Source organism: Cupressus sempervirens, chromosome 11, assembly GCF_028749045.1.
Source record: "Cupressus sempervirens isolate cs-2001-9-10 chromosome 11, ASM2874904v1, whole genome shotgun sequence".
In the NCBI taxonomy this organism is placed as follows: domain Eukaryota; kingdom Viridiplantae; phylum Streptophyta; class Pinopsida; order Cupressales; family Cupressaceae; genus Cupressus; species Cupressus sempervirens.
Window position 1 is genome coordinate 280,288,140 of NC_143128.1, and position 72,089 is coordinate 280,360,228.

The window sequence follows — 72,089 nt, forward strand, 5'->3', positions numbered from 1 at the left end:
TACACCCTATTAGGAGTGTTCTGTATTAGAGGACTTAAGAACATTCAACTTAGAATGCCACCCTATTAAAGGATTTACATAGAGTTGTTAGGCCCACCCAAGTCAATGGGATTTATAGTCACCTCCTCAAAAGAATCTTTTATCCCTCTCTAAGGATCTCCTATCCTTCTCCTAAGGATCTCTTATCCTTCTCCTAGGGATCTTCTATCCTTTTCTTGAGGTTTATCCACCTAGCTGTTAAGCTAATCTAGTAATGTAGGATTTCAATGTCTAATACAATGGTAAGAAAGCATTAGAAAGGTTTTGACCTAGTAAAGATTGTAACTCTAACCTTATAGATTTTAGATCACTCTTTAGTTCTTTTCTTTGCTTGGCTTTGCTTCCTTACAGTGCTAATAGCTTGTCCACCCTTCAAGATATGTCTCTTTGAGTTATTCCACTATTATGCCAATGCACTCTATGGTTAGTTGATCAACTAAGAGTTTTGATGCTGTGTGCTTACTCCTCACTGTGTCCTCTTCTTGACACTTCACACTACCCTTCTCTTGGCTTCTTCACATGACCACACTTATGACTAGCTCACTCTTTCTCTTCCCTTCTTTTATCTCTAACCTATGACTCCTTATAAAGAAGTTCTATTCTTCATTTCCCACTCAAATCTTCTTGCTCATCAATTTGAATTGATCTAAGAAAATGATATTGTTTTCCCTCCTAATTGTTTCTTCCAGAAATTTCATAATAAATCCATCAGCATTCACCTTGAATTGGCTTTCATGTTTTACATAAAATTCTATGACATCTACTCACCATCCTTATCATCCAACTAATTCAAAAAATTCAATGTATCAAACGTATTGTTATTGATCTAGCGAATCTTTTAGTTTTATCAATAATGCAACAACTCGACATCATTGGTTTACTGATGCTCAGCTCCTTCTGTGTTACTCGGCTTCTACTACATTTATTGATTCTTGAAAAAATCTATGTTACTCAGCTTTTGTTTTTGTTTTATTGGCATTCAACACCTATAACATTTCTACTTTGCTCGGCACTTGAAGACTTACTCAGCATCCATTACCCCTTTTTCTGATGCTTGGCACTTGAAGTCTTTTCTTGAGTTACTCAACACTTGAACAATCTTATGTTACTGACACCCCAAGTATTGTTTGGTACACACTAAAGTTGAACTTGCTTGGCTTCAACTAAGAATTTTCTTGGCTCTAACTAGCTTGCTCGGCTCTCTCAAATGAACTTAGTTAGGCTTTACAAATGACTTAGTTAAACCTTACATCTTTGATGTGTCTTAGTGTGTCCATCCTCTTAGAATATGTCATCAATACACTATTTCATCAATGGCTTAGCTGATCCTTATACTTCATTACAACATCATAACTTCAACCTTTCTCTAGGTGCTCTAGTTATATCTTATTGATTGCTTCCTCCATGTCAATCAACAAATTGATAGTATTTGGATCACTTAAGCAATTTTCATTCCTACAAGTAACAAGTTTGACATCAATGACAAAATAATGATTGAAAGAATTCTTTACCAATTCCATCATTTTTCATTTAAAGATCTTTTTAATCATTTCCAACACTAACAACTATATCAGTCTAGATAAATCCTTTGGATTAAAGTTGAGCTAATAGTCATTTATAAATCCTTCAACTAGGTGACATTCTAATGAAATTTTCTAAAGTTCTCTAAGAAGGATCATTCCTATTGTGGTGATGGAAAATCCTTTAACCAAGTCACATTTAACAATGTGTATTGTAACCTTTAATAGGGTTGGCCTTCAACAGGGCATCACTTCAGAAGAGTGATAATTGGTAGCATGTTACTAGTGGTTTTTCCCCAAATTTGGTTTTCACATAAAATCCTTGTGTCAAATTATGTGACTGAGTTTGTGGTATTTCATGCTTACATTTCTACAAAGTTATTTTGACCTAGGACAATGACCAACTAAATTAACGTTTTGGATTTTCTAATGGATGCATCCATGATATGGTTTTATGGATATAAATATGTTAAGCACTAAAAATTTTTATTTGTACATTTAGACCTTTGATAACTAATTTACCCCTCTCTCAATTGTTCTAAAGTATTCTAACAATTTGTATCAAAGCATGTGGTGCTTGTAAGGAAATACATGAAAGGTACTTGAAGCTAAAGATCAAGATGTATAGAAATAAGGTGCCCAAATTGAACAAGGAAAAGTTTCCTCCTTGGAATAGTTTGATGAAGCTACATCTAGGAGGACTTGGAGATTATGCACAATCTACCATTAACACTGAGCATGTTTATCCTATTGGAAGAAAGAACACAATCAGGCAATGTTAGAGCTTTCATCTTGCCTAAGCTACTCAGAGTTTTATGACATCAAAGGATGTAATTCTGCTAAGAAGATGTCAGATTCTATAGAGACAATCTATGGAGGAGACAAGAATTTTCTGAGAGCCAAAATTTCACTAGTGCATTTAACCCTAAATTTTGATCAAGTCTTTTAAATGGGTTGGTTGGTCAATTTATAAAGCAAACTTTTTCTTTTTTTTAATAACATGCCCATGTTGGTCGCAATTGCAACCAATTATTTTGGTCTTAATTGCGACACACATGGCAACATAAAACAAAAAAAGGGGGCAAAAATCACATTTCATTTGAGTGCAAGTTGGTGTTGAGGGTTCCAGAGCATTCTATCAAGTCAGTATCAAGAGTCCTAGAGCATTCTAGCATTTCACATGAGGGCATAGTGTATATTGACATTTGACTCATCCTCAATTACTTTCAACTTTGCAATTTTATTATCTAGTTCAACCAAGGTATCATCTTGAACTAACATTTTTTTTCTAGTTGCAACTAGATCATCCTTGGCATTGCTCTTAGAAAAATCTGTTAGATATCTATTGGTTCTCTGTCCTCTATACAAGTGTCCAATAACAAAAGATTTATTAGTTAATCATCAGATAAGAAACCAGATTGGTATAAAGAATGTTTTGAGTTGTGTGAAGTACTCCTTGCTATGGCATCACATATGTGTTTCTATTTGCATGAATTCAGAGAATTAGGGTTTTCTAACTATAAATTTTTTTTATTTGCATGAATTCAAAGAACTAGGGGTTTCTAACAAGAGTACTTTATGTGAAAGGGAAAAGTTACTTTATCAGATCAATGGTGTTAGTCATGTTAGAACAATACAAGACATTTGAAATAGATCCACATATTCAGACAATTTTAGCCCTCTTATCCCTTCATTCAATTTCATTGAAGTGCATGATCGACATTGATGACAAATCAATTTGTTGTTATTGGTAAATTCAACACTAATAGAATGTCCCACATCAACTTCATTTATAAATTAAACACTGATGTAATGTCCCATGCTTTCAATACACAACACCTATTTGTGCATCCCCAAAAAGGGCATCTGATATATTCAGCAAACATGTGTATGGTTTTAAATTAGAAATTTAAGCACTGTATGAGGTTTAAGAGTTTGAAGAGTTTTACAATGCCATCATGACCATTCTTCAGATTTTATTGGTATTTTTGAAGGTTTTGGTAACTATTTTGTAAAGCCTATAGATGTAATATTGTCTTTAAACAAATGTGACTACTCCTTAAGAACGTATTATAACCATTCTTTAAGTATTAATGTTTGTTCTTCAATAATGTAATTTGATATTTCCTAAAAGCACTATCACTATTCTTGAAAAAAAGTACGCACTACCCATGAGGGTTATTTCACTACTTTCAAGAGAATCAATGTCTATCAGACTAGTGGTTGTTTTAACAAATTTAGATCAATATTCTCAAAGGGGTAATGAGTTCTCTTCAAAACAATGATTCTTGAATAAGATTAGCCACTTCTCCTTAGAGAATATTCACTGTTTGTCAAGGATTCATTCACTATTGTAGAGGATGTTGTGATTGTTTTTAGAGTCAACAAAGACAATGTTGCTCTTGAGAATCCAACAATTGTCTTGTCAAATATATAACTACTCTATGAGATGTAGTGGACTGAGATCAGTAATAATTAAAGGATGTAAAAGAATGAAGTCATAAAAATCTCAAAGTATAAAATAGATATTAAATCAACTTAGACCTTAAAGGTAGAGACAAATCAGTTTTGAGGTGAGACAATGGAAGAATAGTCAACACTCCATAATGTCTAAGGAATAATTGATCATACCCTCTTTATCTAGTGTGATAGTCATCCATGACCATTTCAAGAAAAATGCAATATGACAATTTGTCTTGCTGGAGAAAAATATATCATACTTATCATTTACATTTGTCACTATCAAAAGGCACAAAGATATCAGTGATTTGTGTTCATTATCCAAATCACCACGATGAATAAGAGGATAATAATGTTATGAAGAGTAACTATAAAAAAAACCCACCCATTAAATGGTTATTGTTGAGAATTAGAGGAAAAGGAGTAGTCACAATATTTTCACTAAAAAGTAGATAGAAAAGGTAGTATATTAGTATTAGTTCAATCACCTAAAAGCTAGGAGAATGAAGTTTAGAAAAGTATCATAATAGTCATGCAAGTGAGAGATTGCTAAAATAAGAAGGCAACTCCTTGATTTCAACAAACTAAGTCAAGATTTTTTTCTCTAATTGAGAAGCACAACTGACCTATGGGAGCTAATTTTGAATTTAAAACTGTAGGATCATCAATGAAACCTAATTTTCATGACAAGAGAGCAGTACAAGAGGTCATTTTCCAAATTTTAATGATGCATCAACAGTGTAATTTTTAACTTCAAAAGAGAAGTATGCATTGCAAATTCCTATTGTCTAATCTCAAAGCGGAGACATACGTTTCCTAATTTGATGTTGAAGATTATAGTTGATTAGGAGCTATCAAATAAATACATTCAATCACACTCATCTAGTCATCTTCAATCAAGAGAGATAACAGAGGCATTAGATCCAGTTGATTGAAATTTCAAATTAGAAGCTTTTTTTGAATAAAAAGTAGCTCCAAGTCTCATTTTTAGTTAGTTCTTGCTTTCTTTCTGGTGCACAGAAAAAAAAAGATTGTCTTGTAACTCTATTTTTCTAAATTTCAATCATTTGCAACTTATATTGTAATTAGAATTCCTTTATGTTTAATAGAAACAACATGTGTTCATTCTAAATCCTCTTATTCCTTATTGTGTTTATATGATTCTTGGGTAAGCTATAGTGATATGCATTCAAAATATTTACCCAATTCCTCATTATAAGAAATGTTGAGCAATAGATTGTACACTTAGTGTAGGTCATCTATTGTGTTTAACTATTTATGAATATTTTGAAGTTGTAAAATAATGTTTCCTTATTACAATTATCAGAATATAACACCTTCATATGAAAAATTTATGCACTTCATGTTGTTGATTGATTTGTGAAAGGTCTAAGCTTTGTTGAATCATATTTTGAGTTAAATTACCAATTTCACTTTTAGATCTTGGTGTATCACCTTCTAGTAGTACACTACATTCTCCAAAGATGTATAATTTTTTCTAAATAAGACTTTTAATTACTAGGGAAGTATAATATGAAACTGTAATGTGATCATATAAAATAGTCTTAAACATTATGATATTGATTGTCAAAGTCTATGGTGATGATAGTTAGAACAACAAAATGTGTTTGAAGATACCTTTGTAAATGCATTCCATTATTGATTAGAATGCCTTTCCAGAAATTTTTTTTATTCATATTGATTAGTAGTTGTAGCCACAACAACATTACCAGAACCGTACTGATTGATTTAGATAGTTTGTTCGAAGGTTGAATTTTAATCCACCTTTAGATCTATTCTAACATTAATGTAATGAAAATTTTGGGATTATTAATGTCTACATAGACATTTGTTAACAAAAATAATTTCTATAGGGAGAAACCATCCAGATCTCGTCATACTAATTGTAATTTTTTTTGGTTTCAAGCTACATTCAGTCTTGTGCATTCTCATCTACTTGTTCATTTAATAGCTTGCAAATCCATGTGAATAGATTGATGCTTGCAAGGATGTTTAAGACATGACCATTTATTTATCATTCTCTTCAAAAATTTGGTATGCAGTTGACTCTTGTGATCTATTTACTTATATCGTATTTTCACCAATTAAATTCACTACAAACAAGACTTGGTGAAATGGTCTATTAGTATTTACTAGCTCATAGAATACTTTATAATGAAAAATAAGACAACTTTGTGTGGATGGTCCCAAATAGTATATGTAATTTTATGGAATTTGGGTCATTTATGAAGTTTGAGTTACCGTACTGACATAAGTATTGGTGAAATCAATGCTATTCAGCTCAAATCATTCCTCTATAGCATAGATGTTAGATATTCAAAGAAATTTCCTCATAGGGAGTGAAAAGTCCTATGAAATGATTGAATCAATGCTCTTCCTCAACCTTATGCAGGTGATTTCCTAAAAATGTTATAATCCAACTACTTAGTGGGGACTATAATGCTGGAGTGTTGATTTCCACCATACAATGCACACTAGATCACCCAACGAGTAGCAACCATATCATTCATGTACCCATCTTCCCATATTCACCATGTCCATCACTACATTTTGTTGTGGGATCCTCCCAACTTCGATATGTGCCTTGAAGAATTACCCATGCCTTAAGTCTCAACTAAAGAGCCCAATTCACATAGCATTAAGTACTAATATGATATTGCATTCCCGACCATATGTCATGCACTTACAAAAATGAAAATGGGAAGTTTAGCTTGTCATCCAAATAAGAGTATATACCAATTGAGAGCTGAAACACTTCAAATTCAACTACAGATTGCTAGCCCTCATTTAATTTAAAATTTGTCCAATCTGACAACACTTGTTTCCATTAATGTCATTTTCCCTACTTGTATGATATCCATTTAGAATGGGCTTTGATTGCACATATTTTTCTCCTTTGTCTAAGTAGAGTATTTAAATGCTTCATCTATAATTAGCTTAGTAGTCTGCATAAAAAATAGAGGCAACTTCTAGGCTTAATAGCTTGTAGGAAAAGGGAAATTAAATTATTGTTGACCTATCAACAACCACCCAAAAATAAAGAGAATATTTTGGAGAATGATTTGTGATATTTTAAAGGTAAGCACAACTTTGGTAATATTGAAAAAATAATCAACTGATGAGGGAGAGCTTTAAAATATAAATAAATGATGGCTATTGAACATGTTGAATAGGACATTTAGTATCCTTATAAAGAAAGAAATTAATTAGAATAAAAAGACAATGGTATAATTGATTTTAATGGACAAATTCTGATACTTCTTCCATCAATCCATCCTAAAATATAGGAAATGGAGTTTTTTAATCACACTTGGGGGTGGATGATTTAGAGTATGATTATATTCATATAATTTTATTTATTTACATATTGGTTATCTATCGATAATTCTTGGAACTTTTGATTAGGCTGCATTAATGTCTTATAAATTTTGATAGTTCTTCATGGTTTAGAAAATCATATGAATGTTCATTAGAATATTTATCTTTTCTTAACAAGATGCTAGATTATTTTATGGTGATTTTTTCTAATTCTATAATTGAATCTTTGGTAACAATGAAGATAGCCTTTTTTAATCAAGTACATTGGTCATATTTTTGGAGCTTTATTAAAAAAAAAGTGTTGCATTTGGAATTCAGTATATAGATTTATTAGTTTTTAGGTGCTCATGAATATTTTAAGACTTGAGTGAAGGTATATAGGCTTTTTTAATCAAGTACATTGGTCATATTTTTGGAGCTTTATTAAAAAATAAGTGTTAAATTTGGAATTCAGTATATAGATTTATTAGTGTTTAGGTGCTCATGAATATTTTAAGACTTGAGTGAAGATATATTTATTTTAGGTCTAGAGAGAGAGAGAGAGATTTTTGAAGATGTATATATTGTTGTTTCTGATATTTAATGTTATTTCTTATGTGATGTTCTTGTTAAGATCATCCTCTCTAAATGAGGCTATATGTACATGCAATCTTTATTTCTTACCAATGGTGGATTACTTCCACCCTCCTTGGTTACTGTAAGGCTCTTGGAGTCCTCGGTATGCTACTAAAATAAGGTTTGATAACTAAGTCCAAATATTCATGTTACTTTGGGTTTCAATTTAAATGTTTCAAAAATTTCCAAGAATTAATGAAAGTTTCTAAAGCCAATTTTTTTATGGTCATTTAAGGATATGTCCAAGAACATGGTGTGCCAAAAAGTGGTGATCTAAAAAATATGTAGTTCTAAAATGCCTCAAACCATTTCAAAATCTATTCCAACTTTTTCCCACCCACCCTGATACTAAATGAAAACAATTAATATGTTTATAAGGTCTAATATATTTTTTGATACCAACCCTATATGGTCAACTTTAAAAAATCCTAAAAATGTGTTTCTGGCCTATTTTTATGTGATTTTTACTTCAAACATGTAGCTGATGACTTTTTTCTTCACCAAAATTTCATGAAATGAAAAGGGTTTCTTAAGAATGTTCTTTTCATTCCATAAATGTAAGCTTTGTCAAATTATGAGTTTATTAAGTAAATATTACTTATTTTCTAATGGATTTATGTATAAAGTGTTGATTGACACACTACTTGAAAAAAAACTATAACTTTCAAATGGTAAAACATTTTTTAAATCGAAAAGATGCATCACATTCTATGTTTCTTCCACTATAAGGAAAAATAAATAAATAAATTAATTTTGTAGAGTTTTGAATTAGTTAAGGTGGTCAGACACGAGAGTTTTTTTATTCCAAAAATAATGAAGTCAAAAATTAATTAATTATTATTTATTTAGAATAAAAATACCCAAAAATATGTGTCACATTTAGGCATGAGACTACTACTTATATCTATAATATTATTAAAAAATATTATCATTTCATTTTTATTAAGGTGGTCAAACATATGTCTACTTCCTATTTTTGTTCTAAAATTTTTGTAATATTGCATTCAAATTCAAAATTTTGACTAATCAATTTTTATTTTTTTGAAATAAGTCCTAGTAGTTTAGAAACTAGATTTAATTTCCTAGAGATTATGTTCTCTCAACCTTTTGATATAAAGCTAATAACAAGTAGAAAATTACGCATCAAGTTGACATAACCCTGATTTTCTAGTGTTTTATTGCCACTTAAGAGCATAGTTTGGTTGGCCATGATCCTGCTCATACCCTTAAACTTGTTCTATTTTATGTTAATATTAGGATCAAATTGAATTTATAGAAGTAGAAAGTACCATCTGACTTTGTGTTTCTTTTTTTGTTTTGAAGTGTAACTAGCATTTGTTGGACGTGTTCCACAACATAGATCTCCTTCAAAAAAATTATCTAGGCTAGGCAATTGGTAACTTCTTTTCTTTCTATAGAAGATTGTAATTGACAAAATTTAAGACTTTTTTTGTTTGTAATCATCCATGTGAGAAAAATACTTTGTTTGTGCTGGATGCCTCCCTATAATGTTTGGATTTTTAGGTTCGCTAACCCATATCAAAGTGGTTGTTTGATGTAATGCCCCACTAAGGGATCCAAAGAATTAACCTGGAATTTCACTAAGTTTAGAAACAAATTTTTTTTTCATGATAGTAAACATCGCATATAACTTATGCACAATAACGGAAGCAATAATGATGTCCATCCGAAAGTAAACATAACATAAATAATAGATTACATTCTTTAATATCCCTTAACTTTTAATTACATATATGAATTCATCTAGTACAACATCCACACGAAATAATAATGATAACTCCAATGTTTATATATTAAATTTCAAATACTCAATCATCCACTGTACATGTCACAGGGTATGACAAGCTCAAAAATATACATACATAGAATAAGGTACATCATCCTATTCTAATCCATGATACATCAGAGTAAAGATAATCACATGATACAACATCATAGAAAACATATACATCCATCATAAAGATCAAACATAATAAACTAAGTGCATGGTTCCTACCAACTGTCAATAGCATCATTAGACCATCGTGGATCCTAGCCATCCCTGCGTGCGTAACATTCCAAATCATCGAAGAGATCATTGGTATTACATAGTAGGAATGTCACTCCTAATCAATACAACATCATATGTAGAAAGTAATCTAACATGCAAATAAAAGCATAAGATAACATCATCTAACACATGCTAATCATCAATGAAAAAGGATACATATCCACCATCATGAAGGACGCAATAGCCACGATGTCTCAATGAATCTCAAAATGATAAGAGTGGAAAATACACTACCACCCAATCGCGTGGTACCTAAGTGGTCCACTCCCATTGTGCTGAGGAGATAATCTCAAGTCCCAAACAAGCTATCAAAATCACATAGCACATATCTCTATAAGTCTAGAAATCCTAAAAGTATACTAACTCAAAGGTTCCAAACACAAAATCTGACATCTAATCCCAGAGGCACAAAATGACATGTAGGAACCTACTATGCAAGTGGGAAAGTGTCATCGCAATTATCATGTACAAGTTACCCTGGCAGTTAGCTAAACTCCACAGGTCCATACTGATTTCATGCAGCTAGTATCCTCTCATAATGACGAGGCATACTATAGAATGCAAGGTCGCAACCATGCATCTCACTACTCCCATCCTAGCCTGTACAAGTGCTCAAGGCATGGGCAAGAACAAAAAAACTTATCTTTTTAGGTTCATTCAGTTAGTATTAGGTGTGAATGTTATCACTTATTAATCCAACTTACAATGAGTTACCCTGGCAGCCTCTTAGGGCCCCGGCCCCCATTGCAAGCCACTTTCTATCACTACATGCAGATATCCTAACCTAATGCTCATGGACTCATAAATCTGAAAATCACAAAAGATAATCCATAAAATCATCAAATATGCATAAAAGCATCAAATCTCCATGAGCTAACATCCATAGAAAATCATGAACACAATAGCTCTCTATTGGCAACTAAAGTATCACTGATAATCAAAGTATCCAATGGTTCTCAATAACCACAATATCAATCATACTGATCGAAGACTTCAAAAATGGTTGAGTCAAACATGTCACATCATGAAATCATCAAGAATAAATCCACATAACAGTCCCATCATGGTGACTAGAAAAATAACCATGGATAACTGATCGATGACCAAAAATAATTGTTAAGTCAAGTGTCTCATACATAAGAATCTCAACTATAACAATTAGTAATCACATCCAAGACATAGAGCATTCCTTCACATAACCATGGTTGGGTTTATAAAGATCAAAATTAAAACATCATCATGTCACTACAATCACATAAACCCCAAGCCTCTGGTAGACGTCCTATACTGGTCAACACTAGTCAACCCAAAACCCAAAACAATAGCATAAGGAATACACAATGTAGACACATGTTTTGAGTTTCACAACTTGGGTTTAAATATAGAGATCTTAGTTTATGTTTCCAAATCTAAAGAATGAATGGAGGAACACATATATTGTTTTGAATGAAAGTTTTCCTTAATATCCATTTTCCAATTAATAAATTTTGTTTTATGCATCCCCACCGAACTATCAATTCCTTATTTAATAATTTAAAACATTTAAATTATTAAACAGTTGAAAATTATTAAATAGTGACCTTATGGAAATAAACCATCAATATAAGCCATTGATCAAATAATAACTTGAATTATAAATAACACATTTACATATTACATACATACATACATACATACATACATACATACATACATACATACATACATACATACATACATACATACATACATACATACATACATACATACATACATACATATATATATATATATATATATATATACACACACACATACATACATATGTATTACATTTTTATTAAATCGAATTGACAATTTCGATTTACACCATATTAGAATCGAATTGTATGTGAACATTTTAACATAAACATTATTGTTATCTTTCTTTTGCATATTAACATCAATTAAAAACCCCCCCAAACTCATGCTGTGGTACGCAGTACTTGTGGTTGCAGGCACTGCGCCGACATCGGGTATGTAGTACCCCTATCGCTGTAGACTTGCGACGACAGGCCTCTGCCTTCCGCCGACACGAGGTACGAAACATGCTCACGGCGTATTATATATAAGCTTTATTCCATGTGATATGAATCACGATGCGAATTGATAAATTTCCACTGTGATTTTATTAGTCGCTCAATTCGGTGCATTATATATACATAGGTATATATGTATGTATGTATATATATATATATATATATGTATGTATATATATATTTAAATTTTATAATAGATTCATAATAAATGTATACATATGCATATATATAAATATATATTTATATATATGTATATGTATGCAGATCTGAATTTATAACCATGTATGTTTTTTACAAAGATTATATCTACAATTAAGAATAAGATATTTGCAATATACAATGCATATAAAGTTCTCCAATTAAATTAATGTACCCACATTAAGAATGCATATAACTATGAAACTTCTCAGAAAACATATGGAAGACACGAAGAAGACAGGAAATGCATGATGCAAAAATAGCATAATTAAAATCAAAAAAATCTACCTAGATTCTGATGCTAAATTGGTCTTCCTCAAAAAATCCGCAGACCAAGCTTCTCCCTTCTTCAGAATTCTCAAGTCCTCCAATGCTCCAATTGTACTCCAAACGCTATGCTATGCTTCTATGAATGCCTGAATATAAAGAGCTTTCAGGAAACATCTAGAATGCTTCTAGAAATAGCTAGAAGGTGTCACCAACTAAGCATGGGTCTTTTTTCCAACTTTCAAGATAAGCCATAGGGTTGTAGACACCATGTGCTTAATTGATGCTCTAACCCCTATGTTGTTGACAAATGAGAAATAGAAAAGTGCGTTAATTATCATGCAAGCTTATAACTCCAATTCACTTTTAAAATAATTTCTATTTAAATATTTATAACTTTTGTTTTAACTTTTATAACTTTTATTATTATTTATTTATTACTTTATTATTATTTTATTATTATTATTAATTTTAATTTTCTAATTTTCTTTTATTTATTTCTCTTCTCCTTAATAATTCACATTTAATTAATTGCAATCAAAATATCAAATAACATGATATTTTATATTAATTTTCTCAAATAATTAATTTATTAATTAAATCCATTTATTAAGACTTAATTAATAAACCATTCACCATAGACCTCCAACATAAAATATGAAAATCCATCATAGAGAAAATCACTCAAAATCAGTCTAAAGGGTTAAAAATCAAGAATCATATCATCCGACACATTCGGTGAGTAAAATATCCAGATACTTGTCCTACCTCACTAGGACAATTAGTTTAAAGGTTTGGGATTTGAACTTGAGAATTTATCTCCCTTCTCTTATCATTGAGATAGTATAATAGGGTACGCTCATCCTGGCAATTCAGGGAAGTCGAGACCTGGTACCTGCAACCTGTAGAAAAACTATGCATGTACATACAATATATATAATGCTAAGCTAAAAAGACAATGGCAGGAAGTGGTGCATCGTGTAGATCCCAACTAAGCAGGTGACTATGACTCCCTTCCTTAACCACATCAGAAACACCATACAATAAGAAAACATGCACACCATACACATGCAAGTATGGGGTAACTATCCATAATAAAAAACATAAGATAATAACCATCCATCTAATCATCAATAATAACTGAAATTAGTATAATGATCATCATGTATGCATGAAATGTAAAATCTAAATGATCTCATCATATAACCACTGAATCCATAACATAATGTCTAATACTGTCAAAACAATACCACTAATCCATCAACATAAGACTAGTCTATCACAGTCTGATAATAATAACAACAATGTCCAGAAAAGATGTGAATGAGGGTAGGCACTACATCCACCCCCCCTTGGGTTAGGCTTACTCCTGGAAGCCTACAAATAAGTAGGGATATAACTCCCTCAATCTGGCTGTATCCTCCCAAGTAGCTGAAGAATCATCAGTAGGGTCCCATTGGACCCTTACCTGCTCGATGGTTCGACCACTGAGGGTCAAATCCCGCTGCTCTAGAATATGAACCGGCTCCAAAGCTAGCTGCCTATCCCCTACCTACAATGCATTCCAATCAAGAACATGTACAATATCAGGAATATACTGCCAAAGCACTAAAACATGGAAAACATCATGAATGCGAGCTAGACTAGGTGGTAGGGCAAGACGGTAAGCAATCGGGCCAATCTTCTCTAGAATCTCGAATGGTCTCACAAAGCAAGGTGCTAGCTTAGAACCGCTTCCATATCGGATCAGACTCTTTCGCAATCGAACTCTCAAGAAAACCTTATCACCCACAGAAAACTACTTATTAGTCCTATGAGCATCAGCATACTTCTTTTGCCTATCTTGTGCCATAGTCAAATGCTGACGGATACGCACTACTTGTTGCTCCATATCATGAAGCATCTTAGGACCCAACAGGATGCAATCCTCAAGAATGTCCCAACTCAATGGTGTACGACAAGGACGCCCATATAATGCCTAAAATGGTGCCATACCAATAGAACTGTGATATTTGTTGTTGTACGCAAACTCCACCAGGTAGAGATAATCCTCCCAATGTGTCTGCCTATCCATCACATACATCCGTAACATATCATCCAAAACCCGATTCACCCTTATCTATCTAACCATCAGTCTCTGGATGATATGCCAAACTAAAGTTTAACTGCACTCCATGCTCATCCTACAACGATGTCCAGAATGTAGATGTGAATACAAGATCCCTGTTAGAAATGATCTTTCTAGGAATACCATGTGACCTCACAATATCATGCATAAAGACATTAGCTATAGAAGCTGTTGTGTAGGAAGACCTAATCGATGAAAAATGTGCCACCTTAGTCAACTGATCAATGGTGACCATGATAGCATCATGATGTCGAACTATCATAGGTAATCCTACAATAAAATCCATGGAGATGATATCCCTCTTCCAAGAAGGAATGAGATTAGGCTGCAAAAGTCCAGCTGGGTGCTGATGTTCTGCCTTAACTCTTTAGTACTCAAGGCACCTAGCCACAAACCTGAGTACTCAAGAAACATGAGTACAAACTTGTCGAGATAAGATCAGATCACACCATTCATCAAACTCATGAAAATTGATGGAGCATTAGTCAATCCAAAAGGTACTATTGTGAACTCATAATGCCCATAACGAGTTTGAAAAGCAGTCTTGTGTATATCTGCTTCCTTAATGTGAAGTTGGTGGTATCCTAACTTAAGATCAATTTTGGAGAATACTGTAGCTCCCTTGATCTGATCGAATAAGTCATCAATCCGAGGCAAAGGATACCTGTTCTTAATAGTCACCTTATTCAACTATCTATAGTAAATACAAAGGCGCAAAGAACCGCCTTTCTTCTTCACAAAGAGCACTGGAGCTCCCCATGGTGATACACTAGGTCAAATGCTCCCTTTGGCCAGAAGTTGCTCTAGCTGAAGATGTGACTCACCCAACTCCTAAGTAGTCATGCAATAAGGAGCTTTAGAAATAGGCTCCGCTCCAGGAATTAGATCAATACTAAAATCAATGTCCCTCTTCGGAGGCATGCCTGGAATCTCACTTGGAAAAACATCTGCATACTCTTTCAAAATTGGGTGATCCAAAGTCTTCCTCATGGAATCTTCCTCATCAAGATCATTTACCATAATGGAAAATATCTGACATCCCTTACAAAAACTTCGCTTCAATTGCATAGCAGAAATCATCCATAGAGATATAGGCCTCGGTATCCCAATTATCTGCACATCATTCCCTTGGTCATCCTAGCACAAAATAATTTTCTTCTTGCAATCTATACTGGCTCTATGAGATCCAAGCCAATCCATGCCTAGAACCACATCGTAGGAACCAAGGGGTATGACTCGAAGATCCATTGCCGTATTGAAGCTTCATAAACTAAGCCCACACTTATGAACTAAAGAATCTATGGAGACCTTAATGCCTAAGGCTAGTTCCACTTGCCAACCATGATCTTGCTTCACCACATCTAGCTTACACTTAAAAACTATAGATGGTGAAATAAATGAATCTATAGCTCTTGAATCAAACAATACTGAAAGAGATATACCTCTAATAGCACCTGTAGTTTCAACCACTGTTCCTTGATGATCTGCCTGACATTGATCAACTATTGCAAATACTCTATGAGCTCTACCTGTATCACCCATTATAGGCTCTGAAACTATAGGTCTAGGTCCTGAAAACTGAGGTGCTCGCTGAGGACACTGAGCTGAATTTTCACTAAACCCTGAAAAAGGCATAAGCTCATAAAACTTACGCTCATACTCGGTCACTAACAAAGTGTACTATCTGAGATTATGAAATTCATCAGCCCTTTGTTGTTTCCATTCCTCTGGTAGGAATCGTTCATGGAAACTCTCTAGGAATAACTCCCAAGTAACACTACTCATATGGATTCCCAACTTCTTCTCCTCTATCGTCCACCAAGTGGCCCCAAAATTCTCTAGATTAGTGATTGCAAACCTTGCCTTAACATAGCTGTTGAACTCCTACATGGCAAAAATCCTATCAAGGGAAATAAGCCACTGCTCGGCCACATAACGAAAACCTTGCCAATTGAAAGGCTTGATCTTGGATCTTGAAAGATCCTTCATCTGAGTGGACACAATGGACATTTGACATTCCTTTCGAGAACTTCTAGATCTGGGTCTATGCTCTTATTCTGTCTGATGCACTTTAGGCTATTCTTGAATAGGAGGTAGACGTTCTAGAATAGTCTGCATCATCTACCTCAAGCCAACCTCTTCAGACTCAGCTTGATCCTCTCTACGGCTCTCTTCTTGCTGGCTACTAGAGTGCTCTTCCCTGCTCTCTACATGGGCTGATCCCTCATGGTCAAACTCATGGACACTGATAGCTCAGCCACGACCACAACCTCTACCATGGCCTCTAACAGAAGACCTAGTCCCAGATACCATCCTACAATAGTATGAGGTACTAAGTTTAGTTCTATGTCTAGGTTTAAGTAAAATTTCTAGTTTTGAAACTAAGTGTTGAAGTATGAAAAATATTCAAGTAACAATTTGAGTCTTGTTTCAATTCACCTAGATCAAGTTTGGAAAGTTACGCTTAATAGTTCAAAGTTCTAGTTGTTCCAAAATACCTAGAGCTCCCAATGTAGAAACTCGGGCTTTGATACCAAATGTAATGCCCTGCCAAGGGATCCAAAGAATTAACCTAGAATTTCACTAAGTTTAGAAATAATTTTCTTTTTCATGATAGTAAACATCACATATAACTTATGCACAATAACGAAAGCAATAATAACGTCCATCTGAAAGTAAACATAACATAAATAACATATTACATTCTTTAAGATACCTTAACGTTGAATTACATACATGAATCCATCTAGTACAACATCCACATGAAATAATAATGATAAGTCCAATGTTTATACATTACATTTAAAATACTCAATCATCCACTATACATGTCACAGGGTATGACAAGCTCAAAAATATACATACATAGAATAAGGTACATCATCCTATTCTAATCCATGATACATCAGAGTATAGATAATCACATGATACAACATCATAGAAAACATATACATCCATCATAAAGATCAAACATAATAAACTAAGTGTACAGTTCCTCCCAACCGTCAATAGCATCATTAGACCATCGTGGATCCTAGCCATCCCTCCGTGCATAACATTCCAAATCACTGAAGAAAACATCGGTATTACATAGTAGGAATGTCACTCCTGATCAATACAACATCATATGTAGAAAGTAATCTAACATGCAAATAAAAGCATAAGATAACATCATCTAACATATGCTAATCATCAATGCAAAAGGATACATATCCACCATCATGAAGGATGCAACAGCCATAATGTCTCAATGAATCTCAAAATGATAAGAGTGGAAAATACACTACCACCCAACCGCGTGGTACCTAAGTGGTCCACTCCCACCGTGCTGAGGAGATAATCTCAAGTCCCAAACAAGCTATCAAAATCACATAGCACATATCTCTATAAGTCCAGGAATCCTAAAAGTATACTAACTCAAAGGTTCCAAGAACAAAATCTGACATCTAATCCCAGAGGCACACAATGACATGTAGGAACCTACTCTGCAAGCGGGAAAGTGTCATCGCAATTATCACATAAAAATTACCCTGGTAGTTAGCTAAACTCCATGGGTCCATACTGATTTCACGCGGCCACTACTATCCTCTCATTTTGATGAGGCATACTACGGAATGCAAGGTCGCAACCATGCATCTCACTACTCCCATCCTAGCCTGTACAAGTGCTCAAGGCATGGGCGAGAACAAAACACTTATTTTTTTAGGTTCATTCAGTTAGTATTAGGTGTGAATGTTATCACTTATTAATCTAACTTACAATGAGTTACCTTGGTAGCCTCTTAGGGCCCCGAACCCCATTGCAAGCCACTTCCTGTCACTACATGTAGATATCCTACCCTAATGCTCATGGACTCATAAATCTCAAAATCACAAAAGATAATCCATAAAATCATCAAATATGCATAAAAGCATCAAATCTCCATGAGCTAAAATTCATAGAAAATTATGAACACAATAGCTCTCTATTGGCAAATGAAGTATCACTGATAATCAAAGTATCCAATGGTTCTCAATAACCAAAATATCAATCATACTGATCGAAGACTCCAAAAAAGGTTGAGTCAAACATGTCACATCATGACATCATCAAGAATAAATCCACATAACAGTCCCATCATGGTGACTAGAAAAATAACCAAGGATAACTGATCGATGACCAAAAATAATGGTTAAGTCAATTGTCTCATACATAAGAAACTCAACTATAACAATTAGTAATCACATCCAATACATAGAGCATTCCTTCACATAACCATGGTTGGGTTTATAAAGATCAAAATTAAAACATCATCATGTCACTACAATCACATAACCCCCAAGCCTCTGGTAGACGTCCTATACTGGTCAACACTAGTCAACCCAAAACCCAAAACAATAGCATAAGGAATACACAATGTAGACACATGTTTTGGTTTCACAACTTGAGTTTAAATATAGAGATCTCAGTTTATGTTTCCAAATCTAAAGAATGAATGGAGGAACACATATATTGTTTTGAATGAATGTTTTCCTTAATATCCCTTTTCCAATTAATAACATTTGTTTGATACATCCCCACTGAACTATCAATTCCTCATTTAATAATTTAAAACATTTAAATTATTAAATAGTTGAAAATTATTAAAGAGTCACCTTATGAAAATAAACCATCAATATAAGCCATTGATCAAATAATAACTTGAATTATAAATAATAAATTTACATATTACATATATACATATATGTATATATATATATATATATACATAGATATGTATTACATTTTTATTAAATCGAATTGACAATTTCGATTTACACCATATTAGAATCGAGTTGTATGTGAATGTTTTAACATTAACGTTATTGTTATCTTTTTTTTGCATATTAACATCAATTAAAAACCCCCCCAAACTCATGCTATAGTACGCAGTACCTACGGTCACAGGCACTGCACCGATAGCGTGTACGTAGTACCCCTATCACTGTAGACCTGCAATGGCAGGCCTCTGCCTTCTGTCGGTGCAGGGTACGAAATGTGCTCATGACGTATTATATATAAGCTTTATTCCATGCGATAAAAATTGCGATGCGAATTGATAAATTTCTACTGCGATTTTATTAGTCGCTCAATTCGGTGCATTATATATACATAGGTATATATGTATATATATATCAGTATATATATATATCTATGTATGTATATATATATATATATATATCTATATATATATTCAAATTTTATAATAGATTCATAATAAATGTATACATATGCATATATATAAATATTTATTTATATATATGTATATGTATGTAGATCTGAATATATAACCATGTATGTTTTTTACAAAGATTATATCTACCATTAAGAATAAGATATTTGCAATATAGAATGCATATAAAGTTCTCCAATTAAATTAATCTACCCACATTGAGAATGCATATAAGTATGAAACTTCTCGGAAAACATATGGAAGACACAAAGAAGACAGGGAATGCATTATGCGAAAATAGCATAAGTAAAATCACAAGAAACTACTCAGATTCTGATGCTAAATCGCTCTTCCTCAGAAAATCTGCAGAGCAAGTTTCTCCCTTCTTTAGAATTCTCGAGTCCTCCAGTGCTCCAATTGTGCTCCAAACGCTATGCTATGCTTCCATGAATGCCTGAATATAAAGAGCTTTCAGGAAACATCTAGAATGCTTCTAGAAATAGCTAGAAGGTGTCACCAACTAAGCATGGGTCTTTTTTCCAACCTTCAAGATAAGCCATAGGGTTGTAGGCACCATGTGCTTAATTGATGCACTAACCCTTGTGTTGTTGACACATGAGAAATAGAAAAGTCTATTAATTCTCATGCAAGCTTATAACTCCAATTCACTTTTAAAATAATTTCTATTTAAATATTTATAACTTTCATTTTAACTTTTATAACTTTTATTATTATTATTTTATTATTATTATTATTAATTTTAATTTTCTAATTTTCTTTTATTTAATTCTTTTCTCCTCAATAATTTAGATTTAATTAATTACAATCAAAATATCAAATAACATGATATTTTATATTAATTTTCTCAAAAATTAATTTATTAATTAAATCCATTTATTAAGACTTAATTAATAAACAATTCACCATAGACCTCCAACATAAAATATGAAAACCCATCATAGAGTAAATCACTCAAAATCAGTCTAAAGGGTTAAAAATCATGAATCATGTTGTCCAACACATTCAGTGGGTAAAATATCCAGATACTTGTCCTACCTCACTAGGACAATTGGTTTAAAGGTTTGGGATTTGGACTTGAGAATTTATCTCCCTTCTCTTATCATTGAGATAGTATAATTGGGTATGCTCATCCTGGCAATTCAGGGAAGTCGATACCTGGTACTTGCAACCTACAATAAAACCATGCATGTACATACAATATATATAATGCTAAGCTAAACAGACAATGGCAGGAAGTGGTGCATCATGTAGATCCCAACTAAGTAGGTGACTACGACTCCCTTCCTTAACCACATCAGAAACTCCATACAATAAGAAAACACACACCATACACACATAAGAATGGGGTAAGTATCCAGAATAAAACACATAAGATAATAACCATCCATCTAATCATCAATAATAACTGAAAACAGTATAATGATCATCATGTATGCATGAAATGTAAAATCTAAATGATCTCATCATATAACCACTGAATACATAACATAATGTCTGATAGTGTCAAAACAATACCACTAATCCATCAACATAAAACTATTCCATCACTTTCTGATAATAATAATAACAATGTCCAGAAAAGATGTGAACGAGGGTAGGCACTACATTGATGTTACAAGTGATTTTAGATCTCATATATTACTTAAAGCTTTGACTGTTCCATACACTTCTTTGATTTTGACTGTTGCAACATAGTTACCTTCAAATTGACTTAAAAACCATGAGCTTACAAAGCAACTACACTCTATTTGTATCCTTATCAATCCAAATCATCAATAGAGTCATGATCAATCTCATCCATGAAGCGTATTAAAAGCTAAGGATTTGGAGTGACTCTGTCATTTCATTTTTTTCCACATCTTGTTCAAACCATATAATGCAATCTCATCTATGAAGTGCATTAAAAAATAATGATTCAAAGTGACTCGTATACAATTCATTTTTTGTCATTCATTATATGGTTTGAACAAGTGTGGAAAAAAATCAAATTTTTATTATGAATTTTCTGTTCATCAATCTATGTTAAACTAATTAGCAAAGATTTGGTTCTCTGAGTTATGGAAGGTCAACTAAGTATTTGTTTCTTTTCATTTTTTATATGTCTTTATCTCTTTATCAATCTATCTCTCTATCTATACCTCTTTCTATCTATCTTGCTTTAGTATTCATTTCTATATGTGTCTTCCTCTTACTACTCCATTTGTAGGTTGCAAACAAATCATCCTTCTTCCACCAATGAGTCATTCCATTGAAGAAAGACCATGTCTAATGATATCAATGCACAAAAAAATAGGGAGACAATTGGTAGAATATGTTCTCACTTAAAAAGAAAAGGTTATTGAAAATTTTATTATCCTTGCAAAATTTGTAAGGGCTTAAAGACTCAAAGATATCTAATCACAATAGCTGAGCAAAATTGTAGGCAACATGGTCACATTGAAGAGGGAAATGAATATTGTCCATTGGTATGTATTTTAATAGTTTATAAATTACATAAGACATGATTTGATGATGACATCATGGTCATGGTTAATATAAGGTCATGATTTTCATATAGGTCAACATCCCTGAGTTTCATGTTATGGACCATGACAATTTAGAGAATGTAGATTTCCAAATGAGGGAACATGGAGGTGTGAATATTGAAGTAGAAGGTAATGATACCATGGAAGAGGACCATGATAAAAAGATGATGATTATGATTATGATGATGATGATGTTGATGCAGAGCTTAATGTACCTATACTTGAGAAGGCACACGAGTCCCTATATGAAGGCTCCAAAAAAAATCTTCTTGCCACTGTATTGTTGTTTGTGAATTTGAAGGTTATGAATGGTTATCCAACATAGCAATGACACATATGTTAAGGTCTTCCATCTTGTTTCATTATTTTACTCGTAGTTCCCTTACAATTAACATTGGGTTTGTGTAGCAATTAATATTCTTTAAATTAACAAATTATATTTTTGGTTGTAGGCTGATAGGTTAGTGTTTGTTACCACCATCAAACATTCTACCTCACTCGTACTGAGAATTATCTACCATCATGAAAGATATTAGAATGGAGTATCAAAAAATACATGCATGTCTCAACAATCATATTATATATCATAAACAACATGAATTTGCAACATAGTGCCCTAGTTGTCATATTAGTAGATATCAATTAGATTGATTAACAAAAAAGGTGCCTCACAAATTTCTTCAGCATGTTCTCATTATTCCATGTTTGCAATGATTATTTAGGTAAAATAGCTTGGCATAACTTATGGATTACCATGCACGCAATAGAAGTCAAGATGACATTATTCAAATGCCTACAGATGGTTCAACATTTAAGAAAATAGAGAAAAAATGGCCACACTTTAAAGAAGAACCTTGTAATCTTAAGCTTTCATTAACAGTAGACAGTGTCAATCCTTTTGGAGAGATGAGATCTACTTACTCGGTGTGGCCTATTTTTGTTATCAACAATAACATACATCCTTGGTTGTCCATAAAGAGAGAGCACATAATGTTGACACTGATTGTTTAGGGTATTTTTTGATTTAGTGGTCATCTAAGTTAATTTATTATTACTAATCCATCAAAATGGTCATAATAATTATGTAATGTTTTTGTTCATTCAACCAGGTAAGTACCAAGTTAAAGATATCTGTTGACGAGTTGATGGTGTTATAGAATGGGGTTACTATGTATGACATCTATAGACCAATAGGACAAAGACAATTTCAATTTCATGCAATGCTTGTATGGACAATACATGATGCCCTTGGGCTACCACATTTTTGTGGTATGTTCGCTTCTTAAAACTTCTTTTTTGGTATGTCAAAGTTAACACATTTAGTCCAATTATGGATGATCTTGTAGGTCTTCAAACAAAGGGAAAATTTGCATGTCTAGTTTGTAGTCCAAAGATGAAATATTCTCATTCAAAAAGTTTAAGAAAGTAGATGTTCGATGAGAATAGACACTTTCTACATAGAAATCATAAGTACCAAATTACTGAAAAACATCTTTTCAATGGGAAACAAGACACTATGTCAAAGCCACAAAGAATGACACCTCACCTATGGAAGTTGGCATACAATAAAATAAATCATCAAGGTAATGTCATTCCATCTGATGGTTTTTGTTTCAAATTTATATTTTGATATTGTTTTTTGTTTACTGATGATGTGATTAATGCTTGTGAAGGTTGTCAAGGCATCAATGACCAACTTCAAAAAGGACTAAAAATTTATCCTACACAATTTACTAGGTTGCCATACTATGAGAAACTCCCAATTGTGCATTTGTTTAATCCTATGCATATTGGAAAAGAATTTAACAAAGACATTATGGAAAATCTTGGATGGAAGGCTTGACAAAGACCAAATTGTCAAAACTTGTAGTGGTATTGAAGAATCCAACCATGCAATAAAAATCGACATTCGATCAAATAACAATGGAGACTAGATTGATACGAGTGCCCTTAGTTGGTTATTGTCAAAGTAGTAGAGAAATGCTATAAAAGAAGTCATAAAAAAAAAAATTATTTCCCACAGGATTTGTTGTGATCATAAACAATCTCATATCAAAGAAAAGTTAATTTGGGCCAGGGTTGAAAACAGATGATTGGCATACATTTATTAAGGTAATTCATGTTATTTTGTATTCACTATATATTTATATACTACATGTAGTTTTAATTACATTCTTTTATAAAATATTGACAAGATCATTTTATAAATATTGTAGTTTGAAATGAAGTTCTTCGTTATAGGTACCTTTTTAGTTTTTGAAGCATGATGTCATGTTTTTATATTGTGTAGTTTTTTTTTCTTAAGTTAAAGTATTCTTTTACTATAAAAAAATAATTTATGACCATTTTAGTAACTATTCTAACATCGCTTTATGACAAATCCTATTTTGGGAAAGATGGTGATAAGTGGTGGTCTATTCCTTGGGAGATTGGATTGCATAGATCTATATCTCAAAATCATTTGCATGTGGTAGAAATGCATACTTACAACCATTTCATTCTACATTAAAAAACATTGATGATAATATTTCTTGTTTTAATTTATATTTTTGTCTATAGTCATTATAAATATTGCAGCCTTAGTCAACTTTTATAGGCTATGAAGAACATAGTTGAATACTACAATAATTTTTTGGTTAAGAATTTGCATTTTCCTGACTCATGGTCCAATTTGTTTATAGTTTGGAAGGGTACAATTAGTGCACAATCTACAAAATTATACTCATTCATATATTTATTTCATAATCAATTTTTCCATTGAGTTTTCTTGAACTAATTTGTAATAATATCTTTAATCTAGGGGCCTCTAATTTCAACTTCAATGGAAGAAAGAAGTTCAATACAGGAACACATCAAAAAGTCAAATCTATGAGTGTTGAAGATTCCTCCAATGTATTTAACTATATTACCTAATATACTATTTACATTTAACTATATATGTTATTCTCTGATAACCACTCATCTCATTATATGGCAGGCCGAGAAAGAGAATAGAGAGAACAAATCATTTGGTTCGATGTGCATAGATGCTAATATTACAAGGATTTTGTTCTTGGAAATTAAGAGGAGATATTCATATCTTTTTTCTTATGATATAGGTTGGTATTTAAATATTCTTTTATATATTTTGATGATTTTTTTATAATGATCATGTAAATTTAAGAGACATTTGTTTGTTGGTGTAGTGCTCGGTGCTTATCCTATCAATTTTATTCTTGGCCTCTCAATGGTAAATCATTTTGAGAGCTTGGGTATAGCAAGATATTTCAAACACAAGATAAAAGAGGTTCTAGATGATGTCTATACGTAATTGGGAGATATTTTTTCTAATTAATTGTAGTACATTTTATGAATTGATTTGCATATTGTTTGAAATAAATGTTCTTCCTGCGTAGATTTTGGATAGAGAATGAAATGGGTGAAGGAATGTCATCAACATCAGACATAATAACCATTTTTAATAGTAAGTCTTAATTTCACATAATTCTTGTTTTTAATATATTTTATTTTATTTTTTTTAAGTTGGTAAAAATTTTCATTTATTTGTATAGAATTAGGTTTTTTTGGTAAAGTCAATTAGATTCTTATTTCTTTTCTTAGTTTATATATATAATATGAATTATGTTTAATTTAGAAAACCATGCCACTGGAAGACCATGCTCAATTTATATAACTAGTAAGTACTAAGCCACTAGCCACTAGTACCGAGCCACTAGCTACTTCTAAGACCATGCTTGTGTAAATAATTGGTAAAATAGTAAATGTATACAATTTCTAGGCTAAAGTTTCTATTCATCACTGGGAGATTAACTTATATCTAAAGATTTCAATTTAGTAGAATAGGTTAGCAATCTATGCCTTCTAGTTGATGGAGCATTCTAACAACCTTTCAACCAATAGTTATCTCTGACTGGTTGATTGGAATCAATTAAGGTTTTAAATGCTCAACTGTTTAATATAAACAAGCTCAAATTTGGGAATGAGTCATTCAAAGCTATGTATATATTATTTCAATATGTTTTGGAAACATGTTCAACTACCTATTGCTTTGTCCTTTGTTGTTACCTCCCATGATGAGAAAAAATCAGATTCTTGGGTATTTCTATGATAAACTAAGTTAAAAATATGAGGGTGTACTGATAGAGATAATAGGGATGTAGTTTGAAAGGAATGAAGAATATTTACTAAGCATCTCAACAATCAACAATCAATAGTAGATGATATAAAGAATAAACCTGTATTCTAAATCTTACAAATTCTTTAGAAGAAGTGGTCTCTTCTTTTGATGATACATCTAATGAGGACTTTAAAACTATATTTACTCTATAGATCTGCATGGTCAGGCCTTTCTATTTTAAAAGTGCAATTATAGTTCTTCAAGTGAAATGACTCTTTATTTAGGGATGTGTGATAATCTACCTAGCTCTAACATTTGTGACTTTGAATTTGATCCCTTTGGATACTCCATGAAGGAGATAATGTTTCTACACATCATTTGTGAGTATTTGCATCTTACTAAAATATATTTCCAACTTCATGAGTAAATCAACACATCATTTGCGAGAAGTTGCATATTACAACTGCCCTCCCTAATTAATTTTTGCTGATACTATTTTTTCCAACATCATGAGTAAATCATAGATCGATCATTGGCAACTAGCAAAATAGATTCTGATAAAGGTAATGGGTACACCAGATTCTTATATTTAGTATTATCTATGTAATTGTTATTTGTTTGTTGGTTTCAAATTTTCACCAATGCCAATTGATCAAATTCAATAGATAATGTAAAAACCATAATAGTGGCTACTTTTGGCGTCACAACATGAATTGTTTCATAGAGTAACAAGAAAAAAGAAACATTAACTCTTTCCTCCACTGAGCATGTCACAACTCCTATTCTCAAATCTTAGTTTGGTTGAAAAGGTTGGTTGCTTAAATTCATGCCATTAAAATAGGGGAGGTAGGAACTCATTGTGACAATTAACATCCACTAATATAAGCATGTTTCAATCTCTCAGCACACACAATGCATAATTTGCAATAAACCAAATGAATCAACCAAATTGATGATAGAATTACTACTTCTCAACTCAATATAATAGACATTCCCTAAATGTATAGATACATTTTCTAATTGCATGTTCCTTTTACACAACACTTTGTTAAGTGTGTTAACCATATATTGCATTCATTACATTTTCATTGCACATATTTCATTTACATCATAGTTTCATTACATTACTATATCTCATTACTGTTTCATACATCAATCACATAACATATAGTGCATAAATAAAAATACTTTATTACATACATCACATATCATAAAGCATGTTATTGAAGTCCATAACATACATCAAATATATCATATCCATATCATCAATCATGGTTTAATTTGCAATTACATCCTATCATCACATATACCCATACATTAATGTCATCATCCACATATTTCTATTTCATAAACCATTATAATCTTAATTATAACTATTTCATATCATATGCATCACATAACACATATCCTACATCACAAAAATAAGTACCATTAACATATACATCATAACAACATATACACATAGGTGCATCCATGCATCAACATAAGAATCATGTAGAACTAATTGTATCATCATATAGAACATCAAAGAAAATATATACGAAGTCCATAATATCCATAAAATGACCCATCAAAGTGCCAAATCATATATAATTATATAAATATCATAATAACAAATTGAATGCTAAATCTAAAAATATATCAAAATGCATAAGTATTGACATAAATGTCTTCCCATGAAGTCAAATTATTTGTCTCATGAATAGGTGGTATTAATATAGATAGCTAGGATGGAAGCCCATCATGTCTTTTTGGTGCCATTGGTGGAATGCCCAACGAACCCTAGGATGCCTTGCTTATGCTCTATAACTATATCTGCTTAAAGGATGGAAGCTTCCTCTAATTCTTTGTCACTTCTTGGTGTAGATTACCATATAATATGTTTCCTCTGATCTTTCTATACCTTCCTCTCATTGTGAAACAAAGGCATTGACCGCCTCCTATCTCACCCCTATAATTGTGGCTTCCTATTTAGTGCTTTGTTTCTCTTCTCTATAGGTATCTTTATTGTCTCTTCTATTCATCTCACTCTACTAGTGGTATCTAGATCTTATTTCCAAAATCCTCATCCTAATCCTCTAGACCTACAATCACAATGTCATCCCACCCTAATAAAACTCTAACTCATCCACCCTCCTCTATAGATTTGGTAATGAAATCTCTAAACACACACTCTACATTTTTCTTTACTTGCACACTAAAATATGATTTTTTCAAGTTTTTGAGAGGTGTTTTTCTTGTACCATGGCTTTCCATTGAAGTTATATATATATATATATATATATATATATATATATATATATATATATATATATATATATATATATATATATATATATATATATATATATATATATATAGCAGTTTATTCTCACGGTAACCAACCCATTTTCTTACTGGCCCAAAAATTTTGCCTCAATGGAAAGAGACAATACTACCACATCCCAAGTAAGTGAAATAAGTGTGTTTCAATTTCTTAGTGCACACACAATGCATATTGACATACATTTGCATCAAATCAAATGTATCACCCAAATTGACAATAGGATTACTATTGCTCAACTCAAAATAACACATTTACAAAACCACATTGACCAAAAAAGCTTGGCAAGTTCAAAGATGTTTTTCTTGTGCAATGGTTCACCACTAAAGGAATCAATTAAATATACATATTGGGCATGGCCGTTTAACTTCACATTAACCAAGCCATTTTCATGTTATCTTGAAGTTGGCCTCTATGGGAGGAAACAATGTTTTCCCACATTATTAGTAATGCACATGTACAACCCATTGGCCAAACCAATTTGAAACAAATGCCTTCTCAATGTATCAATAATAGTAGACATTACCATCAAAAGTACAATGAATAGCATCAGGAATATTCAATAATATGAAAATATTATCATCAATTCTAAGTAGCATCAACAATATTTGGAACATGGATAGCAATGGTAGGCATTTACAACATCAAAATCCATCAAAATAACCATAATATTAAAATTAGAGGGCAATGCATCAATAACACACCCTTCATATCTAATATTGTGCTCCAAAAGCCTTGGATTGTCTTCAAATGCTTAGTCTTTACCTTAGACTCCACACCATTATCCTTTCTGGAAGGCAAATATCCATTATGAAATTAGTCCTTTATGCTTGATAGGATTCATTCAAGCAGAAGTAAAATGGTGAAGATGAATGTCAATATAAAGACCATGAGTTAATAGGCCAATTCTACATGGTTCAATAGTCAATAAGCTTTTCATAGTCATCAAGAAACTAGGCTTCACCAGAATCTGCTAAAAGTGGTTTGATCATGAAAGCCATCTGCATAGGCTTACCCTAATCATGGTTATTTTGTTTTTCAAGCAACAAAATATTATAAGGTATTCAATATGATAAGCTAAGTCCAAATGTCCAAATTTGGAATAGTATTGAACATCAGTGTCGATCCAAAACCTAATTCTAACAAATGTGATGTGTCTTGCATGTTAACATGCCTTATTGGTTTCTTATATGGAAATTGAATCAATTTTTAGCCAGTCAACCCTTTTTTTTTGGACAACAATTAAAAAATATTTAAGCTATTTATCTAGTTTTTATACTTGACTACATTAATTAAGATGAATCAATGATCAATTCAATGTGTAGATGTATGATTATGAAATCATATTTCATTTCTTATATGATTATGTCATGTGATGTATGCCACTCATGATTATATTTAATGTTTATATCTAGTCATATTATCTTGGTTACTAAGTTGATATTTGTTATGAGTCTCTGAGTGGTTACAAGACCTAATAGGATGAGAGTGTGGTCGAAGTAGATAGGGTTACCCTCTTAGAAGGGGATGAACTAGATGATCTCATATCCCACACACCACTTAGGATTTGATACAAGTAATTGATGTTACATTTTATTCTAACCCAGTTCTTGTATGTTCAATGAGATGTCATGAAATTGGTAATAATGTAGCATTTATAATATGTAAATTGTTAGCATATTAATCATTTGTTTAACTAAATAAGTTATTCATGGCAAAAAAAGTGTAGGATTTCATCTTGAAGACAACTTAAATGCATTCAGATTTAAAATTCAATAATAATCTTCACACATTATATACTTTTTTTAAAACCCTTCCTAACATAATAATAATAATAAATGACACTAACTTATTCATTTTTTTCACATATAACTCTTTAGATTTTCTTATGGAATTACAATTAGGTCATTTACTTTCTCCCAATGTTTATAAAACAAAACAAAGGTGCATTCAGTGGTAACAATGGTTGGACAAGGGAAGGTCCTTGTTCAAGTTGTGAACAACATTGTTTTTAGGTTATTCTTTCTCTTCCATGTGAAAACTTAAAAATGAATCTTTTCTTTGATAGAAAACTATGTAAACGTTAAGGTGCAAGTTTAATCTAAATTTGGTATTTTTCTTTGTTAAAGCCTCTTGAAAGTAATTGTTGCTTGATTAATTCTCTACCATAGCCGTTCATGCATAACACATCCTAAAAATAGTTTTCTTTGAGTATGAAACACATAGAAGGAAGATTAAAAAGAAAACAAAGGAAGATCCATTGATTCAATTAACTTTTTGTCACTTGATTTTGAAATTAATTGCAACTGCTTAAGAATTGTGAGATTGAACTAAGGTGTCTCTTTTATAGTGAATTGAATTACTTCATACCATTTTTTTCTTTTTCTCTTAAGATTTCCCTAACCTAACATCTCTAATTTCCTCATACAAGCATAACATTGAAATGAGTATTGGGTGCACACTAGATTTTGTCATTGAGACAATATTGCAAAAGGTACACTTTCAAAGGTATAGCTGAGATGTCACCCAAATGATACCACAAGTTGTTGCCCATTCAATAGTACAAATATTTATGCTAGCAAAAATATAGGTACACTTTCAAAGGTATTCTCAAGAGATTCATCAATACCTTTCAAATGCTTCAAAAAGGGTTCAAATGGAATTTTCATTGGGCATTCATATTCGTAATTTCCTCCAAAGACACCACAATGTTGTCCCAGGTACATACAATAATGGCATAGCTTAAAGAAAGTAACTAAAATTCCTATAGAAAAAGTTATACATTGTGAAGTTTGAAAATATGTGCAAATGCCCCAAAGCTAGCAATAATAATAGATTATATAAATTAATAATTTGAAACCTAGCAAGGAAATACTAGATTAGATAAAGTGAACAATCACCAACATGTGCTCATTTCTCTCAGGAGGTTATCTTTGCTGAAATAACACATGCTAATCTCTTACAGAATTTAGATCATGATGATAAGTACACCCCAATCATCCTAGAAATCTACAACAAATCTATCCAAGTTTATGGCCTATTATTATTATGAGCTTTATAAGTTTATATAGTTCATTTTCTATTAAAGATTGCTATTACATTTTGGTTTTCTTTGTGTTGTACATAATCAAAATTAAACCAATTATTTCTTATTACAGAGCTACATCAACCTTATGCTCAAAAAAGCAAGAGGAAGCCTCATGTTATAAGATTAGAACCACAAGAGCCATAGGAAAATTTTGAAGATAGTCACCATGTGCCTATTAGCAATAGGCACATCGTGACTATCTTTGGCCAATAGGCACATTGTGACTATCTTTAGCATTCTTCAATCAGGAATTATCTTTCAGTTGAGCTCACAAGGGAGATCAACTAGTGAAGATGCTCTATTAGCACCTTCAGAATCAATAGGAAAGTTGGGTGTGGGACCTCCTCTAGATAATGAAACTGTTGGATCAAATCCAACATTAAGTAATCAAGGTTTGTAAGAACCAGCTCCAAGGTAGTTCATCATATTATAACATGGAAAATGGTGCCTTGTACTACCTTTTTATGTTTATCACTTATCTATCTGCAACTCCACAATCAATACTAATAGTCTCTTGCCCTCACCGTGCAACTAAACTATTTCACTTTTATTGATGTAGCCAAAGTATGAGTGTCTTTTGTGTTCTTGACAAATTGTAAGCTTTCAAATTTTGTGAATCCATTATGGATGCAAATGAACAACTAGTGAGGTGTCAATTTTAAGGCAATTTTTTGTTTCTATAACGTATAGTTCAATTGCTAGAAATATTTCATCTAGAGGCATCAATTGATAGATTGTTAACTTTTCATGTCATTTTCTACTTTGGTTGGGTAGTTCTGCTTGCATTTGTAGATCTTATTGTAGTCTTTAGCCTAATGATAGTTTGGTATTACATCTAGGGTGATAACATAGCTGACTTAAAACTTTGCATTAAAGTAAACATCAAGGGATAATATTTCAATTGTGGATATTTGTAAATTATGTTGGTTTTAGACATAGTTATAGTTATATATGCACTCTTATGATGATGTGATTGGGATTGTAAGTTTTTTTGTAACGTTTATCTATTTGAAAAATAGAGATTAGTTAGTGAAATTATTGGCTTTCATTCCTGATAAATAATTCTTTCTTGATTTTATTTTTCCCTACAATCTTCACAAGCAATGGTGTCTCAAGAACCACAATTTAGATAGGTTGTGCCAATTATTGCAAAGGCTTTTCTCTCATAAGAACCTTTTAAACTGCACAAAATTTGGGTTATAGAGCATAATTACTCAATGGAGACTCAGGATATCATGCACATTTCTTCCTCCTTCCCATTGTTTTGTATGAAATAAATCATGTGATGAATGAAACAATGGTGTGTAGGTAGAAATGTGCATGATACCCTGACTCTCATGCACTGAGCAGTTACACTTTAGAATCAATTTTTTTGCAGTTTAGAAGGCTCCTATGAGAGCAAAGCTTTTATAATAACTGGCATAACTTGTCAAAATTTCTACCTATTGTTGGTCTCAAATTCGACACACATGTCTTCATTTTGACATTGAATGTATGGCATCGGTGTAGAAAACTAAGGGGTGTTGGTCACAATTTTGATGCCAAATTGGTTGGGGTATATGTCAAAATTTTGACCAGCAATGCCTGCAAATGGGAAAATAATAGTTCAGGTTGGACCAAGGAAATTGACAAAATTTGCATTGGTAAGTCCACCTTTATGAAGTCAAAATTTTGAAACAAAATGTCTACATCAAAACACCAACTCAAAAATAATGAAAACAAGTTTAGTCACCAATTCGACCAACTCTAGTCACAATTTTGACCTTTTTGCATTGAAATTTAGGCTTAAATTTACCAGTGATGATAGTCTAAGAGAAAAGTTCGATGACATGAGAGTGCAAGATAGTAAGACTATAGTCCAGTATTGTATAAGAATAAAAAATGTTGTGAATGCTATCAGAGGAGGTAATGGTGTTATTGAAGATGAGACTATGATAAACAAAGTATTAAGGACCCTATTGTGTATCTATGCTATTAGAGTCTCTACCATACAAGAACTAAGGTGTGTTCCTTGTAGTAATTTAACCCTTGAAGGACTCATGGGTAGACTCACTACTTTTGAACTTTCTAATTTTGATAATTTAAAAACTAAAAAATGTTGAATCTTCTTTCAAAGCTAAAGTGACGCTTAAAGAACCTAAAGAGAAGAAGAAAAAGGTCAAGCATGTTTCTAGTGATAGTGATACATATGAAGATGATGTAGAAGAGCTTGAAGTATTATTGGCTAGGATATTTCATAGAGGCAAAGATAAATAGAATGGTAAGTTACCTATCATGTGCTTTAATTGTAATGAGGTTTGTCATATTGTTGCAAGGTTTCCATAGAAGAAGAGAAATATAAGTGGAGTTAAATACATAGGTAAAAGAGATACGAAAAACAAAGAGTAGAAAGGAAAAGGAAGGAAGGCTTGCTACATTGTTGAAGAGGAAACAAAAGATGGATCTAATGACCATGACTATGATGATGAGGTTGTGTATGTTTCTATGAATGATAATTTTGATAAAGATGAGGAAACTACATTAGTATCTAATGTGAAGAAAAGTAATAGATGGATCATTGATAGTGGATGTTCACATCACATGACTGGAGACAAAAGTGAGTTCATTACCCTTGAGTATTAGAATGGAAATGGTGTTAGATTTGGTAATGATGCATCCTATTCGATAAAAGGTTAAGGATCGATAAAAATGATAGAAAAGATCATGTGTGACAATGCTTAGTATGTAGAAGGACTTAGATATAACTTGTTGAGTATGTCATAATTGAATAGTGCAGGTTGTACAATTGAATTTGATAAAAAGATAGATAAGATCTAAAACACTAATTGAAAACTAATTGGAAATGGAGATTAGACTAGAGGTAATCGATTTTATCTTGACATGAATGAGGCTACTTGTCATGTTATAGTGTTTGGTGATATGTGTCCATGGAACAAGAGGTTATGCCATGTTAACTTTGATAACTTAGTCAGTATCAATAACATGAAAGAGTCAGAGGTTTTCCAAAATTGAAGAAACTTAATAATGTGATTTGAAAACAATTTCAGTTAAGCAAGATGAAAAAATATAGTTTTAAAAGTAAGACTCACTCCTCAAAAGAAATTTTAGAATCTATTCATACTAATGTGATGCAATAAATTCTTCTTGTGACAATATTGAGTTGTAAGGGATTATAGATTGGAATTAGGTTGTAATAACTGGATAATAATAATATTGGAACCATTGTTTGGTGGACGTAGCCTAGGGATTGGATGAACTATGTTAAATCTATGTGTCTTGTGTTGTCTTCTGTGAGATTTATTATTTTTTGATATTGGTTATATTTGCATGTAACTTTTATTTCTAACAATGATTAATCCTAACAAGTGATATCAAAGTGAGGTTTTTTTTTTGTTATCCTATGTTGGAAAGTCTCATGTTTGAGTGGGAGTCTAATAGTTGAGTGTAAGAACTAGCATATGAGGGTAAGTTGAAGGTTGAGAAGTTTAATGGGTAGAACTTTTAGTTATGGAAAATGCAAATGGAGGACTATCTTTATCAGAATGATTTATGGAACTTTGATAGATGAAGAGTGGGAAATTTTGGATAGAAAGGCACTTGGAAGAATTTGATTATTCTTGAAACCATCAGTGATATTCAACATTAAAAAAGTGAAGATGATGAAAGAGTTGATGCAAAACCTAGAATATTTGTATGAAAAGCCCTCCACTTCTAATAAGGTATTTCTCTTGAAATATTTATTTAATATCAAGATAGAAGAAGGTGGATCTGTTGCCAATCATTTAAATGAGTTTAATATAGTTACTAATCAATTATATTTTGTGAATGTCAATTTTTATGAACAAAGTAGGGCTCTTTTGATTTTGTGTTCTTTGCCTAAAATATGGAATCGCTTGGAAATGACAATGAGTAATTATATTTTTAGATCTAATATACTAAAATTTGATGATGTGGTTACTGTTATTCTAAGTGAGGAAATTTGTAGGAAAATCTCATGTGGATCTACATTAGGAGGTGCTTTGAACACACAAAGCAAAGGAAAAATGACTAAGCAAGGAAGTAATTCTGAAAATTGTGAGAAATTGAGAGGATAGTCAAAGGGAAAGAGATTTCAATCCAAAGGATCCAAAGATTGTTGGTACTCTGGAAAACTAGGGCATAAGAAGAAAGATTGTTGGACTCAATAGGACAATGAAGGAGATAAACCAAAAGGGAAAAAGGAGGGAAATGTAGTAAGTAATAAATATGAAGAGGATGATTTTCTTCTCTTGGGTTTTAGATTTTGGGGCTTCATTTCATGCTACACCCCATAGAGGTTATTTTATTGATTATGTCAAAGGGGATTTTGGACTTGTTTATTTTGGGGATATTGAAACCTATAAGATTGTTGGAAAGGGAAAGAATAAGATTAAGTTGCAAAATGAGAATTAATTAGATACTGCATGAGGTAAGATGTATTCCAAGGGTGAGTATGAATTTAATTTTAGTAGGGCAACTTGGTGATGAGGGTTAGATAGTTACTTTTAATGATACAAATTGGAAAGTTTCAAAAGTTTATCTTGTATTAGAAAAATTTGTGGAAGTAGGAACCTTATATCTTTATATAGGTCATACGGTTTCTTCTACTTTAGTTATTTCCAAGAAAGATGAATGTTCAATTGGAACAATTATTGCAGTTGAGTAGGGAGAACAATAGTTTTTGTAGATTCTAATACAATGCTATGGCACAATAGACTTAGGCACATGAGTGAGAAATGTATGAAATTAATTTAGTTAAAGAAAGTTTTACCAGGTCTAAAATGTGTCAATATGAATTTTTGTGAAAGTTGTGTGTATGGAAAAAAAAAAAAAGTGAGTTTTGTGAAGAGTTGGAACGAAAAGAAAAATGAGAAATTAGAGCTTGAGCATACAAATGTATGGGGACCAACTTGGGTATCTTTCTTTATGGCTCTCATTATTATGTTAAATTTATTAACAACTCAACTAGAAAATAATGGGTTTATTTCCTTAGAAAAAAATATGATGTATTTCAAACTTTTAAGAAATGGAAATACTTGGTTGAAAATGAGACTAGTAAGAGATAAAAATGTCTATTTGATAATGGTGGTGAGTAGATTATGGCTACACTAATGGTAGTCATAGATAGAAAACTATTCCAGTGAGTCCATAGGAAAATGGAGTGGCTAAATGCATGAATAGGAAAATAATAAAGCATGCAAGGAGCATGAGATTGCATCTTGGCTTCCCCTTTAAAATGTGGGCAGAGGCTATCAATACTACACTGTATATTTGTTTAATAGAGGTTCCTCTACTCCTTTGGGTTGTGGTATTCTAGATGAGGCATGGACTGGTAAGGTGAGTTATTCTTTGCTCAAAACCTTCAATTGTGAAGAATTTTCACAAATAGATTCTAGAAATAGAACCAAGCTGGAAGCTTAGTCAAACAACTATGTATTTTTTAGATATGGTATTGATTAATTTGGTTATAGGCTTTGGGATTTTTAAAATTATAAAATTGTAAGAAGTACAGATGTCATATTCAATGAGAAAGTGTTGTACAATAATCTTTTGCATTAGTATGAGAAGAAAGAGAATGATTATGAAGTGTTGGAAGGTACTCCAAAAGATGATGTTTCAGGAGTCCCTCATGCTCTGCAATAACCACAATAACAAATACCACACACCCTAGTGAATGCTAGACTGCTAACAAGGCTAAGTAGACCTCTAGAAAGATTTTCTCCCTCCTTGTAATCTATTTTACTAACTGATATTGGCGAACCTCAATTTTTTGATGAAGTTGTGTAGGTGGATACTAAGACTTAGTGAGAGTATCTGATGGCAAAAGAAATGGACTTCTTGTTGAAAAATTAGACATGAGATTTATGCAAGTTGCCTATAGGTAAAAGGGCTTTACAGAATAAATAGGTTTACAAGTTGAGAGAACAAGATGGTGTTAAGAAAAAATTTAAAGCTAGGTTAGCTGTAAAAGGATTTGAATAGAAAAAGGTAGTGATTTTGATAAGATATTTTTGCTTGTTGTTAAAATGACTTCTATTCTATTATTATAAGTATTGTGGTTATTGAAGATTTTCATTTGGAGCAAATTGATTTTTAAACAACCTTTCTCTGTGGTGATTTGGATGAAGAGATATATATGTCACAACCATAGGGATTTGAGGTCAAAGGTGAGGAGAACTTAGTGAATAGATTGAAGAAACTTTTATATGGATTAGAGCAAGAACATCAACAATCTAGTATTTTAATAATGGGGTCAAGCCCAATAACAAAATGGGCACAACAGGAAAGGGAATATTTTATTAACTATGAAAATATGGTAATACACTTAGTACAAAGAAAATAGACTTCAAAACATGCCCTTTGGGCTCACAATAGTATAAAACTGAAAATAATGTTTCCTTCCAGTACCTCCTCTCAAACTCCACTCTGAACTACCTTTTACAGTGCTAGAAATGTTCTTAAATAGACCCCAAAGGGTTAAGGATTAGGAATACATTCTAGAAATTTTTGGTTGGCATCCACCACCCAAATAAAAGGCTCTAGAAGTCACATTAGATGTTGGCGCAAAATTAGAAGAATTCAGAAATGGTAGCTGAACTTTCGGAAGGCATAACTTTTGAACCATAGCTCCGATTGACAAACCCTTTACTTTTTTCAAAAAGCTCTTAGAGTGCTCTATAGCCCTATGGACCAGCTTCACTTGTCCCCCACTTTTCATCCCTATTCAAGGTCATTTAATGCCCCTGATCTAACTTTGAAGCATTCTTAGCAGGTCTCTAAAAATAGAAAAAACTGTAATAACTTTCAAACCGTGGAGCCTTTTTCCTTAATTCTTTTTCTGGAATGTTCTAAATTAAAATTATAATCATCCCACCAATTTACACCTTCTAACTCACCAAAATTATGGCTCATTCCTATTTTTTTGGCATTTACATGTATCTCAAGGTGCTTAAAAACTCTAACCCAGAACACTAATAGTGGAATTGTCAAAGTTGGAACCTTTATTTGACCCAAATGGGTATATAGAAATGAAAACACATGAAACAAAAACTATGTCTAGGTATATTTTTTTGGGTGACATAGGATTGCCCTTATACCTCGGGATGCTCCTATATCAGACACCTAGGGTAGATTTAAAAGTGACCCTGTCACTTGATGGATGGTAGAGGAAATCCCAAATGGGAAACCTCAGCTACTGATATCCACGTTTAGTCCTCTATCGGCTATCCTTTCCACTTAACCAAGTACTCTTCATACTTCCTATTTCTGGTACTCCTGCCTAAACGACTGTCCAAAATCTCTTCTATCTCCTCTTTCTTAGAAGTAGGAATTGGACATGGCTCTAGCATCAAATCCTCATCTACACCATTATCATGATACTTTGTTAAGTCTGCAATGTTGAAAATAGGAGAAATGTGAATTCCATTTGGCAACTCGACCTCATATGCATTTCTTGAGTCATGTTTCTTCAAAATTTTGTAGGGGCCAAATTTCTTCATCTTCAGCTTGTTGTAAGTACCTATTGGAAATATTTCTTTTCTTAAGTGTACCTGACTAGATCCCCTTACTTGGAACTCCTTGTGTCTTCTCCTTTGGTCAACCCTAGCTTTATACTATTGGTTCATCTTGGTAATGTGTGCCTGGACCTCCTCATGTAGACACTTGATATGTTTAGCAAATTCTTTTGCTTCAGAATGTGTCCTCTCCCCTTGCTCCATCTTCCTCAATTCTAGTGCAGTCCTTGGGCTATTTCCATATACAGTTTGGAATGGTGATCTGCCAGTACTCCTATTTATAGAGTTATTGTAAGAAAATTCCACTTGTGGTAGAATCAAATCCCATCCCTTGGGCTTATCCCCAACTAAACATCTTAGAAAATTGTCCAGACTTCTATTTACTACTTTAGTGTGTTCGTTAGTTTGTGGGTGATGTGTAGAACTAAACTTCAAGTCCATTCTCAACTTCTTCCACAATTTTCTCTAGAAATACCCCACAAATTTAGTATCTCTATCAGAAACTATACTCCTTGGGAGACCATGTAGTCTTACCACCTCTCTAGAAAACAAGTCTACAATATGGACATCATCATGAGTTTTGTGGCATGGGATGAAATGTGCCATTTTTTAGAGGCTATCAACCACCACAAATACTAAGTCATTACCCCTTTGTGTCCTCGACAATCCATGAACAAAATCCATACTTATGTCCTCCCATGGCTTTGATGGAATAGGCAATGGTTGATATAGTCTAGTATTGTGACTAAATCCCTTGGCCACTTGACAAACCTGAAAAATCTATACAAACTTCTTCACATCCTATGACATTTGAGGCCAAAAATAATGTTCTCTAAGAATGGAAATAGTATTATCTCAACCAAAATGTCCTACTGTCCCTCCATTGTTTTTCTCCTTAATCAAATTTTCCCTCATGGAACTCCTTGGTATGCACAATTGACTGCATAGGCTCTTTACAAGCTTTCCATGCTTCAGAAAAATTAGGATCCTTATGGTACAGATTCTTGAGTTCATCAAACCCAACTACTTCAACTTGCATTACTGTAAGCAACAATTGCCTTCTACTCAATGCATCTCCAACCCTATTAGACTTTCTGCTTCTATGCTTTAACAAAAATGTATAGCTCTCCAAGAACTCTACCCACTTAGTATGCCTATGGTTCAATTTACCTTGGCTATTTAGGTACTATAATGTGTGGTGATCAGTATACAAAAAAAATTCCTTTGGCAATAAATAATGCCTCGATTTCTTTAAGGCCTAAACTATTGCATAGAACTCTTGATCATAAACAAAATACTTCTTTTTCACATCATTCAATTTTTCACTAAAATATGCAATAGGCTTACCTTCTTGGCTCAATATAGCCCCAATAGCACTATCAATAGCATTAAAATCCACCTGTAACACCTTACTAAAATCAAGAAGTGCCAACATAGGTTGTTCTATCACCTTCTTCTTCAACATTTCAAAACATCTCGCAGCTGTCGTAGTCCATTTGAACTCTTTTCTATCCCCTCTTATTATGTTAGTTAAGGGCGCACATATTGCCACTGAAATTCTTAATGAACTTCCTATAAAGAGTAACCAAACCCTTGAATGATCTTACCTCAGTAGTAGACCTTGGAGTAGGCCATTCCAAGATGAATTTTACCTTCTCTGGATCCATTTTGAGACCTTTAGGTGATACAACAAATCCCAAGTAGACTAACTCTTTTTTAGCAAAGCTACACTTCTTTAGATTATTTAACAGTTTCTCTTCCCTCAACCTTTCAAGGAAACTATGAATATAAAACAAATGTTCTTCCAAAGTCTTGCTAAAAATTAAAATATCATCAAAATAAACAATAACAAATTTTCCCAAGAACTTCTTAAGTACCTCATTCGTAAGTCGCATGACGGTACTTGGGGCATTCGTCAATCCAAAGGGCATGACTAGCCACTCATAAAGACACTCCTTTGTATGGAAGGTAGTTTTCCACTCATTTCCTTCTCGTATCTATATTTGGTGATAGTCACTCTTGAGATCTATCTTTGTGAAGTACTAAGCCCCACTCAGGCAATCCATAAGATCATCCATTCTTTTCAAAGGAAACCAATACTTGATGGTTATCCTATTTATAGCTCAAGAGTCTGTACACATTCTTCACTCTCCATCCTTCTTTGGTGCTAGTACTGTAGGCACTACACATGGACTCAGGCTCTCTCGAATCAAACCCTTCCTCAATAGCTCCTGAAACCTATCTCCTTAGCTCCTCAATTTCAATAGGAGTCATCTTATGAGTAGCCTTATTAGGAAAACTAGCTCCAAGGATTAAATATATCTGATGACTAATTTTCCTTATTGGTGGCAATCCTTTTGGAACATTATCAAAGATGATATCTCCAAATTCACTTAATAAATCTACAACTTCAAGTGGTATTTCACTACTAACTTCCTTATCTTTTCTAGGAATCAAAGCATAACACATACGCTGATGTTTCATGCCATCTAAAAAATTTCTTCTATCAACAAGATAGATCCTCACACTGCTATGTACCTTTTCACCTTCTTTTATCATGGGCTTCAATTTGTGGTGAACTCCATCCTTTTTCAAAGAGTATGTGTTTGCAAGACCATCATGTACTACATGCCTACCAAACTACCATGGTTTTCCCAACAATAGATGGCATAAATCCATTGGAATAACATCACAAAGAACTTCATCATGGTAACTCCCAATTTTGAACTTCGCTAAACATTGTTCACTTACTAAGACCTTATGATCATCCTTCACCCAAGCAATTTGATAGGGTTGGGGGTGTTTCTCCCTCTTGAGCTTAAGCTTAGAGACCATATCCTCTGACACCAAGTTGTCAGTGCTACCACCATCAATGATCACATCACAACATTTATCCTCACACTTACACTTGCTACAAAATAGACTCCTCCTTTTTCCTAGTTCAATCTCACCACTGATTAGGATCCTTTCATTTACTAAAGTCTCTCCTCTTTTTGCATCCTCTAAATGTGATAACTATGCATCCTCATCCACATGAGCAACCCTAGCTTGACCCTCAGCTCTCCTATCTGTCCTTCCTTGTCATTGAGAGCATTCAAAGGCATGATGACCATCTTCATTACAATGGAAGTAGGTACCACAAAAGCCTTCTCTTCCTTGTCCATGTCCTCTACATCTTCCTCCAAAGTTTTGATCATGGGAGTGGTTCAAATTCTCATTCCTCTTGTTCCTTCTAGTACCCACATCTTCATTTTTCTTTTGGGTCTCATTTTGGCCTCTAGATGACCTACCACTGCCCCTTCCTCCTTGACTGCACCCTCTTTATCCCCCTTCAAACCTTTTATTTAGCTTCTCTTCAACTCATACAAAAAATTGGTATGCCTCCTTAATGTTGGTAATTCTTACCAAACTTAATTCCTCCTGGATGCTAGGTCACAACCCACTGATATAATGAGCAACCTTCTCCTTATTTGCTTCTACATGCCTTACTCTAATTAGAAGTTAGTAAAACTCCTCTATATATTCCTAGACTAATTTTTTTGCTTGCTTTAACCCATTCATCTTCTTGTTAGGAATAAGGTGTCTCAACCTTGGATAATTCCTATTCTTATTATTTGTTTTGTAATATGTATTTCTTGCAAATAATGTTGATGTGTTCGTATCTTGAATTGTGTATAAGGAGATTATTTCTAAAATTGTTATGACGAATTCCTATGACACATAAGAGCTATATTAGGAAGATTCAATGACAGGTGAAGACATGTGGCAACTGATAAATTTGAGTACTGTACATTCTACCCCAACAGTTTTTAGAGTTCCTATTTTCTCTGAGAATGGTAAAACCCTAATGTGGTTACCTGTGGGAGTAACCCTAAAGTGAAGCACATGTTATAAGCATTTTTAGGGTTACAAAGAGGAGGGATGTGAGAAAGTGTATTGTTGGTACTGTGAGTTATTACTGGAGTCTTCTGTTGTCGTTGTTGAACTTGCATTGCAAGTGTATTTTAACCTTGTGTTGAAGATAATACATTGTGTAGGTTCTGGAGGGGTAGGGTTGTTTTACCAAAAGGTTTTTCCCCACTGAAAAATATTTTTGTTATGTGTTTATTTCTCTGTCTATTTTCTTTATGCTTGCTTGGCTGAAATATTGTAGTTTACATTTTATTGAATCTGTAAGTGTAAAATATTTTAATAGGATTTGCACCATACTTCTCTTAAGAGATTAGTGTAAGAAGTTGTTTCTGCACTTGAGTTTCCTTACAAGTGGTATCAAAGTTTGATCAACTTTTGATCCTAGTTGTTGGGTAAGGTTTTTTGAGCTAATCTCAAGTTGAGTGGGAGTCTTGTGTAGAGCATTTGAATCTTATTTGTAGATTGAGATTGCGAGTTCATCATATGGAAGAATGGAGGTGGAGAAATTTAATGGCACTAATTTTGAGTTGTGGAAACTCAAGATGGAAGACATGTTGGAAGATCGTGACCTATGGGAAGTGACTTCAAATGCTACAAGACCAGCAACTATAGCTCAAGCAGATTGGGATATTAAAGACCATAAAGCTAAGGGTCTCATAAGACTCTATTTAACCGATGTAGTCATTCTAAATGTTCTAGATGAGAAAACTGCATAGAGTTTGTGGGAAAGACTTGGGGTCATGTATCAGGCCAAATCTTTGGTGAACAAGTTGTTCCTGAGGAAGAAGTTGTACTCTCTATGAATGGAGGAAGGTGGACCCTTAACAAATCATTTAAATGCATTTAATCTACTGGCTGCATAGTTGACATTAGTTGGTGTCAAGTTAGAGGAGGAGGATCGTTGCTACACACTTTTGTGTTCTTTATCGGATTCATAGGACCATCTTGTGATGGCTCTCAGAAGCACGTTAGTCACTTTCAAAATGGATGATGTGGTGTCCTCACTACTATTAGAGTAGATGTGAAGAAAGGCTTCCATTTCAAAAAAAGAAGCCCTTGCTGTTTGTGGGAGATCCATGGAAAGAGGGAAGAAAAATGACAATAAGTCTGAAAATAAGGGTAGATCCAAATCCCATGGGAAGTCAAAGACTTCCAATAAGTCCAAGGAAAAATGTTGGAACTATGATAAACTTGGCCACTTCCATAAAGATTGCAAAGAGTTGAATAAGAAGAAGAAAGGTTCAGATTCATCTTCAGAAAGACCTCAAAAAGATGGCAATGCATTCATCGTAGCATTGGCAGCCCATGCATCTGATGATGTGTGGTTGGTTGACTCAGATGCATCTTTTTACATGACCTCTCATCGAAATTGGTTCTCAAAATATGAAGAGTTTGATGGTGGAAAGGTGTACTTGGGTGATGATTCTCACCTAAAGATAGTTGGATGCGAAAGGGTCACTATCAAATTTCTTGATGGACTAGTAAAGGGAATCAATGGAGTTATGCACATTCCAGGTTTGGCATGAAACCTATTATCTATAAGTATGCTAAATGATGTAGGTGTGCAAGTTTTTTTTTGAAAGAAGGATGGGAGATGATGAGAGGATCGATAGTGCTTGCAAGGGGTACTAGGAGAGGTACCTTATTTCAGCTAGATGCATGTATTCCTTTATGTAATAGTTCTTCATCCTCACCATCTGAATGAGAAATGAAAAAATCTATGGTTATTGGTTTCGATGGAAATGCAAACACTTTGGAAGGTAAGCTTCCTATAGGAAAGACAATGTTGTGGCATATGAGATTTAGTCACATTGGTGAAAAGGGTCTTAGAACCCTAAAAAATAAAAATCTCGTTGAGGGGTTAAATGATTGCAATCTCAAGTTTGACTTTTGTGAACACTATGTCTATGGTAAACAAAATCGTGTTAAGTTTTACTCTATTTCTCGCAAATCTTCTGATGTTTTGGATCTTATTCATTCTGATGTATTTGGTCTTGTAAAAGTTCCTTCAATCTCTAAGTTTATATTTTTGTATCTTCCATAGATGATTACAGTAGAAGGACATGGATTTATTTCCTTAAAAGTAAGACACAAGTCTTTAGTTGATTCAAGGAATTTAAAGCCCTTGTAGACAATCAGACTAGTAAGAAGATTAAGTGTGTGAGAACTGACAATGGTGGTGAGTTTTTCTTAGTAGAGTTTGAACAATTATGTAAAGAACAAGGTATCAAGAGGCATAAGACAACTCCTTATAACCTAGAGAAAAATGGAGTTGTAGAGAGAATGAATAGCACATTGATGGACAAGGCTAGGAGTATGCTTAGTGGAGCTAGTTTAGAACAAAGGATTTGAACTGAAGTTGTGGGCACTGATTGCTATCTGGTTAACAGATCTCCTATGGAGGTGTGGTCTAGTAAGAAGGCTTCAATTAGACATCCTCATGTATTTGGTTGTAAAACTTATGCACATGTTCCAAAGGAGAAAAGATCTAAGTTGGAAAAAAAAGTTGTTAAATGTATTTTCATTAGGTACAATGCTGGTGTGAAAGGATACAAGCTTTGGGATCTTGTGACAAGTAAGGTGTTGTATAGTAGAAATGTTATTTTTAGAGAGCTAACATATTCTCCTATTGTGCTACAACTAGATGAAAAAGAAAAGGAAAAAGATTGTTTTTAGTTGCCTCCTACCCCTGAGAAGACTGAACAGAGAGACTATGTTGGGTCTAATGATGAGGAGAGCTCTAGCATCTCTGGTAGTTCAGAAGAAGAGGAAGAACAAACTCAACTATTGCCCTTAAGGAGATCCACAAGAGAAATAAAGCAACCAGAAAGGTTTGGTTATTCATGTTAGATTCCAGCTATGCTTTTGCTTTGATTACTTACACTGATGAGCCTAGATCTATGAAAGAGGCTTTGAACATGGAAGATGCAAGTTCCTGGATTGAGGCTATTGATGATGAGATGGCTTCATTAAAGAAAAACAAAACTTGGGACCTTGTACCTTTGCCTAAAGGGAGAAAAAATTTTGGCTGTAAATGGGTGTTCAAGAAAAAATTCTGTACAAATGGCAATGTTGAAAGGTACAAAGCTAGATTGGTTGCAAAGGGGTATTCACAGGTAGAGGGAATAGATTATGGTGAAATACTCTCTCCTGTTGCAAAGTTGACATCCATTAGATTTATGTTATCTCTTGCTCTATCATATGATTTTGAGATAGAATAGATGGATGTGAAGACAACTTTCCTTCATCGTGATTTGGAGGAAGAGATTTATATGTCACAGCCTGAGCACTACATTGTTAAAGGTAAAGAATCCTTTGTTTGCAAATTAAAGAAATCTCTATATGGTTTGAAGCAATCTCCTAGGATGTGGTACCTTAAGTTTGATGCCTTTATGTTCTCAATTAGATTTGTAAGATCAAAATCAAATCATTGTATTTATTTTAGAGTTGAAAATGATCGCCTTCTTATTGTTGCATTATATGTTGATGATATGTTGCTATTTGGGATGGGTAAGGCTATGATTTCTGATTTTAAATCTCAGTTGTCAGCATAGTTTGAGATGAAATATCTTGGGGCAGCTAGGTACATCTTGGGTATGGAAATTAGTAGAGATAGGTCTAATAGAAAAATTTGGTTGAGTCAGAGTAAGTATGTGAAGTCTGTGTTGGACAGATTCAGCATGGCAAATTGTAGACCACTATGTGTTCCTATTTCTGTGGGAACAAAGTTATTTGTAGATGATTGTCTAAAATTTCCTAGTGAGGTGGAGGACATGAGTAGATCACCTCATGCTAGTGCAATTGGCAGTCTTATGTATGCTATGGTCTATACTAGACCAGACATTGCCCAAACAATGGGAGTCGTGAGTCAATTTATGGCTAATCCTAGATGGGTACATTGGGATGTAGTTAAGCGAGTATTCATATATTTGAGGGGTACATCAGATTACTTCATATGTTATCATGGTAACTCTTCTAGAAGTCTTCATTTAGTTTGTATTTGTTAGTTTGTTGATTCAAATTAGGCAGGTGATATTGACCATAGGAGATCCACCAGTGCTTATGTGTTCACTATGTTTGGTGGTGCCATTAGTTGGATGAGCAAGCAACAACCTATGGTTGTTTTATCCACTACAGAAGCTAAGTACATGGCTACTACTCATGCTTGTAAGGAAGCCATTTGGCTTAAGAGATTGTGTTTTGATGTTGGTGTTGATGCAAAACAAATTACTATTTGGTGTGACAGTCAGAGCACTATTTGTCTTGCGAAGAATCCAACTTTCATGCGAGAATGAAGCACATTGATGTGCAGTTTCACTTTGTGAGAGATATGGTGGAAGATGGAAAGTTAAATTTGGAGAAGTTAGATACTGTGAAGAATTTTGTAGATGCATTAACGAAACCAGTTAGCACTAAGAAGTTTAGATGGTGTTTGGAGTCTATGGGCCTTTTGGCCTATAGCGGTTAGTTCCTGTTATGTTCCTGTTGCTCTTACAAGGTGTTCAACAAGTGGGAGAATGTTAGGAATAAGGTGTCTCAACCTTGGATAATTTCTATTCTTATTATTTGTTTTGTAATATGTATTTCTTGTAAATAATGTTAATGTGTTGGCATCTTGAATTGTGTATAAGGAGATCATTGCTAAAATGTTTATGATGGAATCCTATGACACGTAAGAGCTATATTAGGAAGATTCAATGACAGGTGAAGACATGTAGAAACTAATAAATTTGAGTACTATACACTCTACCCCAATAGTTTTTAGGGTTCCTATTTTCTTGAAGAATGGTAAAACTCTAATACGGTTACCTTTGGGAGTAACCCTAAAGTGAAGCACATGTTATAAGCATTTTTAGGGTTGCAAAGAGGAGGGATGGAAGAAAGCGTATTGTTGGTACTATGAGTTTCTACAGGAGTCTTCTATTATCACTATTGAACTTGCATTGCAAGTTTATTGTAACCTTGTGTTGAAGATAATACATTGTGCAGGTTCTGGAGGGGTGGGGTTGTTTTACCAAAAGGTTTTTCCCCATTGGAAAATCTTTGTGTTATGTGTTTATTTCTCTATCTATTTTCTTTATGCTTGCTTGGCTGAAATATTGTTGTTTACATGATATTGAATCTATAAGTGTAAAATATTTTAATAGGATTTGCACCATACTTCTTTTAAGAGATTAGTGTAGGAAGCTATTTCTGCACCTGAGTTTCCTTACACTTCTTAAACAAATCAAGCTCATAGTCAATAGGAATGAACTATTTCTTTAGCTTGTCCACCATGCGATCCCAGCTTGTGATCTTCTCCTTTCCTCTTCTATTTCTTTCCAATTAAACCTCTTACAACCAAATTTTGGCATGGCCTTTCAGTTTGGCCTTTACAAACTTAACCCTATCTAGGTCCTTGATATCGTCATACTCAAACTACTCCTCCAGTTCATTGATCCAGTCGATCAACTCATCTAGTTTCAGATTTCCTAAAAATACACCCACATCGATTGTAGGTATTTTTCCAAACTTAGTAATGGCCCTAAAAGCCTCTCCTCTACCTAATTTAGAACTTCCCCTTCAACTTTCCCTTCCTATCCAATTTCTTCTTCTTCATTGCCATCCTCACTTTCATCGCCAGCGGAAAAATTTGTTCCTCTACAAAGCTCCTCCTACAATGCATGAACCTACCTTTGGAGGGCTCTAACCTCCTTAAGATTAATAGCTCCATCCCCTCCACCATGCTCTCTTCATGGAGGAATCTTCTTAACTCAAACCCATAACCACATAGTCCTAGTGCAAACTGCCTCATAGTTGGCACTTTGTCTACACACTCAGAAAAACCTCTCTTTGATACCACTTGATGGGGTCAAGCACAATAATAAAATGGACACAACAGGAAAGGGAAAACTTTATTAACTATGAAAATATGCTAATACACTTAGTATAGAGAAAAAATACTATAAAACATGCCCTTTGGGCTCACAATAGTATAAAACTGGAGATAATTTCTCCTTCTAGTACCTCCTCTCAAACTCCACTTTGAACTGCCTTTTACAGTGCGAGAAATGTTCTTAAATAGACCCCAAAGGGTTAAAGATTAGGAATAAATTCTAGAAAGTGTTAGCTAGCATCCACCACCTAAATAGAATGCTCCAGAAGTCGCATTAGAAGTTGATGCAAAATTAGAAGAATCCAAAAATGGTAGCCGAACTTTCGGAAGGCATAACTTTTGAACCGTAGCTCTAATTGTCAAATTGTTTACTTTTCTAGAAAGATATTAGAGTTCTCTATAGCCCTATGGACCAGCTTCACTCATCCTCCATTTTCAGCCCTATTTGAGGTAATTTAATACCCCTGAGCTAACTTTGAAGCATTCTTAGGAGGTCTCCACAAACTGAAAAACTACAATAACTTTCAAACCATAGGGCCTTTTTCCCTAATTCTTTTTTTGGAATGTTCTAAATTATAATTATAATCATCCCACCAATTTACACCTTCTAACTCACAAAAATTATGGCTTAGTTACATAGTCCTATTTTTTGGCATTTACAAATATCCCAAGGTGCTTATAAACTCTAACCCAGAACACTAATAGTGGAACTATAAGAGTTGGAACCTTTATTTGACCCAAATGAGTATCTAGAAATGAAAACACATGAAACATAAACTATGTCTAGGTATATTTTTTGGGTGACACAGGATTGTCCTTATACCTCTGGATGCTCTTGCATCACTTAAATTTGGCAGTTTTATACGTGAGCATTGTTACACTTGATGTCATTCTGACCATTGTGTTTATTTAATGAGGTTGGATGATGATATCAACATTATTTTATGTTTATATGTTAATGATATGCTTGTAGATGGGTCTAATATGGATCACATTAAGGGGTTAAAACAAAAGTTAGCATAGTCATTTGTTATAAAAGATTTGGAGCCAACAAAATAAATCCTTGGCATGAAAATTTGTAGAGCTAGGAAAAATAGAAAATTGACATTATCTCAGGTTGATTATATTGAGAAGTTGTTGCAATTTTTCTGTATGGAGAATTCTAAATTTGTCAACACACTTTTACCTAGTCATTTGAAGTTGACTAAGGAGATGTGTCCAAAGACACAAGAAGAGGAGGATAAGATGTCCAAGTTACCTTATGCTTTAGTTATATGAAGATTGATGTATGCTATGGCATGTACCAGGCTAGATATTGCACATGCAATGGAAGATGTTAGTAGATATATGAGTCATCCAATGCTTGAGCATTGGAATATAGTCAAATGGATTCTCATATATTTGAGAGGAACATCGAGTAAGTGTTTACATTTTGGGGTCTCTACTACTAACTTACAAGGCTATATTGACTTAGATGTGGTAGGGGATATTGATGCAAGGTGGAGTAAAATAGGTTATGTATTTACTATTGGTGGGGCAATAGTGAGCTAGGCTTTTCAGTTACAAAAGGTGAATGCTTTATCCACTATAGAGGCAACCAAGGAGATAATATGGCTTCAATTCTTCCTAGAAGAATTGGGACACCCACAGAGGGATAATTATTTGTTTATAGATACTTGAAGTACCATTCATCTGATGAATAATTTTTCTCTACATTTAAAGACAAAATACATACAATTGAGGTACCATTTTATTTAACCAATTATGGACAATGGATAGTTAAGGCTGAACAAGGTACATACAGATGACAATCTAATAGATATATTTACAAAGGTAGTGAAAAGGGAGAAGCTAGATTACTCTTCAACTTTGGCTAGTCTTCTTGACTATATAGAATAAAGGCACAAGTATGTCCCAAGTGGTTTGTGTTGAGCTATCATTTTGCACAATGCTTAATGAGAGGAATCCTTAAGAATTCCTCTCTTGAAAAAATAATCTAAGATCAATTTTAAGGTTTCAGGTGATCTTTTTACTGACTAAAATCCACTCAATTGAAAATAAATGTATTTTTTCACAAGGAGGCCTTCGCTAGTTTTGACCAATTTTGAATGAGATATTTAATCTTCTTGAAGTCTCAAAATTAACCATAAAAAGGGAAAATAACAAAGATAAGGTAACAAGAAATGAAAGAAAATAACTTGAAAGGAAAATTCCTAATGGACATAGACCACGGTAACTATACATCTACAAGTTAAATCATCATAATGATTGGATAGAAAACCAATGAAAATAGGAGCAATGCTTCCTCAAATCCACTTATGCAATCATCAATGAGAACTTAGTATAAATTGAAAGATGTTTCACTTCTCATCAAATCGCAAGGCCACAAAAAGTGTGCTCATGCAAGATAAGAAGCTATGTAGGAACAATAGGCTAATCCCTTCTCCAACTCATTATGTTAGTGGAATTCATCAACATGTGATGAACACTAGAACTAAACAATCGTACAATCAAATCAACACAAAAAAATCATTGGCTCCATTATTATTCATGAACAAGAATTCACAAAAATCACACACTCCGACAAGAATAACTACACTTGGAATGAGAGCACCAATAGCATATATTATTGCATCAAAATAATAGCTTGAAATACATGTTATATTCCTAAATTTATAAGAAATCATCTCCTCAATTTTTTTTTAGAAAGAGAGATCCCTTAATGAAAAAATATGCTTAAACTTAATAAAACAAAGAAAATTATAAACAAACTAACTCTCCAAATGGTGCTAAGTAGGACTCTATCATTGTTTTTATCAATTAATGGGTGCATGAGCCTTTACATGTCTTAAAAAAAATAGAAAATAAGTAGATAAGAGAAAGGAAGCTTCAAGAGGATATGAGAGTTAGTAAAAGATCAAAAAATGGAAGTTTGACCTTCTCTAGGCATTTCTAGAAGTTGCCTTTAGAATGTGTTTCTAATGCATGGAAAGCTCTAAATTAGGAACTGGTAGTTAACTATCAATGCACCTCTATAAAAATCACACATTGCACACCTTGTTAGGAGGTTCAAAACCCAAAATTTTCCCAAGCATCAAAACTACGTTTCTAGCTTATGGGTTTTCTTCCCCTTTATACTAGAGTGTTTTCTAGAAACGCTTGCTTTTGAATTTCTCTATAATCTCATCTACTTGGAAAGCTTCTAGAAAGTATAAAGCCTCATATTTATTCTTGAATATTTTTTGATAATTACTAACATCCATTTGAATCTTTGCAAAATCATCAAGTTTAGTGTCTAGTTCCAATAATACCTCTCCAGTCTTAAATGTTTTCCTATTATCTTCATTAGATGAAGCATCCTCAAAAGTCCTTTAGAATTGTTTGACCACTAATTTCACTAGAACGAGTTTAGTCTTTGACTCATCTTCAAAAATATCAAGCTAGGCATCACTATAATACCTCTCAACTACCAAAATCTACTCTTATGTTTGATCATTTAGCTTATATATCCCTTGATGTAATGTCTCAATTACTTTATTACTAGGCACAATTTTCTCAATCCAATCCTCTAAGTGATTGAGTTCCTCATCCAAGTGCACCTCCATAAGTGTACGATACCTTTGACCCTTTATTGTTGTCAAAACTCTAAGGTCCTTAGCCTAGGTTCAAACTAAAATCCTTGTTCTCTATAGATACCAATTTCTCCACACTAGACTAGATGTAATGTAACAGGTTCAGATTACCTTGTATTATTTGTACACCTTTCTCAAAATTGTCATGCCATTGGTGACATGCTCCCAAAAATGAATTAGCTTATACATTCCATTTATCTTTCTTCTCTAATGCCATGGAGAGAGTAAGTTCTAGGTGATTTTGGTCCAAAGGGCCTACAATTTCATGCAAATAGCCTCTTAGAAGCTCATTCTATTTGTGCAACATCACCAATTTAGACTCATTCTCATCTAAATGCCTGAACACCTCCTAGACATATGTAGTGATCATTACTTTAGACATGTCTACTATGCACTTTCCTAACATGTCTTCTTTAATCTGATAGTACTAAGGAATCAATTCTTTAGTATCATCATATGTAAGAGAGATGGCTATATGGGCAAGTAAGTCCTAATCTTGATTCTTCATTATGAAGGACAATTGTTTCACATCACTTGTAGATGGCTTAGGCTTCTTGATCACTTTTACCAGCTCATCCATACTCTCATCCACAATTATTTTCAACCACCTCTTTTTCTGAACCATAACCTCCCTCTTCAGTCATATTGGTATAGTACCCACTAGAGACATATATTGAGTTGAAGAGGGGGTTTTTTCTATAGGATGCTTCCCCTTGTCACTCTTCTCTAGCATCTTCTCCTTTTAAGAAAGATCTATGCTTGGAGTCTGACTATCTATTGTAGTCAGGGTCCTAGCCTCTATATCAAAAGAAGTTTGCTAAGTTTCATCTAGTATCTATCCCTCCTCTACTACTACTTCATCAACTATCCTTTGTGTAGGCTCTCTCTCTGCTACTACTAGTTCTTCTACCTGGATGGTTAAAGGAAGTGGAGTGACTTAGCCTTTTTCTAAGAAATAAAAATCTTGGAATGATGGTGGCATACACAAAGGCCCTTGTGGTAGAGGTGGAATTTGGTACTAATCCTCTCCCAAGGGTTGATTCGTAAATGTATCTCATATCTTATCACCCACCATCTCAATGCCTACAAGCATAAAATCAAAATTAGATAAGTCAAAGACATATGTTTGCTCCCCTTCCTAGTCATCTATCTACGACTTTTGCTCATCTTTAAAAATGGTAACCTAAATAGGTTCCTTAGGAATAAATGGTAGTGTTATGGTGGAGCTTCTTCTTTGCTCTTCTTTTGTAGCCCTAGATTGGTAAGTTTTCTAACTCAAGGGGATATTATCTTCTTCTTCTTCATCATCTACCCTAAGGATGGTTTTAGGCACCTCAAGGATGAGAATAACTTTCTTTTGTAACTTCCCCCTTCTTGTCCTTTTCACTATAGGCTTAACCCTAGCCTTCTTTGAAACTGAAGGAGAGGCTTCTTCCTCTTGAGTAGGTGGTGTCACATCTTGTGCTTCCTCCTTTGGTTCTATTCCTATTTTTTTCCAAGTGGGGGAAATTGTTTAGTATCTTGAGCTTGAGCATCTTCTTCATCTTAAAGCTCTTTAGTCTCGAGTTCTTGAACTACCTCTTCTTCTTGAGGCTCTTTAGATTCAAGCTTAACTTGTTTTGGGGACTCTCTTTTCCTCTTATTTTTTACTTTATCTACCATAAAGTACTCAACATCCCTCTCATGTTGATGTATGATTTTTTGCATGACTGGGGATTGAGCAGGGAAAGTTGGTACTATAACTTTTGCACCTTTACCCTTAATTGAACATGTTGTGGCTTGAAAGGTAACAATGTATGGTATTGGGTCAAGGTGAAAAGTTTTTTTGATCCATTCCCTTGTTAACTAAATTACGTGCATTCCACTATTATTTATATTTACATTCTCATCTCTATCTATCTCTGCATTCATGATTCGCCTATCATAGATTTTCATGGTTGTATGATGGGTCCAAGGCATCTTGAGTTTCTTTCTAAACAACCTTGAGCAAGATCTTTATTTTTAAGGTCTTTCCCCAAATAGAGTCATCCTAAAATAATCCTTTATTTGGATATCATAGTCACTTATTGTGTTCATCCAATGGTCTGCTATACCATCTTCATACAAACTACTTCCTTGCCAAATGCTGAACTTTGCCAATATTATCAAAATAAGGGCAAGGATAGTTTTAACATTCAAAGGGATATTAAATCCACTCTGAGTCAAAGGTCATAATATATTTTTTTTTCTTGACCTCAAATCCACCTATAGTAATAGGCCATACCCATGTCTTCTTATACTTCTTTCTCACTCTATCATATGCAAATGTGATATGTCTAGAAATCTCCAATAAGACAAGCCGATCTGATGGTTATCTCAAGAGTTTCTTTGGATTCACCTATGTACTAGAACTACCCTTTGATAAGTGAATGGTTTAAACTAGATGCAATAGGCACCAATCTATGTGATCCTTGTTGCTGCCTTACTGACATATTTTGAGCATAATCACAATCTATGAATTAGATGATTGCAAATATAAAAGTATCATTCACTATCTAGTATTCCTTGCTTTGATCTAAGAGCTTCTTCTTTACCAACTAAGGATATATAGCATAAGTCTAAGCATTGGCATCTTGCATTCTTTCCTCCTTATACAATCCTATGTAATTAGTTATTTCTTGCTACCAATAAGTACACCAAATATGATGTAATATAAAAGTTAGGGTTGACTTTATCTCCTACCAATTTGACATAGTGAGATACAACCGCACCACAACAACACAAAAACAAGAAGAAATAATGCCAGTTTGAATACCAAATCATAATAATATATTCATAAAATATAACTGATTACATGCAATGTGCTGGGCTATAAGGCCTTCCCAATTAAGGCCAAATACAAAGCAAGTAATAGTTCTACAAGATCCCTCAAGATCCAAACCCAAAACCTAGCTAGTCCAAATCCACACTCTAGTAGAAACCTCCAAGGAAGATCTCAACTTGAGCTTGCAACCCCACCAAGCATTCTCCTTGTTTTCCAGGCCGCAACTACTAGCCCTTCTCAAAATTCACTCTCCAAAGCTCTTCCTTTTCTCCACAATGGATGATTAATGCCTAAAACTCCCCCCCAACCCTTAATTATACCAATCTAAGACACAAGTCAGCCTATAACAAAAATTAAATACAAATACATAAATTAAATGCCACAAGTTAGCCTCCTACAACAATTGAATTCCCAAAATTGATGTCTTAGTAAAATTGCAATATCTCCTAGCTCCAAATGAATTAGAACTCAAGCTTCAAACTACATGTAGAAATCTAGTTCCCTCTTCAATCTCTAAAATTTTTATCCTTTAACTCATTGTGGAAAATTAGTTATATAGCCTAAAATAGACACCAAATTCCTAGACCATGCCGAGCAAACAAAGACCATGCCGAGTTCCACAGACCATGCTAAGTTCCAAAGACCATGCTAAGCTCCCAAGACCATGCCAACCTTCATAGACCATGCTGAGCTCCCTAGACCATTCCAAGCTCCATAGACCATGCCAAGCTCCATAGACCATGCCAAGATCCATAGACAATGTTGAGCTCCCAAGACCATGCCGAGCTCCCATTACCATGCCGAGCTCCCAGTGTATGCCAAACACCAATATTCACCAAGATACATAACCCTTAGCCAAAATCCCTCTCAAAAATGTAGGATTGTAAGTGAACCTAAGATGCTCCTACATCAGGGACCCCAGGTTCAAAAAGATGTTCTAGTAACAGGAAGAACATCTTCTGGGATTCAACACATAAATCCTAAACTGGTTCTTCACATACATATCCTCTATGTCTTCAACGTGTACACTCTTTCCCTTGTTTTTCTTCTTCACATCCACCATAGGTGTTCCATAGGTCCGATTTCCATGCCAATATCCAACTTTCTTAGAATTTCCCAACTCAACTTGGCCGCCAATACTCAAGTTCCTCCTACCAAGGTCTTCATTCTACAAAGGAATCAGGGAAAATTTCCTACCACCTTTCTCAAATGTAAACACATTCCTAACACAATCATGCGTAGACCTAAAATCATATTTCCATGGTCTACCAAGCAACACATGACAACTATTCATATCCACAATATCACACAACACTTGATCCTTATACTGTCCAATCTAGAAATCAACAAGGCATTGCTCCCTCACTTCCAAAGCATGCTCACCTTGTAACCAGCCAATCCTATAAGGATAGTGATGTCTTGTTCTCTCTAAACCAAGTTTTTGAACCATCTCTTTAGTAACAAGGTTATCAGTACTACCACCATCCACAATCACTTTGCAGACTTTACCAATAGACTTACAATTAGTTTTGAACAAACTAGTCCTCTGACAAGAATCCAATGTCCTCTCACCAACCAATACTCGTCGAGCCAACAAACTCTCCCTTTCCTCAGGCTGACTCTCCTAGACATCAACCTCATTCACAATAGTAGCTATCCTACCAATTGGAAATTCAAAAGATCTATGCCCCTCTTGACCACACTTGGAACAATTACCTCTAAACCCACCTCCACTTGTCCTTCTCCTTGGTTCCACAAGTTTTGGTTCACCATCTTCTTTTGGTTTAGCTTGTTTTTAACTATCCTACTTCCCCTTCCCTCAAGAACTACCTTGATTCTTCCTCTTCAGTTTCTCCTCTTCTCTCAAAGCATATTGATAAGCATCCTCAACTGAAGAAATATTCAGCATACCAACCTCATCCTAAACATTGAATCTTAGACCATTAATATATTGTGTTACCTTCTCTTTTGACAATTCTCGATGCCCAGACTAAATAGTCAACTTGTGGAATTCTTTTGTATAATCTTTTGCAGTCATATCCTTCTGCTTTAGATTTTGCAACCTCTTAAATAGCTCAAGTTCATAATCAGTAGGAATGAACTTAGCCTTCAAGTTAGTCACCATCTAGTGATCTTCATTTCACCTTCCTCTTCTCTATCTCTTTGCAGTTCTTTCCACCAAAGAGCAGCATGTCCCTGTAGCTTAGTCTGTGCCAACCTTACTCTAAGTGGATCCTCAATATCCTCAAGCTCAAAGTAGTCTTCCAATTCATCAATCCAATCAATCAAGTCTTTAGGATTCAAAGTTCCTAAAAAATTAGAAACCTCCATCTTATGCTTTAGCTTCAACTAAGATCCAGGTCGAGCAAACTGACCAGCCCTAATTCCAATAGTTCTCTCCACATGATCAGATCTATCCTCACCACCAAATCTAGTAACTTCAAAGTCTTCAACAACTTCCTCATAACTACCTTTGGTACCCACATGCCTAGGTACACCACCTAAAGCACTCACAATTTCAACAATCATGTCACTCTTGATTGATGCTATCTCTGCTCTAACATTCTCAAACTTAGATATCATATTTACATTAACCTTCTCTAAAATTCATTCTTCTATAACATCAGTAAGATCAACAATTTTCCTAGGGTCCAATCTTTTGGGAGGCATCTTCCAAAATTTTAGCAAACCCTAAGCAACAAATCCATGAATAAAATCTACCTCTTCAACCTAATTCCTAGTGCAAACTGCTTCAACTTTGGTGATCTATCCACACACTCCAAAACAACCTTCACTCTGATAGCATGTGATGTAGTGAGATAGAATCACACTACAAAAACAAAAAAATAAGAAACAATAATGCCAGATCTGATACCAAATCATAACAATATATTCATATAATATAACTGATTACATGCAATGTGTCAGGCAGTAAGGCCTTCTTGATTATGACCAGATACAAAGAAAATTATAGTTTTACAAGATCCCTCAAGATCCAAACCCAAACCCTAGCTAGTCCACATCCACACTCTTGTAGAAACCTCCAAGGAAGATCTCAACTTGAGCTCACAATTCCACCAAGCATTCTCCTTTTTTTCTAAGCCACAGCTACTAGCCCTTCTCAAAATTCACTCTCCCAAGCTCCTCCTTTTCTCCACAATGGATGATTAATGCCTAAAGATTCCCCCCCAACCCTTAATTATACCAATCTAAGCCACAAGTAGGCCTAGAACACAAGTTAAATACAAATACATAAATTAAATGACACAAGTCGGCCTCCTACAACAATTAAATTCCAAAAATTGATGCCTTAGTAAAATTACAATATCTCCTAGCTCCAAATGAATTAGAACATAAGCTTCAAATTACAAGTAGAAATCTAGGCCCTCTTCAGTCTCTAAAATTTTCATTCTTTAAATAATTTTTTAAAATTAGTTATATAGCTTGAAATAGACACCAAATTCCTAGACCATGTCGAGCAACCAAAGACCATGCCGAGCTCCATAGACCATGCCATGTTTCAAAGACCATGACGAGCTCTCAAGACCATGCCAACCTCCATAGACCATGCTGAGCTCCATAGACCATGTCAAGCTCCCAAGACCATGTTGAGCTCCTAATGTATGTTGGGCACTAGTATTCACCAAGCTCCATAACCCTTAACCAAAATCCCTCTCAAACATGAAAGATTGCAAGTGAACCCAAGATGCTCCTAAATCACAGTTGTTCATCTAGGTTTTCACTCATCATTGTGCCTTACTCAATTGATATTTTGGCCATTCTGATAGTCTCTATGAAATGGAAATTCCAAATATTAAGATTTCTTGCTATTGGTAGACCCATAACTCTTCTCAAAAGTACTATGGCATATCTAATGTCATCCTTCATATACCCCCTAGTCGTGGTCCTACCTTTCTAGCTCTGCATCCCATTAGTGTTCTATTAATAAAAAATAATTGTATGATCTCTCTAGCCTTCTTTTCATTCTTCCTATACAATATTTATGCTTGACCATAAGTTATCTTTACATACTAATTAGTTCTAGGGAGGTGGAAGACTTTCTTGATATTTCTCTTAACAACTCTTTTATCAACTCTTTCTTCAGACATATAGTTTTCTGCCAGAGCCATGATAAGCTCAGAAGACTGCACAAATGTGGGATGTGATGTGACATTCACCAACCCTAATCTAATAAGTTTTGACACCATTGGGGACCTCTCTTTAGGCTTATTACAAAGTACAAGGAATGTGTTCCAATCTATGTGTCCCGACTTAGTATCTCTAAAATCTGATTGTCCATCTTGAAAATGTGATTTCTTTGGTTCACCTTAGAATTTGAAGACAATGGGTTTTGGATCCATCTTATCTACAAGAAAGCATGATGAGGATGCCATTTTATCTACACACAAGAGGAAAAAAATTAGTCTAGAAAGATGAAAAATTAATCCTTAAAAAAATACTAATTGCAAAAAAAATCAAACCCAAAACATCAAAACCTTGAAAAACAACTCAAATCCCCCCTCAGGGCTATGGAATGCAAATCACCACACCTTGCACACCTCAATAGGTGCACTAGGTGTGCTTAATGACCTTAAATAGTTATTTTGTGCATAGTTGTGCACCTAAATAGGTGTACACCCTGATGGAGTACACACATGTGCATGTGCACTAATGCACACATGCATTCTCCATGCACAAAAATGGGGAAAATATAGTTTCTTCTTTTCTTTGTGCTCAGTGTGCACACATGTGCACCTTGATAGAGTTTGCATGTGCACACCCAAATACTTAGTGTTTTTGTTAAAGCATAAAAAATAGTGTGCAAATGCACACCTTGACAAAGTGTGCACTTGCACAACATTCTCTTTAATGTTCAATGTTTGTGTTGAAAAAAGGTGTGCATGTACGCACCTTGGGGAGGTGTGCACATGTGCACCTTTCCTTGGTTTTCTACATAAGTCCTTTAGCTTAGGCTTGTTGGCTACTGTTAAAGTTCTTAGTATGAATAATGGTGCACACATGTGCACCTTGGATAGGTGCAAAAGTGCACACCTTTGATGACTTGTGTTTTTTTGTTTCGGAGGGTGTAGGTTGGATTGTTCACCTTGAAGTGTGTGGATGTGTGGTCATTGGTAGTGATGCGAGAACAATTCAAGGAGAAGGGGAGGGGTTCTTGGGCTTTTATAGACCTAGGGCAATAGACACCCTTTTGAGGTGTTCACCTATGAATGAGTGCAGGTGCACATCTCCAAAGGTAGATAGAAGTGGACTTGCACACCTATGGTAGGTGTGCATGTGCACTAGGTGCACTCATGTGCACTTTAACATAAAATTCACCCTTTATTCTCAAATTCTCCAGTTCTAACACTTGGGTTTCTTAGTTAGAGGACTAGGGCTTGACCCAAACTCCAACTAGAGTACCAAAAATGATCCCAAGCCCCAGACTATGGGTTTGGGAGACAAAAAATATACTAGGGGGTTGCCATTTCTAGAAGAAATAGGGTGTGTATTATGAAACCACAACAATTTGATTCAGTGGGAGCCTCATGGAGTAGTGAAATTACTATAGGATTAGTCTCCAAGTGGGAGATTATTATCTAGTGTGGAGCCTAATTAGTCCCCACCTGGGAGATTTTTAGTTTGTGGTGATTGATCAAGGAAGTACTTGACATACTTCACAAGTCCTCAACAAGGTTTGAGGTCGACTATGACTAGTGGGCATTTGGAGGTGTAGCTCCTAAGAATTTTTTTGGAGCTATTTTATTGGTATTTTTGGGTAGACATATTGTAACTAATTTTAACCTTAACGTGGCAAAAATTCTTGTATAAGATGGCTTAGGGTTAGGGATTTCATAACTTGTGATGCGATAATTTATTCTTATGGTGGTATTGATGTGCAAGGGATTATGGATTGTAATCAGGTTGTAATCACTAGATAATAATAATAGTGGACTTGTTTTTTGGTGAATGTAGCCCAAGGATTGGGTAAACCACATTAATTTTTTGTCTCTTATGTTCTCCTTTGTGTGATTTATTATTTTTTGATACTTTTTATATTTTCATGTAATTAATATTTCTAACCATGGTTAATCCTACCACAAATTAATTTAAAAACATTGTTCCTCCCTAAACTTGGTTATTAATATGTGGGGCAACATTATATATCCATGTCTCCATTCTTGCAATTTCTTGATTTTACCTTCTTCATTCTTGATGATAGGAAAATAGGGATGATCAACAAAAGTAATTACCTTAAACTTTTCTTCTAGTTTTGGATGTTCTTGATTTATATAACTTATATTTTTAATAATAGTGTCAATAAAATCAACGGTGGACTTAATTTGTAGGAGCATCTAAATCTCGTTTTCTAACTTCAAAGAGTTTGTTCAATTCATAGCTTGAGGAAGCTCATTTCCTTTCTATCTCATAAAGTATGTTTTCTTGCATTAGAAAAAATATCCAACATATTGCATATACTATTAAATCCTTTGAACACCTCATCACATTTGTGCAATATAAGATTCACTCTTTAGATGAGGTGTTGAGAAAATATTAATACAAGTATGAGAATGTGCTTCAATCATTGTTTTGTCACTACTTGCAAGTAAGACAACTACTTAGTTGATTTGAGTACTATAATTTTTTTATTGATGAAGAGGATTTGATAAAATGTGATATTAAGAGCAGCTGGAGGAAAGGTTGAGTCATGGCATCAAAAAGGAGTAGAAAAATAAATTAAGATAGTGATGATATAATGTATTGATTATCTACTTAAGGATGGAGAGGATGGATACATTGATTAAGTCTAGAAGAACAAGTAAGAAGAATTGTATCTTCTAAGCTTGACCAAGTACACAGTAGGTGCCAAGAGAAGTTAGTGTGAGTCGAGAAAAAAATAATTTGGAGTCGAGTGAAGTGAAGATTCAGTGTATGCCAAGTGAACATAATGCAAGTCGAGTAAACTTTAGTTGGTGCCAAGTATCTATAAACTTTAGTATATGCAGAGTGAACTATTAATGGATATTGAGAAACTCACTATGTGCTGAGAATCAAAAGTTAGTTAATGATGAGTGAAAACATTATGAGTTAGATCATGAATTTGACCCAATAAGGTTGATTTCTTGAATTGTGTGAACCATGTAGGAGATAAGCTTGATGAACTAGTGGTACAAAATTTAGGGTGAACTATTTTGGGATGAATTCAATGAGGATTGTGAAGCAAGTTTCTAGAAAGAGCTAAATGGAAAAGTAAGAAGATTCAATTAATTTTACCTAACCCTATAATGGAAAATTGTGATAAAGTGGAAAAAGATTTAAATTCTCTTTAAAGGGATATAAGGCATGAATCAAAAGATGGATAGCTGGCATGTACAAAAAACCTAAGGAAGACAAGTAGTCTAAGGTATTGCTTCATATGGAGGCTGAACTATAGACTCTACAATTAGCATGCAAAGTAATAAGGCTTAAGGGGATGAATTCTTGAAGGGTGAACAAGCTATCAAAGTTGAAGTGAATGAAGCCAACCAAAATGAAGGATTGAAACATAGATCTATAATCAGCAACTGAGTTGTAATTTGTTATCAAATAAAGCCTTACTATTAGTCTCTAATCATTATATCAGTTTAGGGTAAAATACTTTGGATTAAGGTTGACCTAATAGTCATTTTTAAATCCTTTAACCAAGTGGAATTCCAATGGAGTGACCTAAAGACTTGTAACAACGCTCACTCTTAATAGGGTGATTGAAATCCTTTAGAGAGGTCACATTTAATAATGTGTATTGTAACCTTTAATAGGGTTGGACTTTCATTTGGAATCAATTTAGAAGAGTGAGAATCAGTAGCATGTTACTAGTGGTTTTTCCTAAATTGAGTTTCCATGTAAAATTCTTGTAACATATGTGTGAATTATTCTATTATGTTTCATGTTTACATCTCTTCAACGTGATTTTAACCTAGGACTGTAACCTACAAGTTTAAGTTTTGAATGATATGGTGGATGCATGCAAGATAAATGGTAAGGAGATGTCTATATAAGTTTTGTTAAGCATAACAAGTTTTAATGGGAAATTTTGAACCTTGGATAACTGATTCACCCTAGCCCCCTCCTGGTCATTCTAAATTATTCCAATAATTGGTATTAGAGCATTGGTTTCTTGTGAGAGATAGTTTCAAGGTACTATAAGTCAAATATCAAAATGCCTAAGAGAGATCTAGCCAAGCTTAGGAAGGAGACATTTCGTGCATGGAAAAGTTTAATGAAGCTACATGTAGGATGACTTGGTGATCATGCACAGACTACCATTACTATTGAACATGTTGATCCTTTTGAAACCCTCATTTTAAAATCTTAAAAAGAAGGAAGACCACAATTAGATAGTGTTGGAGATTGTATCTTCCCTAAGCTACTAAGAGTTTTATGACATCAAGAACTATGATACTACAAAGAAGATGTGGGATGCTCTTCAAACCATCTATTGAGGAGAATAAAATAATTTGATAGCCAAATCTAAAAGTCTCAGAGGTAAGTTTGATGATATGAGAATGGAAGAAGGTGAGAATATTGTTCAATATTACTCTAGAATAAAAGATGTTCTAAATGCTATAAGAGGATCTACTAGTAACATTTACGATGATACTATATTGAGCAAAGTATTGAGGACATGTCTTCCCATCTATGCTATTAGAGTTTCCTCCATAAAAGAGCTAAGATGTATACCTAGCACTAATCTAGCCCTTGAAGGTTTGGTATGTAGACTTACTGCCTTTCAGCTCTCTAGTTATGATAACTTCAAATCTAAGAATGTTGAATATGCTTTTAAAGATAAGATTTCACTAAAAGAACCTAATGAAAAGAAAAAGCAAAAGAGAAAACATGTTTCCAGTGATAGTGATATAGATGAGGAAGATGTAGAATAGCTTGAAGCATTGCTAGCTAGGAGATTTCATAAAGGTAAAGGAAAATACAAAGGTATGATGCCTATCACATGTTTTAATTGTAATGAAGTTGGTCATACTATTGCTAGATTCCCAAAGAAGAAGAAAAATAGAAGTGGAGAAAAATTTAGAAGAAAAAGAAATGAGAACAACAAAGATTACAAGGACAAAGGAAAGAAATCCTACTACATTGCTGAAGGGGAATCTAATAAAGAATTTGGTGATCACAAGGATGAAGTTTTCTATGTTGCAATGAAGGATGAATCTGATGAAGATGAGGCAACTGCACTTGTATCTTATGTGAATAAGAGTGACAAATGGATCATTGATAATGGATTATCTAATCACATGACTAGAGATAAAAGTAAGTTCAATTTCTTTATGCATTATGATGGAAATAATGCTAGATTTGGGAATGATGTACTATATCTTATCAAAGGAAAAGGATGAATTAAGTTGATAGATAAGATCATTTGTAATAATGTTTATTATGTGGAAGGAATGAACTACAATTTGTTGAGTGTATCACAATTGAATCGTGTTGGTTGTAAGGTTGAATTTGGAAATAGAAAAGACAAGATTTATGATGCTAATGGAGAGCTAATTGGAAAAGGTGATTAGACTAGAGATAATCATTTCTATCTTGACATGAATGATGTTACTCTCTAGTGGTACAGTTTCATGATGTGTGTCTATGGAACAAAATACTATGTCATGTTAATTTTGATAATTTGGCCAATATTAGTAAGATGAAGAGAGTCAGAGGTTTTCCAAAATTGAAGAAACCAAATAATGTAATATGTAAACAATGTTAGTTAGGAAAGATGACTAAATCAAGTTTTTAAAGCAAGGCATACACTTCAAAAGGAATTATTGAGTTAGTTCATAGTAATTTATGTGGACCAATCAATGTGCAATACTATAAAGGTGACAAGTACATTATCCTATTTGTTGATGTTTATTGTAGGATGATGACAATTATTTTCTTAAAGAAAAAATTTGATGCATTTCAAATATTTAAGTGTTACTTGGATATAGAGGAAAAGAAACTTGTAAAAAGCTTGAAATGTTTGAGATTTGACAAAGGTGGAGAATTTACATCAAATGAGTTTGAGATGTCACATACAATGAATGTCGAGTTGCATTCATGAATCAAATTACAGTCAAGAGCTGAGTTGTAAAATGAAGCTAAGATACATTCTAATAATGATATTAATACACATGGAAGAGATGTTGAATTACCTGATAGAGAAGCACATGGTGATTCTAAATTTGAAAGACCTACTGAAGAAAAAAAAGTAGAACCAAGATTGTTAAAGTATGTCAAAAGACATCAAACTGCTACACAAAGTATTGGAGACAAAGAGGCTAGGTCTATGACAAGAAATAAGTTGAGAAGTGATGTATGTTTGTTGAGAAGAGATTGATCAAATTGAGAAGAACAAAACTTGGTAATTTGTACCTAGATCAGAGAACAAGAATTTTATTGGTACTAAGTGGGTGTTTAGAAACAAGTTAGATGAAAATAGTGAAGCCACAAGAAATAAGGCAAGAGTACTTTGAAAAGGGTATGCTTGAGAAGAAGGAATAGACTATGGAGAAACATTTTCCCCTATTGCAAGACTAGAAGGAGTAAGAACTCTGCTTGCTTACTCTACATACAAAGGTTTCAAAGTTTAGGAAATGGATATGATATCTAAATTTTTGAATGGTAAATTACAAGAAGAGGTTTATATTGAACAACCTGAAGGATTTATTGATGCTAACAATAGGAACATGGTATGTAGAGTACACAAAAATTTATATGGTTTAAAGCAAGCACCTAGAGAATGGTATGAGAGAGTTGATGTAAACCAAAATTTATACTTGAAGACTGAACATGGTAAAGGGATTTTACTAGCTGAATTTTTTGTTGATGATATCATATTTGGAGGAAAAAATGTACTTTGTAAAACATTTTATAATCAAATGAAGCAAGAATTTGAGATGTCCATGTTTGGATAAATTAAATTCTTTGTTGGCTTGCAAGTGTATCAAATACAATATGGCATTTACATCACCCAATCTAAGTAAGTGAAGGAAATATTGAAAACTTTTTGATTAGAAGATTCAATTCCTATTAGTACACCTATGGTCACATGACATAAACTATCAAAGAATGACTATTCTACTAATGTGAACCAAACTTTTATAGGTCTATGATTGGAAAATTACAATATCTAGTTCATAGCAGATGTGATATTGCATTTGTTGTTAAGATTATTGCAAGATTCTCTGCAAATCCTAAGGAGAATCATTTGATGGTTGTTAAGAGAATAATGAGATATCTAAAAGGAACATAGGATTTTGGTTTATACTACAAGAAACATGATAAACTTGAATTGAGAGCCTATAAAAATGTTGTTTGGGCTGGAAATGTTGTTGATAGAAAAAGTACAAGTGGTGGAGCATTTTTCTTGGGGAAGAGACTAGTTACTTGGACTAGTAAGAAATAAATTAACATATCTCAAACTACTGCTGATGATGAATATGTTGTTGCTATAGTAAATTATGCCAATATTGTATGGATCAAATAGCTACTCAAAGGACTAAAGGAGGAAATCACTGAACTTGTTATACTTTACTATGATAACACTAGTGCAATAAACATATCTAAGAACCTTGTGATGTACACACGGACAAAACATATAGCTATCAAGTATCAATACTTGAGAGAGATCATTCAAGACAAAGAAGTAAAGATGGGATATGTGAATACTAAAAAATAGATAGCTGATATATTAAAAAATCTTTACCTAATGATGTTCATGAGTATCTAAGAGGCAAACTAGGGATGATACCCCTATCCAAAGTTGTTAAGAAGCATGAGTAGTTCCCTACACCAATTGAGCTAAATGAAACATGTTACACATTTATGTAGTGGATTTTACTTTAGGATCTTCCTAAACTAAGAAAAGAGATAGAACAAAAGATCAATCAAAAATTAGGTGATAGAGGGAGAAGATGGAATTTTTAACATCTAGATGTTGAGATGACAAGTCTTTAGCATTTTTTTCAAAGAGGAAGAAACAAAGAATACCAAACAAAGTGAGAAAGAGGGAGAAATATTTTAGAAGGAGAAAGAAATATGAAATATCTATTTAGAGGGAATTATACTCTTGAGGAAGAAATAAGTATAGACAGAGAGATATAATCCTGATTATCAAAAAGATGGAGTGATAAGAGAAAGCTAGAAGGAGAGGCCCTAAAAGATGATATATGAAGGAAGTCATAAACAAGGGTTGATTTCTATTGACTAGAATATAATTTTGTAGCCTATATAGAAGATGGAATCTACTGATAGAGGGAGAGATTTCAATAGAAGAAATTATTTTATTTTTTGTAATGTTGTTGGTATTGGTTTCCCATCAATTCCAAATAGGGAGATTGTTGAGAAAAGATTGATACAAGTATGAGAATGTGTTTCAATCATTGTTTTGTCATTGATGGAAAACCTGCTACTTGCTAGTAAGATAACTACTTAGTTGATTTGAGTACTATCATTTTCTTGATTGATGAAGAGGATTTGATCAAATGTGTTAACAAGAGCACCTAGAGGAAAGGTTGAGTTATGGTATGAAAAAGGAGTACAAAGATCAATTAATATAGTGATGATATAGTGTATTTATTATCTACTTAAGGCTACAAAGGATGGATATATTGATTAAGTCTAGAAGCACAAGTAAGAAGAATTGTGTTTGCTAAGCTTGACCAAGTGCATAGTAGGTGTCAAGAAAAGTTAGTGCAAGCTAAGGAGAAAATTAGTTGCAGCCAAGAAAAGTGAAGATTTAGTGTATGCCAAGTAAACATAGTGTAAGTTGAGTAAAGTTTAGTTGGTGTTAATCATCAATAAACTTTAGTATATGCTAAATGAACTATTAGTGGATACCGAGAAACACAATGTTTTCTGATAATTAGAAGTTATTTAATATTAGGTGACAAAATTATGGGTTAGATCATAAATTCTTTGAATCTAAGCCAACAAGGTTGATTTCTTGAATTATGTGAACTATGTGGAAGATAGGCTTGATGAACTAGTGGCACAGAATTCAAGGTAAACCTTTTTGAGAAAAATCCAAGAAGGATTGTGAAGGATGTTTTTAAAGTGAAATAAATAGAAAATTTGGAAGATTCATTGAATCTAACCTAGCCCTAGAATAGACGACTGTGATAAAATGGGAAAATATATAAATTCTCTTTATAAGGGGATACAAGGCATGAAGCAAAAGTTGGATAGTTGGCATGTGTGAAAAATCCAAGGAAAATAAGGAGTCTAGGTTATTGCTTCATATGGAGGCCGAACTATAAAATCTATAATTGGCATGCAAACCAAGAAGGCTTAAGGGGATGAATACTTGAAGGGTCAACAAGCTTTCAAAGTTGAAGTGAATGAAGACAAGCATAATGGAGGACTAAAATAGAGATTTTTAATCTACAAGTGAGTTGTAATTTTTTATTAGATCAAGCCTTACTATATTAAACTCTAATCATTATATGAGTTTAGGGTAAAATCCTTTGGATTAAGGTTGATGTAATAAACATTTGTAAATCATTTTACTAGGTGGCATTCTAATGGAATGACCTAAATTCCTCTAACAAGGCTCACTCCTAATAAGGTTATTGAAATTATTTAACCAAGTCACATTTAACAATATGTATTGTAACCTTTAATAGGGTTGGCCTTTCACAGGGCATCAATTCAAAAGAGTGAGAATTACTAACATGTTACTAGTGGTATTTCCCAATTTGGTTTCCACATAAAATTATTTTGTCATATGTTTGAATGAATTTTTTTGTTTCATGTTAACATTTTTGCAAAGTATTTTGACCTAGGATCGTAACCTACAATTTTAAGTTTTGAATGATATGATGGATGCAAGCAAGATACATGATGAGGAGATGTATGTATGAATTTTTATAAGAACTAGAAAGTTTAATTGGGAGTTTTGGACTTTGGATAACTGATTCAACCCCCTCTCAATTATTCTAAATTAGTCCAACATGAGGATCTCTTCTAATACCTAAAAATGAAATCTTTATGATAAACCTTTGTGAATGCCTCTTTGTCCTGACTTTGTTTAACATCAATTCCTACAACCTTGTGAACCACAATGGCATGAGTATTTCCAATATATTTTAAATCATGTAGAAAATTTATCCAACTTCCTATTTTTCACATGCATATAATTTATTATAGAATTCATCTTCATTTCTCTCCTTTGTATTTCTATTATTGTTTCTTTCATATGTCTAATTTGATCTTGGTTAAACATAGACTAATGTATTCGCTATGATGTAATAAGAATAGGGTCTATGTTGTATATAGTTTGCACTAGGTTCATCTCTTCTTATCCTTTAGATATTTCAATCATTTTAGGATTTTTTCCCTTGAATGTAACCTAAGTGGAAAGGGTTTCTATTTTAGGTTCACACCCTATCCCTTCTACTTTGTCCAAGGATTTAAATTCTAACACAAATTTTTAGCCTTCTTGCTTCCTTACTTGATCCAATAGAAATGATTCCTTTAATTTTAAACTAGGAAAAATCAAGATGTCACTCTTTTTTACCATTTCTCTTAGTACATGAAATGGCATCCAAGTGCAGTTCATCCATCATCTGTTAAATAATTGAAATGTTGAGACTCATAAACTCCCTCAAGTCTACTTCTCTTTATCTCGTCAAACCCCCTCGTCTTATATTTAATCCAAAAATCTTTGAATTTGTGTATTTGAGGGAAATTATCTTACTCAATGAGTCTGGAAGAAATGACTTTTGTTTTATCTTTAGTATGAATTGGGTTATCATTCTCGATAGTTTGAGCATAGTAGCCATTTTTTGTCTTTGAAATTTTTTAACGTGGCTCTGATACCTCTACACTCTTACCGTCCTTCACATGTCTAGGAATATTAGCAATCTCTAGTGATCCTTCATCATTTGAATCATCATAGGCCGTGAAAGGGTAACTAGTCCCTTCATCATGAGATTTAAGAGCAAGAGAATCAAAAATTGAACATGTCAAACTCAAATTTATTCTTTTGGTTTGAGGGGTTGAAGGAGATGCATGGGGTAAGTGCACAACGTCTTGGTACCAAAAGGATGGTATAAGATGCCACTTTTTTTTCTTTTTTTTTTTGAAAATAGTGATTTCTGAACTTCAACTAGAATTTGAAGAGATTTATGCTACAATTTCAAGAATTGACTAAAATAATAGTTGTAGTCCTCCAAATATAGTTTCTAAACTACTAAATAAATAAATTAAATGGTGGACTTTAAGGCTTTCATAAAAAGGAACCAAAGAAAGTGGTACTACTTTTTCAATATAAACATAAAATAGTGTGAAGTGTGGTCCTCCTAAAATCCTAATTTTATTTTTGGATATTATTTGATCCCTATAGTTAAAAGTTAGCTAGCAACATGATGTAGTTTATCCCATATTTTTTGAGTAACTTTTTATGTATATATAATTTGTTTATGAATTTTTTAAGTGAGCACATCCTAAAAGCACAAAATATCTATGTGCTCCCCCTCAAAACTATTTAGAACTAATAAAAAACAAATAAAAAATTGGTTGTTTTAAATTGTACAAAATGGAGGCTAGTTTCTAAAAACTTAACTTTTTTCAAACTCCAATGAACAAGGCAGAATCTAATCCCCAAATACGACATCTTAGTTTTTGAGTAAAATGGGCATACACTCAAAGGAAATTATAGTTGAAAGGCTTTAAATAGTCTAAAATAAAAGAAAATTTATATGGTTATATAGCTAAGATAGAGATTAAAATGTCATTAACCCAATTTCATCAATTTTTCAACAACAAATAAACTTGATGGAGAGCACACAATAAAATTTGTCCATTTTTTGATATGCTTGTTGGAAAACACATCTCAGACCTATTTGAAGCCACCAAGCCTTTGGGGTGGATCTCCAAGGTAAATCCAAGCCATGGGCTTGGTGAATCATTAAACAATGCGCTTCCACAATAGCAAAAGCATGCTCTTGCACAACCATACTATGAAAATATAGTGGTTTACAAATAGCGTTAGCATACTATAGTACAAGCATGCTATGAAAATATAGTACTTTAAATAGAATACATATCCTATAATGGGAAGACACTATAGTGCATACTCCTAAAACAATAAATAAAGACTAGAAACCCCTTCTAAAAAGGGCACACTCATATCAATTTGAGCACTGGGATCATATACATAAATATAATATTTCTATATACATAAAACATAAAATTTAGGGCACAATCATGTCAATTTGAACTCTCTCTCTCTCTCTCTCTCTCTCTCTCTCTCTCTCTCTCTCTCTCTCTCTCTCTCTCTCTCTCTCTCTCCTAAAACATATTATACAATCAAATGGGTCAAAAGGGATCATAAAACATCTTCGCATTAT